Source organism: Callorhinus ursinus, unplaced genomic scaffold, assembly GCF_003265705.2.
Source record: "Callorhinus ursinus isolate GAN/ISIS: 27379988/994484 unplaced genomic scaffold, GSC_fseal_2.0 scaffold51, whole genome shotgun sequence".
Classification (NCBI taxonomy): Eukaryota; Metazoa; Chordata; class Mammalia; order Carnivora; family Otariidae; genus Callorhinus; species Callorhinus ursinus.
In genome coordinates, this window is record NW_027397113.1 from 392363 (window position 1) to 459521 (window position 67159).

The 67159-nt window shown below is 63.1% G+C and overlaps 3 protein-coding genes and 1 long non-coding RNA gene across 6 annotated transcripts; 1 reads left to right on the forward strand and 3 right to left on the reverse strand.

The window, feature by feature from the left end:
- Window positions 1-15458: 15458 nt before the first annotated feature.
- On the reverse strand, window positions 15459-43697 carry IGF2 (insulin like growth factor 2). The gene is made up of 6 exons (XM_073883332.1): window positions 43381-43697; window positions 35149-35371; window positions 33529-33786; window positions 21226-21388; window positions 19174-19325; window positions 15459-18963 (listed from the first exon to the last, which is right to left on the reverse strand). Exons 4-6 carry the CDS (start codon window positions 21386-21388, stop codon window positions 18724-18726), a joined length of 555 nt encoding a protein of 184 aa, XP_073739433.1. The 5' UTR covers window positions 33529-33786; window positions 35149-35371; window positions 43381-43697; the 3' UTR covers window positions 15459-18723.
- On the forward strand, window positions 31455-33309 carry LOC141370927 (uncharacterized). Its single transcript, XR_012375421.1, has 3 exons — window positions 31455-31528; window positions 32191-32371; window positions 33190-33309. It is a non-coding gene; the product is annotated as an uncharacterized lncRNA (long non-coding RNA).
- A 1136-nt stretch (window positions 43698-44833) lies between the features above and the next one.
- INS (insulin) lies at window positions 44834-45739 on the reverse strand. The gene is made up of 3 exons (XM_025879485.2): window positions 45682-45739; window positions 45305-45507; window positions 44834-44979 (listed from the first exon to the last, which is right to left on the reverse strand). The coding sequence occupies exons 2-3, from the start codon at window positions 45489-45491 to the stop codon at window positions 44834-44836; spliced, it is 333 nt and encodes a 110-aa protein (XP_025735270.1). The 5' UTR covers window positions 45492-45507; window positions 45682-45739.
- Window positions 45740-47889: 2150 nt separating this feature from the next.
- TH (tyrosine hydroxylase) lies at window positions 47890-55569 on the reverse strand. 3 transcript variants are annotated; one of them, XM_073883300.1, is made up of 13 exons: window positions 55396-55569; window positions 53719-53907; window positions 52523-52697; window positions 52148-52236; window positions 51791-51858; window positions 51488-51538; window positions 50980-51125; window positions 50764-50899; window positions 50517-50586; window positions 49803-49859; window positions 49476-49571; window positions 49127-49260; window positions 47890-48286 (listed from the first exon to the last, which is right to left on the reverse strand). In XM_073883300.1, exons 1-13 carry the CDS (start codon window positions 55483-55485, stop codon window positions 48127-48129), a joined length of 1461 nt encoding a protein of 486 aa, XP_073739401.1. In that variant the 5' UTR covers window positions 55486-55569; the 3' UTR covers window positions 47890-48126. The 3 variants fall into 3 exon arrangements, with proteins under 3 accessions (XP_073739401.1, XP_025735069.1, XP_073739402.1); XM_025879284.2 differs by having other exon boundaries at window positions 53719-53934; XM_073883301.1 differs by lacking the exon at window positions 49476-49571 and having other exon boundaries at window positions 53719-53934.
- Between the last annotated feature and the right edge of the window lie 11590 nt (window positions 55570-67159).

Consider the following 67159-nt stretch of genomic DNA (forward strand, 5'->3'; position numbering starts at 1 on the left):
GCAGGCTTCCCACCTGCTCTTTCCTGACAGGTGCCAGCCCAAGGAGCCCTGGGCCGCCCTGCACCTCCTCGCCGGCTCGGGTAAATGCCCAGCAGTAGCCTGGCCACAGGGTCCTGGTCACATGCTCTCCTGCCTGTTGATATTGCCCCCACCCCCAACCCCAGGTTCCACCACAAGCTGCAGGTGGTCCTGCTGCTCTCATCCCCTACTGAGCGTCCAGCGTTGAGAGAGAAAGGGGTCTGTGCGGGGTCCACGTAGGATGGAATGGTGATGAGATGAGCCCCACAGCCGGGTCAGCCATCCCGGCTCCTGAGAGCCAGGGGGCTTGCCCTGTGTGCTACCAGGGCTCCAAGCTCCTCAGCCCCCTTCCTGCCTCACTTCCCTGTCTGTCTAAGCCCACCGCATGCCAAACCCCCATCATCTGGTTCCCTCCTGAGCCCCTCCACTGATGTCCCCCCGCTCTGCCTCTGTCCCAGAGATGGGCTCTCCTCTCCCTCACCCTGGGGCGAGCCCATGCCCGGCGTGCTGGGAGCAGGGCTTGCCAGGGGCTCTGTGAGGAAGGCTCCGAGGGTGCCGGGGCGCCCGCTGGACCTGACTCCAATGCATCATGGGCAAGCAGTCTGTACTTGCCACCGTCTCCTCCTCCCCCAGCCCCAGTGGGGGAGTCCGGGTTCCGTGGGTGGGGGGCAGAGGAAGGGTGCTTTCTGTGCAGCCACTCCCCTCCCCTCCAGCCAGGAGAAGACCCCTCAGCAGGGCTCACAGGACCCCAGGCCCAGAGGAAGACTGGGGATACCAGGGGTCCATGCCCCACCTTTCCAGGCTCAAGGCCCTGGGAGACAGAGGGAAGGAGGGAGGGGGGAAGAAGGGATGGAGGGGGGGGCTGGCCTGGAAGTCACTCAGATCCGCCAACCCCCGCCCCCCAGCTGAGGGCCCTCGGGCTCTTCCCCTCCCTGGACCCACCTGGCATTTGAGGGCCCTGCTCCCAGGGCTGACCTGTGGCTTGGGGTCCTGCTGGCCAAGCAGGAGGACAGAGGGGGCAGCCGCCCCCAGTCTCACCCTCCAGCTTGCCCGAGGGGCCCCCCCAGCCTGGGGCCCAGGGAGCACTGGCCACCATGGCCCCACCGCCCGCCCCCAGGGTCTCCTGCCTGGCAATGCAGAGCCTTTGAAAGTGGCGCCTTTTAGGGCCGCGGGGCCAGAGCCGAGTGGGGTCATTTTTTTTTTTTTTATTAAAAAGCAAAACCTAAACCAAGAAAACAAAGTGATTAAGTTTCTCCTCGGAACAGCAGGCCCCACAAAGACGGGGAGCACCGGGCTCACTGGGTACTCCAACCCTCGACCGCTGCGCAGGAAAACAAGGGAACCCCAGACACAAACAGGAAGCGGCTGGTTTTCCCCAAATGTGAGGATTGGGCTGGGGTCCCCATGCACGGCCGCAGAGACAGCCAGGCGCTCAGCTGGGTGGGCTGTTGGGGTCCTCGGGGAGCCTGTCAGGTGGCATCCCTGGGCTCAGCACTGGCCGGGGGAGACCAGGGTGTGTCTGAGGAAGATGGAATCCTGGCACATAGACCACTCACGACTGTGGGGGTTCAGTTGCCCCGCATGGGCTGTCGTGCCCCGCCCAAGAGCACATACGTTTAAGCAAGCGCTCCTCGTTGGGGCAGGAGAGGGGGTGGGCAAGTCGTGGCGGGATGCTTGGCAGGTGTCGGGGCAGGCCTCCCGCAAGCCGGCCGGGGGCCGGGGTCCACAGAGCCTGCCGGGGTCTGAAAGGCTGAGTGTTCCCAACAGCCCAGCCCCCAGCCTGCTCCTCCAAGGTCAGATGCGATTCTGGGCCAGGAAGACGTGGATTTCCGCCCTCCGTGGCCCAGAGCTGTGTCGCTGGGCCCCTCCCTGGAGCACTGGAGGGGAAAGAGCTGGGACAGGCTGAGGGGGACGCTCAGAGAGGACTCGGCTCGGCTCAGAGGTGTGCTCAGCAGGGGCACGTGGGCTGGGCCCAGCCCCCAGGAGGGCCCTTGCCTGGTTTGAGGAGGGGGCAGGTGGGGTCCCAGGAGGACAGCCTAGATCAGGGACTGGCAGTGAGTTCCCTGTCAATGGGAGCATTCAAGGAGAGGTTCACATACAGCGGCCCTGGGCAGAGTGGCAGGGCCACCTGGCCTGTCCCCCACAGCCCCTCTCAAAGCCCCACGGTCACAGGGGCTGGGGTCCCCTTGGCGGGGACGGCAATCCAGACGGTGGTGCTGGAGCCGCAGAGCGTGCTGCTGCTCGCTCGTTGCAGGTGCCCACAGCGGGCCCGACCCCTGTCTCGCATCTCAGGGTCGGAGCAAGGTGGGGCCTCCAAGAGCTCCCTGGGTGGGGGCCCTGGGCTTCTCCCTGCTGACCCCGGGGGAGGAAGGGTGTGTGTCAGCTAGGTTTGGGAGACCTGGGTTGGCCGACTGCAACGTTCTCAAACAGAAGGACAGAGAGGGGTTTCGCCAGCTGGACGTGAGAACACGTCGCAGGGACACCCTAATAAAGCCCCACGGAGAGGGGGCTATAGCTCCATGGGAAGCAAACGAAGTCTGGTAAGAGACCCAACTATTTGTAAAAATAGCATTAAGACTTCAGAGAAGAGAACATTATGAATTTAAAACAACAGCATATGACCCAAAAAGCCCTCCCAACAAAAGGACAAAGAGGAATTGCCTTACACATCATTCTGGGATCCCCGCTCCTACGCTCTCGGCCTGACACCCAGGGAAACCGAGGCACAGGGAAGCAGAGCCACATGCCAGGGATTGAACCCAGCGCTGGCTGCACCCACGCCAGCCTCTGTGTCCCCCGTTCTTCGCGATTCCTGCCCTGGGATCCCATTACATCCCCTAAACACTAGTGAGGGCCCCGAAGAGCTTGTGCTGATACTGGGACTTACATACACAAGTTAAAACTAAGACATTAACTTTTTTTTTTTAAATATGTATGTTACAGAAATTAAAACATGTTTAAATAAATTAAAAACCACAAAAATAATCAGATGCTGCATATTAACATAAATTATTTTTTATAAAAAATAACTCTAGTTTTCAAAACAAAACCAATTTGGAGAGAAGAGCGGCAGGCAGGGCTTTACGCCTCGCGAATCCCTGTGGCGAGCGTTCCTGTGCGGGTGTCGGCGACGAGTCCCTCGGTCCCCGGGCACCAAGAATAGGGGCATGTGGCGGGAGGGAGGAGGCGTGTTCCCATGGCCTTCAGGACGCTTGGGGATTTTCTAGATACTACACCAGTACTCGACGAGTGGTGGTTTCTTTAAAGCGAGATGCACTCTGGGGCCTGAGGCCACACGGAGAGCCCCTTGGGTCCCTGTGCCAAGGAAGCCCCCTCGTGCAGGAGACCAGGAGACTGGGCAGAGGAGCACAGTGTGAGGCCAGGGGCTGCAGCTGAACGAGGGCAAGAATGGATCTGTTGTGGAATCCTCAGCAGGGCCGCAGCTGAGTCCCGGACCCTCTCCAGCCCTGGAGTGGTTGCAAATGCACCCGGGGGTGGAGGTGCTAACAGGGGGCGGGCACGGGAGGGGATTCGGGAGCTTGACATGCTGCCTTTGCAAATTGTCTGCAACTTTCAAAGTCTTCAAAATGAAAGGGTTATTGTAGGCAAGCCCCTCCCCCCCACCCCGGGTCCGGCTTCTCTTTCCCAGGTGCCAGTTTCCCAAAGTTCCGCTTTTTGCTCAGAAGCTCCAAGGTGATTACGGACAACAAAGCCCCTCAGCCACTTTCCTGGAGGGAATGGGATGCGTCGCTCTTCTGTAAGCGCTTGACGGTAAGTATCTCTCCACTGTGGCCCCCGCGCCCCTCCCCGGCAGGACTGCCCCTCACATGGGACTGAAGTTGTCCTGCTGGGTCCTGAGTTCTTGGAACAGACAAAATCTCAGCTTCACCGACGACATTCTTTTTAGAGACAGAGAGAGAGCGCGCATGCCCTCACGCGCATGCATGCAGGGGAGAGGGGCAGAGGGAGAGAGAGAATCTCAAGTAGGCTCCACGCCCAGCGCGAGGCTCGATCTCACGCCCCTGAGACCATGACCGGACCTGAAATCACAGTCGGATGCTTAAGTGACTGCACCACCCAGGCGCCCCGATTCAAGGACATTCTTAAGTGCAACTGGCTGCTGGCCTAGGTCCTAGCTCTGCGGCTCCTGCTTGGGGTGCAAACCCCCCAAGCTGGGGGACCACGCTCCGGCCCCACCCGGGACCTTGAGCCCAGCCAACCTCCCCGCGTAAGGAGTCCTGCTGGGAGAGCTGCCCCAGGCACCCTGCCCACCCCTCGTAGGCCTGCCCTCTTCTCTGTCCCGGCCACACCCTCCTCCGGATTCTCCTCTTGAGTCTTTCTTCTTCCAGGGAGCCCTCCCTGATCAGCCTGGCCTAGAAGAACCTGCTTCCCAGAGCTCCTCCAGCACCCTGAATATTCCCGGCTCCCCCCGACTAGGGTGCGAATGTCCCCTGGACCCCCCTCCCCCCAGGACGGTCTTGTGTTTACAGCCATTTATGTCCTCATCACTGGGCCTGGAAGTGCCTCCTGAAGTCTCTCTCGCAGCCCCATTGCTACCCCATAAGCCCCTTTACCTCGGACCTGGCAGCAGCGGGATTCCTTCGGTTCTGGGAATTCTCCTGACCCCCCGGTGAACCGCTGAGAGCAAAACCTTTGCCTCTCTGCTAATTACAAGCAGAGTGTGGTGGGGGCGCGGCTCCGTGCTGCGATGGGCCCTGCCCCAAGCTCCTGCCCGTGCCCAGCACTCCCTAACGAACTTCCTCGAATGTCACTGGGAATTAGCCCTGAAATCCCAGGCTGGTGTAAGGAGTTTCCATGGAACTCACAATGGGCAGGCAAGGCCAGGATTCAGGGCCCTGAGCCCCCAGGGCTTTCCTCTCCTGGGAGGCTCCACCCCAAAGCCACCCCAAAGCCGCCCCCTTCCCATTCGGGGAGCTGGCGTCCGGCCGGGCCTGGAAGTGGATCTGGTCAGGCGGCGCCGGCCAACATCCACACTCTCGCCCCATCACCCGCCGGATGGGAACACGCAGGGCGCCGGCCTCTCGTCACTGAGCTGCAGGGCATCTCCCAGGCACGCTGGCCCGGACCTGTGTGATGCAAGAGGACGGGGCCTGGCCGTGGCAGGAGGGCCTCGGTTCAGCCGAGAGCATAGACACGGCCCTGCCCCGGCCCACAGCGGGCACGAGCGGGCCTGCCTGGCCAGGCATCACCGTCATGACTTCTTCCACCCCGCCCGCCCCGTGGGACACACAGGAGAAGGGAGCCTGGACATGGGGGCACGCGCCTCCCTCCCTCCCTCTGCGCACGCCTCTAAGCTGCTGGCCATTCTTCCTGGGGCAGGAGGGCCAGAGGGGCCAGAGGATCTCCCAGCTGGGAGCCTGGAGCAACTTCCAGCTTCCCTGTTCTCCTGCTCCTGACTAGGTCTCCCCTGGACCACGGGTCTAGAGATCCCACCCAGAGCCTGCACCCCAGGTTTTGGGGGACGTGCAGGAAGCTGTGCACAGAGGACCCCCTCTGTGCCCTGAGCTGGGGAAATGGGATGCTGACCCTCCTTCAGCATACAAGGGGCTCACCTCTGCCTCCATGGCAAGAAGTCACTCAGAATCGGAGATGAGGCCAGGCCTGGTTGGGGCTGGAGAGCTGACCTCATCCCCCCACCACATAGGCCTGCAGGGCTGCCCTGGGGTCATGGGGTGACCCACGTGGGGTGCAGGGCTGGTGCCCCAGGGCCCCGGGCTGGGAAGAGCTCTCCCCTGGCCTCAGCTCAGCACCAAGCTGACTTGCTGCGCATCTCCGAGGCCACCCAGCCGGGGGCGGAAAGAGAGGGAGGCTGTCCCATTGCACCTGCTCCCTGGGGCCGGACGGGGAGATGTCCGGGAGCCGAGTCTGGGACTGCCTGAAGAGACGGGCCCACAAACAGGTCTCGCCTCGGCCCAGGGTGGCAGGAGAACGGAGCCCGCCCCTCGGCCTCAGGGGCGTGGGGAGGGTAGACGCAGCAGGCCCGGGAGCCCTGTTATTCTCTGCAGCCCATAATTATGTAATCGGCTCATTAAACGCCTCGTTAGCTGTCAGGCTCTCCCTCCAGACGGTGAGCTCCCAGGGGCAGGCAGCCTGCCAGTCGGCCCGGCCGTGCCCAGCACATGCCTGATTCGGGGCACTCGGAAGCCATCGATGGCCATCGCCGAGTGTCTGCCTTCCTCGGTTGGCCATCTGTAAAATGGGGACACAGATTCCACCTCTGGATGTAGCCAGGGAGCACGGAACGGCCCCCAACCCGTAGAAGCTTCTGGATGAATGCTGCGGTGGAGGGAGGAAGACAGACCAGACAACAGGCACCCGGAGGTGTGAGGCAGCGCAGGTTTGGAACCGAGCTCCTGACTGCGGGCAAGGGGAACCGGGGTCCATACTGGGGTTGTTCGGGATGCTGTGTGTGATGGCTGGAGCTGTGGCGTGTTGGCCCTGGGTGCGGGGGAGAGGCCCAGGGAAGGGAGGAGAGGAGACGCCTGGGTTGGAACAAGGCAGGGCAACACTGCCCTGAGGGGAGACAGAAAGCCATACCAGGACAGAACCGAACAGAACAAAACACCAAGAAGACAGACAAGGAGACTGGACCCAGTGGCCACAGCAGCCACGAGGAAAACAGGTTCAAGGAAGAAAGCTGTCCCGTTGTCCTCCGGCCCCCACGGTTCCTGGTGAGGTGCACCGCTTCCCGCTGCACCAGGTAGTTTTCTCCTCTCCAGATTTTCCTTTTTAATGTTCACTTAATGTCCATTTAATGTTCATTTTCTTCAGTTTGTCGTGATCACGTCTGAGTGTGATCTGATCCTACTCGGCTTGCACTGAGCTTCTCGAATCGGTTGTGTTTTTCATCTGTTTGGGAGATTTCCAGTCACTATTTCTTCAGTGTTTCACTTCTCATTCTCCCACCCCTCCCCTTCCGAGACCCGCTAGTCTCCCGCCACCCCCAGCCCCGCCGGTCTGACCCTGACGCTGTTCTGCGTTCAATTGTCTTTCTCGCTCTGCCTCACGCTGAGTAACTTCTACTTACCGATCTCCAAGTTCACAGACTCTTTCTGTTTTGTCCCCATTCGGATACTCATCTCGTCCAGTAATTCTCGCTTATCTCTAATACATCTCTACTAGAGATTGTATTCTTCAGCTCTAGTCATCTGTTGAGATGTTTTTAATATCTGTGACCCGACTGCCGAATCCCCTATCTTTTCATTCATTGTGACTGTGTTTTTCTTTATCTCCACGGGTGGTTGTGGTTATCGTACTTCCTTTAAAGTCCTTGTCTGACAATTCCGACAGCCCGTCCCTCAGAGTGGGCCTTGATTCATCGTCTTTTCCCTTGAAGGGAAAACACACGTTCCTGGCCCTTGCATATGCCATGTGATCTTTGGACTGCACCCTGGGCCCCGTGAACGTTCCGTTGTGCAGACTGTGGGTGTGTGGCATTTCTCTGGGGAGTGCCGGTGCATTTGTTTTAGCTACTAGCTCGACTGGGCTCCAACTGCAGACTCACGTGCACAAAGAGGTGGCTCATATCTCCATCCAGGGTGCCTTCAGTCTGCCCCATGCCAGGAACTCGGGCAGAGCATACACGAAGAATTTGGGATGCTCCCTCCTTGCCTCTCTTGGGGATTCCCATCTTATCTCCAGTGACCTCAATTGCCCCAGGCTCCTCCCAGCACCTCCAGCCAGAAAGATGGCAGGATTTCTATGGGGATTTTAGATGCCTACCCCGTACTGTGACTTCCCTACTTTTGCCAACTCTCTAGAGCCCTTGGGGAGTTGTTGGTTTCTTTGTTGTCCAGGGTTTAAGGGTGTTATCTGCAGAAGGGCTGCATTGTCAGAAGCATCCCATACAGAAAACATCCTCCATACTTGGAACCAACAGGAGTTTCAGGATGGGGGTGAGGGTGGGGTCGGCAGCAGCAGATGCTCCTGAGGGGCCACATCCAAAAAAGAAAAGAAGTGTCTATTGAAGTCCACTAGAGGAACGCCCTTGGTTGATGAGGAGGGTCATCTCAGAGGGTGATGTGAAGCAGGCTGGGATAGAGGGTGGCAGGGCAAGCCGTCTATATTCTCTCGTGTTAAGGAAGTTTCTTTTTATCCCGAGCCTGTGAAACACATTTTATAACTGGGAGTGCATGTTAGATTTTATTAAATATGTTTTTGGCACCTATCAATATCATCATATGGTTTTTCTTCTTTTGGCCTATTAACATGATGATATTAATGGATTTCTTCATGTTGAGTCATCCTTGCATTCTTGGAAGTAAACTCTGCTTGGTCATGGTATATTATTACTTTAATTCAGTACACTGCTGGAATTAATTTGCTAATTCTTTTCTTTATAATTTGTGCATTATCCTCACATGTGAACTTGGTCTGTGGTTTTTCCTCGTTCTGTGCTATCATGATCAGGCCTTGGGATCAGGGTTATACAGACACAGAAAATGAATTGGAATTATGTCCATATTCTACGCTTGAAGCATTGTGCAGAAGAATGATCTTGAGCATTAAAAAAAACAAAAAACAAAAAACAAAACTTGCCTGTAAAACTCTCTGGGCCCTGTGCCTTTTTCTTAGATAAGATTTTAGGACTTTCAGTCCACAACCTGTTTATCTACATGTTCAGATTTTTTAGGTCCTCTTGAGACAATTTCCAGATAGGTGTTCCCTTAAACAAGACCTTTAAAATCCATTTAGTCAACAAATATCTTTCAACCCGTATTATGTTCCCTACTCTAAAAGCAGGATATATAACAATCTGAATCAGCACATAGAATTTCTATGAGGGTGGACATTCAATAAATTTCCGTCTCTCTGCTCTCCTCCCTCATTCCCCACTAGGACAATCTCGAGCAACCACACAGGTAGATATTTGTTTCCCCGCAGCTGTCACATACCCATCTACATATCCATCCATACATGTATCCATCTCTACCTCTGCCTACCCCTCCATCCACCCCTGCACACATCCACCTGCCCACACATTCCACCCATCTATACATACATACATCCACCATCCACCCTTTCATCCATCTGTCCATTCATGGAGGCCACAGTGAGTCTCTACTCTATACCAGGTACTGGGCGAGGCATTGGAGTCCATGGCTGGGAGATACAAGCCAAGTGCTTAAGTGCTAGAAAACCAAATAAAGGGTCAAAGTGGTCCCAGCCATCTGCAGCTATGAATGGAGTAGAACAAGATCGGATGCTGTACTGGGTTCTGGGAAACCAGGGACCCAAAGTGGCAGATCTGAGAAACTAATTCCAGGGGCTGCCACCCCCAGGGTCCAAGCAGGGCTGGTCCTCCATAGGGCCTGCCTAAGCAGGGAGTCAGTTGTTGTTTATTGGGGGCAGCCTGGAGAGGAAGAGGGTCGGGGCCCCAGACGAGGAGCCCCAGGTGGTCGCTCCCCACACCTGCATCAGGAAGGACTTGGAAAAGATAGCCCTTGTGTCCTCAGTCGTCTGTCTTTGAGCTGACACAGCAGCCTCCTCCTTCACTCTGATGGTCTGATCGTCCTAATGGCAGGAATGGAGGCTTCCTCATCTCCATGGCTCCAAGGGCCTCGTTGGCTGGGTAAATGATGAAGGAAAGAAGGACGGATGGCAGGCAGGCAGCGAGTTCTCATGCTGGGGCTGTGGAGGGTGGAGCTTGGCTGCACCCAGGTCCAGGGGGTGGGAGACCACTGGCAGCCTCAGCCCGCCCCCCACCTGCCAGGACACCTCAGCACCACGAGAGGCCCGGAAAACCTGTCTTCCCCAGAGCTGCCAGCTGGCGGGGAGACCCTAGCTGGGAGCACCCCAGACCCTGGGGTGCAAGGAAGGTGGGGGTGGGACTCCCTGTCCTTGCTCCTCCCCCTCCCTGGCTCTGCTGAGAACCGAATCGCCTTATCAGAAAGTCCCTTGAGTGACTGGTTAACCAAATAGCTAGAATTCCTGCTCCAGAGGCACATCTGTTCCTGATCGAGGGGAGGCCAGGGATGACAAGGAGGGGAGAGGGAAGCAGAGGTAGGGGCCAGACCTTCCAAAATGATGCTCTGGCCAGGCGAGGGGGTGGGGGCCGCCAGCCTCGCAGGAGCAACACGGGGCTGTGTCCAGGGCCTGCAGCAGGATGAGCCCCTGTGCCTACCCCCAGCCCCACACTGGGGAGCTGGGGCCTGCCCTCTGGGGTTGGGGGAGGGGTGAGATGCCCCCTCCCCCGACCAGGGCACACGTGCAGGGACTTCCCAGCTGACACGCTTCCCCACCCCGCTCTGCCACCTCCACCCCTTACCTGCCTGCTAACCCTCCGGCTTCAGCTCGACCCATGCTTGGACCCTCTTTCTAGAACACACATCAGAGAGGACCCTCTCTCCCCTCGAAAATCCTCCCCTGCTGTCCACAGCTCTCTCAAGGTCAAGTTCAGCTTCTTGGCTGAGCACCCAGGGCCCTTGCATTCGTGGCCGCCATGGGCCTTTACGTCCCTCTCCATGCATCCACCTCTGGGCCTTGCTCACGCAGAACCACAGGGTGTTCCAAAGTTGTCCATGCTCTTCCCTCCACGCACAATGCCCTCCCAGCCCTCATCCTGCTAGCGCCTACACACCATCCAGTGCGGTCCGGCCACCTTCCTCAGGTGCGGGCTTTGCTGGGGCACCTTTGCCTCACCCCCACTAGCGAGTCTCTGGGTGCGCCCCCATATGTTGGAGTCCTGGCCCCCGAGACTCCCTCTTGGGCTCTGGCTCTGTAGTACCCAGCCTGGGGCATAAGCCAGTGCAGGGGTGCAGAAAGGAGCCAAGACACAAAGGAGAGGTGATGGGAAGATGAGCAGGGAGAAGGCAAGGGGAGGGGACTGGTGAAGCTGCAGGGTGCACAGGGGTCCCCAGAGGGCCATGACTGGCCTGAGGATGGTCTGAATGGGACAGGGGCCTAGTCCCTCCTCCTGGCCACGGCACCTCGCCGTCCCGCCCGGCCCCACCCCGGGGCTCCAGCGTGCGCCCGGCCCCGCTGAGCCCTGGGAGGAGGAGTCCTGCCTTGCTCTCCCCCAGTCTGGGCTGGGATCACAAGCTGTACACCTGCCACCCCACCTACACGATTGTGGGGGATCCAGCTCCCAGGGCAGAGAAGGTGCCCACCCCTCGTGGGCTCCACGGTGGCGCTGGGCCAGGGGATGTGGGCCTTGGGCATTAGGGAGGAAGGTAGGGAGGCGGGTGACGACCCAGGTCCCCGGTGTCTGTGTGAAGGGGTGGGAGCCGGGGGCTGGGGGCAGATGCGGGTCGGGAGATGTTAGATGCATCCAGGCTCCTCCCCTGTCCAGGGCCGTGTGGAAGCCCCTCCAACCAGACAGACGGGTACCCCAATAGTCCTGGCCCCAGGATGCTCCAGTCACCAACACCCCGACCCAGCCGGCGGCCCCCCCCCCCGGCCCCCCCATCAGGCCCCCCCCTCCCCCCCCCCCCCGCACCCCTTCCACTGCTCAGTGCTGAGGGCACGGCCTGGGGGAGAGGGCCGGGCTGGCGGGCCAGGAATGTTTTGCGGCCAGTGTAAACAGATCGTTTCTGTCTGCCTGGGTGGGGGGGGTGGGGTGGGGGGGAGGGAGTTGTCTTGAGCTTTGTTATGTTCTGAAAAAAAAGGCAAAAAATTTGGGTCACAAACCACAAACTGTTTTGCTTTCGGCGTAACTGGCATAAACAGGCATTTTCTCTTTGGTTTCTGGCCGGCTGAGGCCTGGGCTGGCCGGGGCTGGGAGCAGGGAGAGAGGCTGGGGGCTGCGCTAGGAGGCCTGAGGCCGCCGCCCCCCAGGGGCCAGAGGGACTGGGCAGGTAGAGGTTGGGGTGGGGGCCTGTGCCGCCTGTTCTGTGGCCCCCTGATCTGGCTACACCTGGGAGGGAGCCCCAGCTGTGTGCCAGGCCCGGGCAGGGAGGAGCGGGGGCCCTGGGGGCCGCGGCCAGCAGGGTGGGTGGACACAGGTTGTTGGGGATGAGGCCCAGGGGCCAGAGCCAGGCAGGCGGTCCAAGGCAAGGAGGGCTCTAGGAAGGAGAGGGAGAGCAGCTGGGTGAGGGACCCCCAAAGGCGGGTGTGCCGGAGCCCTTCGGGGCACCCTCCAGGGCCTTCCTGGCCGGCTCTGCACTGAGGCTGCACAAGGCAGGAGGGCTTGGGGGGACCCCTCCACAGGCGGCAACGACAGCTCCCCTGTGTCTTCCTGGCTCGTCCGGCGGCAGGTGGCGGTCGCCATGTGGAGCGATGGAGGGTATGCTAGAGGGGGGCTGTTACCAGGGTAAGAGCAGATGCCCAAGGGCCCAGGAGGGAGCAGACAGCAGGTGTGAAGGTGGGGTGGGAGGCTCAGCGAATGACCAAAGAACTGTGGGGTGCCGGGTGCTAAGGGCCCAGAGGAAGCCTGGTCTGGGGTTTGCACTCTACCCAGTGGCCCATGGGAGTGATGGAGGGTCCTAAGGGGAGAGTGGCATGCGGCAGGCTGGCAGAGCATATGGAAGGGCAGCCATAGGGGAGACGAGCAGGCAGCAGCCGTGTCCAGGGGCTGGTGGAGCTGTGGGCCTTATCCACCGGCTGAATTGTTGCGGGGGGAGGGCAGGACACCCTGGAGCGGGCGAGGGGTGGCCATGCGCACACTGGGTCAAGGGTCTGCGGGACGTCGAGGGAGCTGGGCAGACCACAGCAGATACCACTTGCAGCTCCGTGAGAATGTGGGACGGAGACCCAAGTGGCTGTCGGTAGCCCAGAAAGTTAGTCCGTGTCTCCAGCTCAGCACACAACCCCTCTCCTTCCCACCACTCACAGTCAGGCTTCAGTGTCACCCTCTGCATCCAGCGCAGTGAGGGGACACGCAGGCCCCGATCACCCTGGTGAGAGGGCGCTGGGGGCGGGCTTCCCCGAGGGGAGTCCGAGTCCGCAGTTTACTGTAAGGAGGGTGACAGACAGGTGTCTGCGGGAAAGCGGCCCGGGCAGAGGCAGCCCGTGCCAAGGCCCTGAGGCAGAAACATGCTCGTGAGTCCGCCCAGACCCAGGGGTCCTCATGGGGACTTCACAGAAGTGGGCCTGCTCTGCTGTTTTAAAAGTGTTTACCTCCGTGTGGTCGGAGCGGAGATCAGCAAGAACCACCGGAGGGAGGTGCCCGGGTGCGGCCTGGGGTGGTGGGACCATGGACCCGAGGCTCCTCCAGGATGGGCATGCCACCTGCTCTGTGCTCCACAGTGGCCTCAGCACCTGGAACAGGGACTGGGGCAGAGCAGGTGCCTCCTCATGTAATTTTCCTAAGTGACCACGAGCTGGGCCGCTCAAAGGATAGAATCCTTTCTCTCCCGATTCTGGAGGCCGGAATCCAAAGTCAGCTCTCAGGACTGAAATGCAGGTGTCCCAGGGCCGAGCCCCCCGCGAGCCTCCAGGGGGGCTTCCTCCTGCCTCCCCCAGCCCCGGGGCTCTACCGGGCCCTCCCCTGCGGGCCTGCCCCCTTCTCTCCTGTCACAGGGACACCTGTGTTTGGACTGAGGCCCACCGTCATCTGGGAGGAGCTCATCCCTCACTGACCCCTGCAGAGACCCTTTTTCCAAACAAGGTCGCATTCACAGGCTCCAGAGGCTGGGATGGGGACATGGGGTGTTTTGGGGGAGTACCATTCAGCCCAGCCCTGTAGGAATCCGTAAATGTTTGTTGAGTGAGTGACAATGGCCTGTACAGCCCCCATTCCCACCCTGGCCTCATCTCCCCCACGGACCCCTCCCCCAGCCTCCCCAGAGGGACACCCTTCTCCACCCCTCCCTCCAGGAGAACCCCACGCCTCCCACCTCCTTCAGGCCTGCACTCCAAAATTGCTCTCTCCATGAGACCCATCTGCTTCAAAAAGCACCCCAACATTTCCCTCCATGACACTGAGCCTGGGGTGCCCTGCCAATGGGGTGTTCATCCACACATGTGAGAAAACGAACAAATGAATGAATGAGTGAGGCCTCAGGAATGAGCTGAGAGTTTACAGAGCAGAGAGAGGGGAGAAAAGCCAAGCTGGGCATCCCAGAAGACCTGGGGCTCGGCTGCCCAAGCAGCTGGGGCGAGGGCAGCCTCAGCACTGGGGTGGAGCAGGGTTGGGAGCTGCCAGGAGCTCAGGAGGGGCAGCAGGGGTCTTGGGGAAAGCCAGCACAGGCAGGGGTGCAGGTGGGCTGGGCTGCAGTGAGGGAGAGGAGGTTGTGAGTGAGGACCCTGGGTGTAGCAGGTGGGGGGAGCTGGAGAGGGCATGGTTTGCCCAGAGCTGGGAGGAAGAGGGACCCTGAGCCCAGTGCCCCAAGGGTCCCACGAGGGGAGCCAGGCAGGGCTCAGTGGATCTTCGGGGGCGGGTGGTGCATCAGGCTGGTGGGAGACAGGCTCAGACCCGGTCTCCAGGGTGGGGAGACCTGGTCAGGGTGGTTCATTGTGGGGTGTGCCAGCACTGCTGGGCCTGGGCCCTCTGCCCCACCTGGGCCCCCAGCCTCACCATTGTCAGGCCCAGGCTGCCCCAAGATGGGCGCAGTGTCCCTATCCAACTGGCTCTTTCCCTCACCCTTGGAGGCTGGTCCTACCTCCTCCAGGCAGCCCCCCAGCCCCCTGCTTGGAATTCTCAGAGCAGTGAGCGTGGGCAGCATGTGGACACCACCCGAGCCCTTGGGGGACTTGCTTTGAGCCTTTTGTGGCCCAGCACCAGGCCGGGAAATACTCGAAAATACTAGAAACAGAAAGAAGGACAGGGTTCAGGGTGGGAGGCCTTCCCCCAACCCAGACAGAGCCCTGAGTCTGCTTGCTGAAAGCTGCCTGGCCCCACCGCCCCTCTACCCACCATGGTGCACCTGCAGACCCAGGGCTTGGGGGGCGGGGCGGGGAGGCGTCCAGCTCAGGCCTCAAGTGTCACCGATGCCAACCTCACCAACTTCTTACAAGCCCGGGGACCCTAAAGCTCAGCAGCTAGAGCAGTGGGGGAAGAGGGGTGCAGGGCTGAGGAGGAGGGGGTTTCTGCTGCAGCCTCCATCTTGGGGGGAGGCTGAACATGTCTGTGTGTGCCACTGGGCAAGCAGGAGACATGAATCCCCATCTCTAGCAACAGCTAGTTTCCAGAACATTTTAGAACCTGGTGGGCCCCCCGCACCCTCCCCCAGGCTGGGAGAGGTCCCTTGGATTGGCAGTGAAGGCACTTCACTTCTTATCAGTGGGTCCTGGAAACCACCCCCCCCCCGGGAGCCCCTCCTGCCACAGGACACCCCATCTTTGAGGATTTGGTGGCTAAGATTATCCCAGAGCCCCTGGCCCCAAGCAGGTGGCCACGGTCGCTGCTGAGAGTGTGCACGCTTTCAGACTGTTCTCACTGGCCATGCGTGCTGTGAGGCAGCAGAGGGGTGCCCGCACCCCCAGGCGCCCCCCTCCTTGACCCCGTAGGCGCGTGAAAGAGCAGAGGACTCAGAACAAGATAAATTTGAATGCTTTATTGGGATTGCGAGCGATAAATGTTAAAGACAAAACCCAAGCAATGAATTTTGCCAGAAATATGAGCATGTTAAAGGGGTCGAGTTGAGGCCCGCACGGCCACTGCCAGATGGACCGCGACAGTGGGTGAGGTGACATTGGGTGCTCGGCACGTGGGGGTTCTTCAGGCGATGGTGGGGGGGACCCAAGAGGGGGTCCCGCTGAAGACAGTTGAGGGGAGAGAAAAGATGGACGGCCACAGCCAGGGCTCGGGAGGTCAGATGGGGGCCCGGGTCGGGATGGCTGGGGACCCTGGGGGAGCTGCTTGCTGGGGGACACAGAGGAGCGTCGGCAGACGGCCCTGGAGCACCCACCCCACGAGAGGCAGAATGTAACACTGGGTGGGATGGGCGTCCGGCAGGATGGGCAGGCAATTTGGGTCGCCTCCAAGTCTTTTTGGATCTCAGGCCAATCTGTCTGGGTCCCAATTACAACAATTTGGCTCTTTTCAGCTCTGTCCAATGTTCCGAATGGCCCATTCCCCGGACGCCTGCCGAAGGACCCTCTGTGCCACTGGTGGGCTGACACGTACCGCCCCCAGGGTCGTGCCAGCCCCGTTACTGGGGCCCAGAAGCCTTGGGCCTCTAGAATGCTAGTCGGGCTGTTGTGCAAGGGGGCTGCGCTGGGGGCAAAAGCGGGGGTGAGGTAAACCTCCCAGCCGCCCGGATCCCTGCCACAGCCCTAGGCGCCGAGATGGTGGCTGATTCGGTACCGCCAGACCCATGGGCCTCGGGGCCCGAGCAACCCCAGCCGATGGACCACTCTCACAGCTCTCCTTGCTCTGTGGGGCCAACACCCTCCTGACCTCCCCTACTCCCCGGCCTCACCCTGCCTGGGCCCCAAGAGGCCCCACGGAGCTCTGAGCCTCCGGGGGGCAAGACAGGGTGCTAAGAAGGTGGGCAAGGTGTCACCGAGGGGTGAGGGGAGGGCTCCCCAAGTGCACGGAAGGCGGCCACCTGCTCCAGCCTGATGGAGCCCCGCTACTCACACACCTGCAGCCCCTTCCCCCCCAGCCAGCCTGGGCCAGCCAGGGGCCCTTTCCTGATGGCCTCCGAGCACCTTCCGGACACCGAGGAGATGCCTCCCCACCCCCTCCTCCACCCCTCAGGACCTCCGGGGACCAGCCACTGTCCCCGAAGGCCAGGCCGGGCAGCGGCCCACTCCTTTCCCTCTGGCTTCTCCGTGGGGTGCAGTGGCCAGCGCCCCACGGAGGCCCCACTCTCAACTCAACCCAAGCGACAGGGACAGATAAAAACAAAAACCAAATCAGGGCGATAAATGGCGGAGAGCAGGACGTGCGGCATGGCCGCGGTGGTGGTGGTGGTGGCTTCGTACATTGCTTTGTCACTGCTCCCCTGTTACGTGGGACGGGGGTAAGTTTAATTTGATGTGAGCGCGCATAAAAAGCTAAGGAGGGATCAAAAAAAAAAAAAGGAAAAAAGCCCCAGGAGAAACCAATTAAAGGGGGGGAATAGATCAATTGGCGTAAATTTGGGCTCCTAATTGGATCTGTAATTCTGCACTTGTGACTCCTGACTCCTCCAAACCTCACGGGACCACTTCCTACTCCAGAGCATCCCCCCACCCAGCCCCCACTGCCCCCCACCCGCCCCTCCAACCGCCAGACTTCCCACACTCCCCACCATCGTTGCTGGCACCCTGGGGGGCCCCCCATTGCTGAGAGGCCCCTAGGAGGCCAGCAAGGATGGTCCCTAGGTGTGCTGGGGGTCCCAGATGTTTCTCAAAGAGCACACCTAGGGGGTCAGGCTCCGCGGTAGGGCACGTCTTGGTCTCTGCTCGGCTACAGCCACCTCCAGTCTGGCCAAACCCGGTCCTCGCTCCACACGATGGTACAGGGCACAGATGCTGGTGGGGCCTGGGGGCATCGGGCTCACACCACGGGGGCCGTGGGGAGCACCCTCTCCCACCCGAGGAGCACGTCCCAGGGGTCAGGAGGGGAGCACGGGACATGAAAACCTCTCCAACGAACAACTTAGAAAAGGGTCTGAGATAGAATGCTGTCTGACCTGGACCATGCTGGGTTCACCCATCTGTGTGCGTGTGTGCGTGCATGGGCATGAGGGTGTGCGTGTGCATGACAGTGTGCGTGTGTGGGAGGGTGTGTGTGCGCGCGTGCGTGAGTGTGTGTGCGTGGGAGGGTGTGCGTGTGCATGGGTGCGAGGGTGTGTGTGTGCATGTTGCGTGTGTCTGCATGTGTGCGTGAGTGTGCATGTGCATATGTGCATAAGGGTGTGTGTGCGTGTGCATGCATGTAAGGGGGTGTCTGCAGGGATACATGTGGGTGTGTGGATGTTTTTTAGGGTGGAAATTGAGATGTAAGATTTTGGGATATGTGGGTTTTGGGAGGATGGATTTTAGGCTGTATGGGGGTTTGTGCCAATTAAAGTTTATTTTCACGAATTTCGGTGTTCATGTTCTGTTCTCCCCTCCTTCGGTCTCACTGGGAACCCCCATCTAGCTCCATGGTGACTTTCGAGGATGGGAAATAGAGCAAGGAATGAGTCTGGGGCTTTGCTGTTCTGAGGATGACCAATTCTCCCCAAACGCGACCAGAGTTTTGCCTGAGGAGGCCAGAGCCGGCAGTGGACCATGACGTGCCTACCTGTAGATTTGGGGTCCCTTCCTTTCTCCTGGAGGCCAGGCGCCCGAGCCCATGGCCAATCTGACTCGAGGTCCCTGGGGAAGAGAAGGAAGGGAGGGGCCTAATTCTTTCATGATGCCAATTGTTTTTAAGCCAATTCATTTTGGGTTTTTTTTTTTTAGCCAATTGATAATTTTAGTTTATTTTGTTTTTGTTTTTAGCTAATTAACGTTCCTGGTGTTTCTAAAAAGCCAATTCATTTTAAGGGGACTGGTGTGTGTGTGTGTGAGAGAGAGAGAGATTTAGGGGTTTGTAGTTTTAGTTTTTTTGATGGTACAATTTGGGGATAATTTGGGGGATATTTAAAGCCAATCGAGTTTGTACACTTTTAGAGATGTTGCTAGGATCTCCTCAGCCCGATGGAGGGGGCCAAGGAGAGAAGAGCCTGACATGGGGAGGTTGGGGCACGGGGGCTGGGGATGGGGGAGCCCGCAGAGGGAACGCGATCCCGAGAGATGTCAGAGGCGGGGCCCGGTGGAACGGCCCCTGGTCAAGAGGAGGGCACTAGGTGGACGGTGCCATCTTGCAGAATTACGCGACATTTTGGCTCACTTCTGATTGCCGGACGCCTCCGGAGAGGCGCCCCCGTGGGCCGCGGGGTCGTGGGTGGGCAGGGCGATCAGGGGACGGTGACGCTTGGCCTCTCTGAACGCCTCGAGCTCCTTGGCGAGCATGCGACCCCGGCGGGCGCGCAGGAGGGCAGGCAGGCCCCTGCGCAGTCGTTGGGCGGACTGCTTCCAGGTGTCATATTGGAAGAACTTGCCCACGGGGTATCTGGGGAAGTTGTCCTGAGGGGGTAAGGGCCAGTCAGGGGGCGCCCAGCTCGCCAGGGGCCTGCGGGGGCTCCGTGCTCACCCTCCGGTGCGTGGCCGGCCACGTCCACAGTCCACGGCACGGGGACCCACGGCACCCAGGCGAGTGCAACCCAGCCATGCCACGTGCCCTGGCCCCTGGCTCCGAGGTGACACCCCCCACACCAAGGCCGGGTCCCCTCTTACCGGAAGCACGGTCGGAGGGGTCGACACGTCCCTCTCGGACTTGGCGGGGGTGGCACAGTAGGTCTCCAGAAGGGCCAGATCACAGCTGCGGAAACAGCATTCCTCCACAATGCCACGGCTGCTGCGGCGACTCGCGCGGCTTGCCGGCCTGCCTGGAAGTCCCACAGGGGGAAGGAGAGCCGCACTTGAGCACCGGCCGCACAGTCCCCTGGAGCCGGCCTCTGGCCGGCGGCTGCCCGGAGCAGGGCAGGGGGGAGAGGAGAAGAACTACCGGGGGGGGGGGGGGGGGGCCCTGCGGGGGCAGCCAGCCTCATGGAGCAAGGGGGAGGCAGTGGGCAGGCGGGGTGCCCAGGAAGGATATAGGAGTGCAAGTGGGGGTGCGTGTGCTCCAGGACCAGCCCCTGGCCTCTTGGTGCCTCCCTGCTCGCGTGGAAGGTGGACACAGCCTCCTGGTCCCACTGCCCAGGGAGGTGAGGAAAATGTGCCGGGGGGGGGGAGCCCGGCTTCGGGGGGCCGCCCACAAGGGGTCCGGCCCCCGCACTGGGGGCACAGGGTCCCATCCAGAAGGCCAGGCTGGGACGCCAGTGGCGTCCCTGAACAGAGCAGGAGCCTGGGCGGCCCGCAGCCCCCGAGACGCCGCAGGCGTGGGAGAGGAAGGGGAAGACGGGAGGGGAGGAGTGAGGACCTGCATGAAACCACGTCCTCCTTTCCTCCCGTCCTCCCCGTCCCTCCGCGGCTCAGGCTCCAAGGTCAGCTGCGAGGAAGAGTCCCGGCCCTCACCTGGGGGGCCGAGGGCAGGCGCCCTGGGGAGCAGGTCCCGCGGGGGGGGGGCCAGCCCTCCCGGCAGGGGACCCACTCCCTGGGCACCAGACCCTACACTTCCTGCCCCCAAACAAGGCGGGCGCGAGAGAGGGCACAGGCGAGGCCAGGGTGGGGAGGGCTTCACAAGCAAGGAGAAGCAGGAGAGCTTTTCAGAGAGGAGCTTTGAGAATCCAAGGCTGGCGTCTGTGGGTAAGCAGAGGCGACAGAGGGGGGTGCTACGGGAGGAGGGCTGGGCCTGACCACGCAGGCGGTGGCCAACTCACCCCAGTCACGTCCCCCCCCCCCCCCACCCCACCCTCAGGGTCAGCCGGGGCCTGTCCCCCACCCCCGTTCCCCCTGTGATCCAGATAAACACTCCCCCCCCATCCTGTAGATGAGGAAACAGGCCCAGCTTTCCGGGAGGCGAGGGCAAGGGCCCACACCCCTGAGGAAGAGGTCACCTCCAACCCGGGGTCCCACAGAGGGACAGGGCAAGGAGAAGCAGAGGTCTCAGGGAAAGTCGGCCAGGGGTTGAAAATCAAGCGAGAAGCAGGAGGAACAACCCAAGAGCCCTCGGGCGGGCAGGTGGGCACCCCACGTTGTGGCCCGCCCCTGGGGTGCACGTCCCCTCCCCCCCTGCTGTTGTGTAGGCAGGCACTCCTCTCTTCCCCCACCCCCACGTGGGGTGTGCGGGCAGACGCTTCTGTTCTTACTGGTCTCCGACCCATTTTATCTAACTTTAAATCAGATAATCCCACTGTCAAAATGTCAGGCACCATGAAAATGTGGGAGGAACTTCAGTGCTCACAGCCCTGCCCGCAAGCAGGTCCCGGGGAGGCAGGGAGGGTGAGTCCTCCTCCCTGCTAGGGCCTACCCCCGCAACCCCATCCAGCCCACCCTGCACCCCCACCCACGCGCCTGCCATGCTCTGGCCCCCACGCAGATCCCACCCTTCCTGGGAGGAGAGTGTTCTACTTTGAGTCATACTGCAGGAAAATCAGGGGTGTGAGCACCACCCGGGCACACAGCAGGTGCCCAATAAATGTGGACACAGTTGTGCTCATGAAGTCTCAGAACAAGAGCGCCTGGGGTCACCACCTTGCAGTGGCTTCCCTCCACCTGGCCCCCCACACCAGGCATCCCGGAGGGTAACCCTGGGTGTCTGGGAAATGGTGCGGAGGACTCCAGCATTTATTGATCACCTGCTGTGTACGCCCTCCCCCTTGCCCCACTGCACGTTGAGCTACTTACTGAAGTAGAAGCCGCGGTCCCCACAGACAAACTGGAGGGTGTCCACCAGCTCCCCGCCGCACAGGGTCTCACTGGGGCGGTAAGCAGCAAAGCAGCACGAGGCCAAGGCCAAGAAGGTCAGCAGCACCAGCATCGGCTTCCCCATCGGGACCCCCATCGGCATCTGGGGGCGGAGAGAAGAGGCCATGAGCCTGCCCGCCCAGGCCACGTCCAGGGCCAGAGGCCGCCCCCCCTCTGACGGAGACACCCTCCTAGCCATCTCCTAATTCCAAGTTCGGTTTAGAGCATGGTGTCCTCCTAAATGTGACCACTTTAATTACAGAAATCACACATGCTCTCACTGCCCAAGGCAGGGTGCATGGTGGCCCCGAGGCTGAGCGGACCTGTGTGAAGCACATCTCTGATCCGTACCAAGTGCCGGTCAGCAATTTCACATGGGGGTGATCCTCCCCATCGTCACCACTGCAGGGGCTCAGCCACACCCAGAGCTGCGGGGGCCAGGGCTGGACACTGAACCTGGCCTCTGTCCTATGAAGTCATGGGGGCGGGGCCAGCACAGGGCAGTGGCCACTCCTCAGACCTCCCAGCATCAGCCAAGATGGCAGACAGCCCCACCCCACCACAGAGCATGTGCATCCCAGAGGACCACCCTCTCCCCACCCCCACCCCTACCCCCCCCCAAGCAGCAGGGGGTCCTGCTGGGCCAGTCCCACCCCTGCCCCCTCCCCCACCCTCCCAGTCTGTGGCTGCGCAAAGCTCAGGTCAAGGATCCGGTGGTTACCGCATGGTGCCAACCACACTCCCAGGGGCCTTGTTCTCCTGAATCGCTCAGTCCTCCACTCCAGTCTGCCCTGGGCACCCCAAAACACAAAGGCTAGAAGCCTCCTCTGCACACTTGGCATCACAGCACCCAGGGCCTCGAGGTCCCTCTGGGATCACCAGACCCTCTCCCCCACGGGGGTACCAAAGCCCACCCTGGGAGCTGGAGAGAACAGGTCAGGCCACCTGGAGGCTAGACACCAGGTCCTCGGAGCCCAACCTGGAAGGACACACCCCCTGCACAGGCTGTGCAGCTGCAGGCCCCGGGCAAGGGTTAACCAGGTCCCTCCAGGGTTGGGGGGCTCAGGAGGGGCCTCAGGCTCTCTTGTAGATACAGCAAACTGCCCTTGCTCCCTCTAGAAAGTGGATTCCCCCCCCACATCCAGGCAGGCAGCCCCAGCCTGCCCTCCGCTGGCCCAGGTACAAACCCCTTCTGGGGCGACAGTCACGGCCCAGGGCCTCTGAGCCCCTGGCACCCTGATGCTACCCAAGCCAGGGGCCGGGCAGCCTGCCCAGAGGTGCCCCTCCCAGGCTCCACACCGGGTGGGCATGGGGGTCCAAGCAGCATGCCCCTTCCCAGCCTGGAGCCCGGCTGCTGCATGGGAGGCCCAGGGAATTTTCTGATGCCAGAAATCATGCAGGAGAGAAGGGGGAATAAGAAGGGAACGCAGTCTCCGCTGAAACTGGGTGAAGAGCAGTGGCCAGATCCACAGAAGGATCTAAAGTGCCACCCTGCTCACCTCCTCCTGCCCTGGCCCCAGCCCCAGCCAGGCTCCCAGGCTGCCCCCGCTGCTGCCCCCTTCCAAATTCTAAGAACAATTTGGCCAGCTAGTGACTGGGCGCCGGCCGAGCGGCAGCTGCGTCCTTCTGCAAGCCCGGCCACTCCAGTGCGGGGGTCCGGTCCAGAGCACCCGCGGAGAGCAGACGCCCGAGGAGGAGAGGCACGAGGCAGGCAGAGGTGTGGGCCAGGTAAGCAAGCCCCGGAGGAGGGAGAGGAGGAGGGAGGGTAGGGGTGAGGAGGGTAGAGGCAGAGAGGAGAGGTGGAGGGGCTGAGGCCCGAGGCCATCAGCAGGCGGGCAGGGCAGGCCGGAGCGGGAGGGCAGAGGGGTCCTCGCTCGACAGCCTTGGTTACCTGCAGCTGGACAGGAGGCTTGCTGGGACTGGTGGAGGAGGAGGAAGCGGAGGAGGAGGAGGAGGAGGCTGGAAGGCTGCCTCACAGGAGAAGCTAATGTCCAGTTTGCAGGCTGGTCAGTGCTCCAGCTTTTATGTCTGAGCCGGCTCCTCCCAGCCCGGGCTCCACCCTACCCCCCACCCCTCTCCCTGCTGACCACTCCCCCCGCCCCCTTTGCTCCCGCCCCCTCCGTCCTCCCAGCCAGTCCCTTCTCTCCTGCACCCCCAACAGCTAGCCCTGGACCATCCCTCCGCGAAGTATCGCAGGGTGGGGGTGGGGGCTCACCCTGCACCCCCAGCCCATCTAGGCACAAGGCAATGTGGGGGGGGAGGGGAAGGAGGGGGGGCTGCTTTACACCTCCTTGTATGGAAAGTTCCATCTGCCCACTGGGCAGGGGCAGTTACCCTCTATGGGCTGTACGCTCCTGCTCATCTGAGCTTCCAACCGGCCCCTCTCCCCAGATTCCTGGGTGGAAATGTTGGGGACAGGGAAAGGGGGGGGCGTGTGGGGGGGGGTCAACTGCAAATGTGGCGCCTCGTCTGAGCCTTTTGCCAGCTCGCCCCCTCTTCCATCCTGGCCCCGCCCACCCCGTTTTCCTCCTTCAGTCTTGCTGGCACGGAGTCAACATACCAGGGTGGGTTTCTGAGCCTTGCGCCCCTCCTCATTACCCAACACCCTGGGGGACAGCGCCCTCCCCCACACGGCACGGATCGCAGACTGTCAGCAACACCCCCCAGCACCCACAAACCGACCAGGAAGTCGCCTTTGCAGACAGCTCACACCTCCCCAGCACTTCCCGAAGCCCCTACCCACCCACCCCCACTTCGGCGGCGCAGGGAAGAGCGCGGGCTTCGCCACAGGGAGCCGGACCCCCAGACCCCCACCCCGGGCCTGCCCGGGCCCCTCTCCCCGCCCGGCCGGCCCGCACGCCGCTTACCTGGAAGCCGGCGCAGCTGCCGCCCACCTCCCTGCTGCGTATCGCAAACCGAACAGCGGGCGTTGGCCCTCCTGCCGGACACTCCTCTGCCAGCGCCGCTCTGGCCGAGTCGCGGGGGCCGAATGTGCGACGGGGCAGAACGGGGGGATGGCTTTTTTTTGGGGGGGGGGACTCGTCTGATTGTTTGGGGAGGGCGGGCTGTCTGCGGGCTGGGGCGGGCCAGATGTTGTACTTTTAGGGGGGGAAAGGGTATCGGGAAATGAGGTCAGCTGTTGTATCAAGGATAGAGGGGGGCAGAGATAGTGAGAGACACAGAGAGAACGTGAAAAGGGGGGGGCCAAAGAGAGGGCGAGAGGGAGAGAGGACAGCGAGAGGCGGGCAGGCTCGCAGCGGGGGAGAACAGCGCAGAGAGAAACAGAAAGCGTATAATTAATCCACTTCGGGACGGCGAGGCGAGAGGGCGGGCGTGGAGGGGGAGGCAGTCGGAGGCGAGGAGCTGGGGGGGACGGGAGGGAGCGAAGGGCAGGCTGCGGGAGAGCAGAGAGCGGGCGCCGGGACCAGAGGCTAGAGAGGGGACGGGGGAGCACAGAGAAGCGAGGGCAGGGCGCAACGTCGAGGGCCGGGGAAGGTGCTGAGGGGGGCGGAGTGGAGGATCGCCCGGGCCGCGGGCGCCCAGCTCGGATTGGGCCGACGGAGCCCTCTGCCGTCGCGAGCCCGGGCCCTGGGTGGGGGGGTTGGCGGTGGCGGTGGCGGCGCCGAGCCGCTCGGGACGCGGCGAGGAGGGAAGCGGTGGGCCGCGCGCCGGGGAGGGCTGGGGGCAGCGCGGGGGATGACAACGCCGGCGGCCTGCGAGCCGGACTGCCTGCGGGGGGGACCGCCTCCTCGGGCGAAGCGGGGAGGGCGTTGAGGTAGATGGAAGAGGAGGCGGCGGGGATCCGCAGGCCCGGCGGAGCGCGGCCCCGCCGACGGCGCCCAAGGCGGGAGTCAGCAGCGTGGCAGCGGGCGGCGACGATGCGGGACCGCCGGCCGGATGGAGGCGCTGGCGGGCCGAGCGCGGGCGGGCGTGGGCCAGGAGGCGGGGGCGGCCGGAAGGGGGGGGCCGGGGGCCGGCCTGGCCTCACGCAGCTCCGCCGGAGAGCAGGCGAACTGCGGGCGCCAACGCCCGACTCTTATAGCCGCGCCACCCCGCGGCGCGGCGCCCGCTCGGGCCCCGCTGGCCCCGCGCCCGCGCCAATGGGCGCCCTCGGGGCGCTGGCCCCGCCCTCCGGACCGCCCCTGCAGCTCGAGCAAGGGAGGGCGAGGGGCTGGGGGGCCCCGGGTCCGGGGGCGACGGGGGGGGGGGGGCTGTGGGGTGCTCGCGGCGAGATTGGGTTGGGGGCGGGGAGCGGCAGAATGCGAAAGAAATCCCGAGTCTCCGTTCTAAAGTGTTGGGGGGGCTCCCCCTTTCGGGTTCCGGGGAACCAGGGGTTTCTAGGCTCGCGCACGCTGGGGGCGCGAAGCGAGAAAGGTGGGCGGTGTCCCAGGCCCTAGCGCCTCCGCGGGGCTACGCGGCGGGGGCGCCGGATCAAGAGTGAGGGCGCAGGTGGTTCGGCGCCGGGTCGGGGGTCCCCTAGTCCCGCGGCGAGCTGTAGGGGAAGGAGGAACCTCCGGTCCCGGGCAGGGCGCGCAGCCGCCACCTGCCCGAGCAGGCGCGGCGCCTGAAGTCGCGGCAGCCGGAGCCTGAGCGCCCCCCGGTGCCGCGCGGGAGCCGGGGTATAGCTGCGGCGGCCGCCAGGTGCGGTTCCTGGGGAGGGCCGGCCCGGCCAGGCCCAAATGGGAGCCAGACGTGGGGCCTGCCGCGGCTGCGCCTGGCCGGGGAGGGAAGAGCAGGGCGGGAAACAGCGCTGAAATCCTACCTGCATGACCGAACTCACCGGGGTTCGTCTAAGCAGCTCGCCTTTGGGGCCCACCCAAAATATCCGGATAATGATTCCCCTGTTCTCAGTGCGTTGGACTTGCGTAGAGTCGGGTTCAGCCCCGGGGGCCACCACGATAATTTGGGGGTCTGGGGAAACCATCTCCTGGAGAGTTTGGACGACGTAAAGAAGTCGTGATTTTTACCAAGTCAAAACCACGCACAAGCCCCGGCGCCCCGCCTGCCCCTCGGCGCCCCGGCCACCCGCGCCTCTCCGAGGGGAAGGGGACGCCGCCGGCGGAAGCCCGCGCCGGCTCGCCCCCTCGCTCCGCCATCAATCACTTCGCCCGCGCTCGGCGCGCGCCTCCCCAAGTACCCTGCCCGGCGGACTTGGAGGCGCCGCACCGCCCAAACGGGGTGCGCCTCTCCTCGGCGTCCCTCCGACCCAGCGCCCGGCCCTCCCCGCTTTGGGGCCACCGAGGCACCTTCCCCACTACTGTGATCTTTGCAAAGAGCAAACGAAAGCGGCGCAGGTTTCGGGGCGCCAGGTCCCAGCGAGCGCGGCCGCCGAGCCGCAAGCCCTCAACAGGCTCCTGCGCCCCGTTCTGGTGTCCCCGGCGGCCGCCCGAGGCGAGCGCCGGCCCCGGCGGGTCGGTGGCGGGGCGGGCGGGGAAGCCGGCCGGGGCCGCGGAGGCAGCGGGGAGCTCACCGCAAAGCTGGAGGCTGGAGGCTGGAAGCTGCGTCCGCGGGCGCACGAGGAGCCAAGGCAGCGAGCGAGCTCTCTGCGGCGGCGGTGGACGCTGCTGAAGGTGAGCGAGACCCCGGGGGCAGTCCCCAGTGTCCGGGGGCAACGCCCAGTCCGTTGGAAGACCCGGGGACAATGCCCAAATTTGGGGGAAACTGGGGGCAATGCCCAGTCGTTTTCCTGGACGCGGGAGCAGCACTGCCCACGTCCTGGCGGACACGCTGCCGGGCCAAGTGTGTTGGGGAATAGAGAGAGAAATTTCCCAAATCCGAGGAGCTCGGGGGTCTTCGTAGGAGATGAAGAGAGGCTGAAACCAGTACCCACCGCGCGCGGGGTTGGAAAAAGTGCAGAGGGCTGCCGGCGGGCCAGGAACAATGCCCAAAAGTCGGGAACGCAAGTCAGAGCTCTGTCTGGTTTGTGGCTCAGAGCACTAGTGTCCCGAGGCAGGAGACCCGAGGGAGGCCCCGTTGGTGTGGGGAACTGTAATCAGTGACAACATTTGAGACTCAGGATCCAGGGTCCAAGTTTGAAGGATCAGGGGACATTGCTCAGTGCAAAGGGTGGGGGCTGGGGAGGGAACAAGAAATTCGATTCTAAAATATGGGGGACCCAGCATCTTGGTCAACAAGCTTAGGGGAACCCCAGGCCAATTTGTGGGAGATAGGTTTTGGGTGACTCTGAGAAAATTCTCAGCATGAAACGTGGAGGGGGGGGGAACCTCAGAGGCACATTATCTGAAACTGGGAGAAGAGAAACACTGAACCCATTTTGGGTACTAGGGGAAATTTCAGTGTGGTGGAGGGAAGTAGAGATTTACTTCCACAATTTAAAAATGCAAAATTAGTGGCCTGGAAGTGGGTGCTGGCAAGGAAGTAACCTCCTTAATTGTCATGGTCTGGGGTCAATTCACAGTGTCCTTTAGAGACTCAAGAAACACTGTCTAAACTTGGGGGAACCTGGGGTGTGATCAGTATATTTGGGAAATGCAGAAACATCCATGTCTGCTTATATTTTAATTTTTAATTGGTTTCAATTAGTTTATTTTTGGTGAGCAGGAAAAATATCCTGTTTGCTTGGTCACTGTCTGCATTTGGGGAACCCTAGCAAAACATGTCCCAAGTTTTGGGGATCCCTGGGAATTGTCCAATGGAGGCAGATGTCTAAACCTCAGGGACCACTGGTAATAGCCTGGAAGCTTGTAGGACACAGGCCCATAAGACCTAGGGTTTCTAGGATATTTTTTGATCCCTGGACATTTTCATCTGGGGGGGCATGGAAAGTTGCCTGAATTTAGGGGGACTTGGAGAGCAAGGGTCATAAAATCAGGTGACTCAAAAATCAATGTTCAAAAAAAGCTCAGTTGTTTTGTGGAGGGGGAGGTCCCAATTTGTTTTGGAGGGCTGGGAGACATGTCTCAATTTGGAGGCCCCAGCAAACTAATTTTTGAATCTGGAGATCCAGGGAAGTTGCTCAGAGTCCTCAGGAAAACTGGGGGTCAATATCTAAGTTTTAGGGAAAAAGGATTAAGAGTTCGTACGTAGGTTGCGAGGCCTGGAGAATCAGTGTCCAAAATTGGTGATCTACAGGGAGCTTGCGGTGTGTGAGAGACCCAGGAAATGTTGCTTACATTTTGGGTGACTTTGTGGGTATGCAGAATGCTCTGGAGTCCAAGAAATCAGTGTCTTTCTGTGATCCGAGTGTAGTACTGACTGTTTTCAGGCCTGGACGGCAATGCGTGATATTTGAGAGAGCCCAGCATGTTCAAATATAAAGGATCAGGAAAAGGGTCCAGTGTCATCCTGGGGTTTGAGATCACTGCTTGAATTTCAGAAAATCTGGATTTTTGTCAGTAAGCCAGTGGGACACAGGGAATGTTTTAATACTCAAAATGTTATGGTGAAGAGAACATGTTCCCAATATTTGGTTACTGGGGACACCCAACAGAGCCCGATACAAGGAGACATAGGCTTTGTGCAAAGGGTTTGTTTCCTGCGTGGAGTGCCCAGGGGAATCTGCCCAACCCACAGGGCCACAAGGAAGCACATCTCCAGTAATTGCTCAGTGTGCTTTCCAGGGCTGGGTGACAGCGTCTAATCCGTAAGGGACCTGATTAGTGGCCAGGAAGCTTGGAGAGTCCTGTAAACGAACGTGCCGAATTTTCATGCCCCCCCCCAACAAAAAATATTGCTCAATGAGATCTGGGGGTCAGAAATCATCCTCCCAACTTTGTGGAAGTCAGGAAACCAGAGCGCAGGCTATTTAGGATTGAGAAAAGGGCCTGGTGTGCGCTGGGTGCAATGCCTCAATTTTAGGAAAGGAATAGGAAGCCACGTTCAAACTCTGAGGGTTCTGGGAAAATTGCTTCGTGCATTGGGGGGACCTGGGAATCTTTGTGTAAAATTTAGGGAACCCGGGCTGATGCCGATAAATTTGTGGAACCCCGCAGCAGCCTCCTAAACTGTGGTGAGCCCGGGGAAACAGGGATTCAGTGTGGGGGAGCCAGAACAGGGACAAGTATACTAGCTTGGGAGACCCTGCAGCTAAGGTCCAAAATTATGGAGGCACAGGGAAAAAGCTCCACTTGTTTTGGAGAGACGGCGCCTGAGTGCCAGAAAAACACTGTCCTCCTTCTGGGGAGCCAGGCAAATTGGTCAGCGTGACCACAGGACCCGGGGTTAACGTTGAAATTGTAGGGGATCCTGGGTTGGCGGTGTGTAAACCGCTGGGGTCTGGAGTATGGTATATACGGCTGTTAAGAGCCTGCCCAATGAGTCTGGGGTTCCAGGCCACTAGGTGAATCTGGGGAAGCCAGCGGGGGCCTTGCTTTTCTCGAGGTCCCCGGAAATTGATGTCCAAGAAAATTCTTGTGGCCTGGGGAAATGCTGGATGTGTTTGGAGGACCTGGGAGCAAGCCTTACATTTGGAGGATCCCAGAAAAAATTACGTCCGCGTTTGGTGGGAGCAGGGAGGTCGCTCGGTGGGCTGGGACCCCGGAGGTGGAGGGCCGCACGGGAGTGGCGGAGCTCCCGGGGCCGGGGAGGCGCCGCGCCGCCGCCGCTCCCCCCGCGTCTGGGGGCTCGCGCGCGGAGCAGTGGCGCCCTCCCCGGGGGCCGCGGGCGCGGGCGGCGCGGGCGGCGCGGGCAGGTAGCGCGGGGCTCCCCGGGGCGCGCGCCCCGGAAGGAGTATCGCTGCTCTTTCTTTGGCCTTCTGGCCGCCGTGAGCGCGCGTGCGGCGGCAGCCCGGCCGAGCAGGCGTCGGGAGGAAGGGAGGAACCCGGGAGCCGCGAGGGAGCGACTTGGGCGCGGCGCCCCGGCGCTCCCGGGGCTCCCGGCTCCCCGCTCGGCCGCCTCCGAGGACGGCCCCGCGCTCCCCGCCGCCGCCGCGCCCCACGCGCTCCCGCGCTGCGAGCCTAGGCGAAGCCGCGGCCGGGCGGCCGCCGCGGGCAGGCTCGTCCCCGGCTCGGCTTGGGGGCCCGGGAGCACCCCAGACGGCCACCCCCGCGCGCCGAGGCGCTCCGCGAGCGCCCTTCGGGCCTTAACCAGTCCCCACACAGGGGCGAAACCAGTTTTGTTTGGGTGACACGAAGGAGGGGAGGGAATGGGGAAGAAGAGGAGAGACATCGGGGAGAAGGAATGGGGGCAGCCCTGCACGGTGGCCGGGGCGCCAGGGGTCTCCTTTCGTTTTCTCAAGGAGAATTTTCACGCAGAGCCTATAGCTATCCCGGCTGGGAAAGCCCAGTCGCTCACAAGCCAGTGTTGAAGCAGCGCAGGCGCAAGGCGCTGCTGGCACAAACACGGCCACCCCCTCGGAACTGAGCACTGTTGAGGTGGGGGGCAGCGACCCTGGGGGGGGGCATCTGAGGGGTACGGAGCTTCCAGAAAGAAGGCATTGCTGGGGGACAGAGAAATGGTGGGGATCCCGGGGCCCCTCCAGCGGGCATCGCTTGTCCCCACTGTCACCCCACAGAAGGACCCCAGTTAGAAGGGGGCGGCTCAAAGCCTGACATTCTGGGAAGGCAGGGGTTAATGCCATTGGACAGGTGCGGGACTCTTCACGTTATTTTGGCAAGACAGGGAGACGTCCCCCCCCCACCACCATGAAAAACAGCCCATTTTCCACCCAGAGCCCCAGGCACGTGGGGAATGTTCCCCCTTCAAATTCCAGTCCGCATCAATCACCCCGTGTCCCATTCCAAGAACATCTGGCCTGCCCCCCCATCACCGCCCCCTCCCCCCTCCACCAGCTTTGTAGCCTCCGCGCCCCTGGCTCTCAGGCCTGTGCGGGTGTGGGGTGTGCCTGGGGACAGAGGGAGGGCGAGGAGAGGGCCTCCAGCAGAGAAGCCTTGGGTGCCTCGAAGTCGCTCCCCACTGCATGGAGACCTGTGCATTTGGGGGTAGGGAACTGGGTCCCTGGGAGCCCAGAGCAGATTCCAAATCCTCCGGAGGGCCTCTGCTTATGGACAAACACAGGGCTCCCTGTGGCTCTGCTCTGGGCTCCCCACCTTTCCTCCAGGCCTGCTTCCCAGGCTCAGAGTAAGACAGGGGTGCTGATGTGAGAGCCCCTTTCCAAAGCGTGGGCTTTCCCCCTGGTTGGGGGTGCACGGTGGGGGGGCAACCACACCAGCAGCCTCTCGGTGGGTCCCTCCCCTGCTTTCTGCCCACACAGGAGCCTGCCCTGGAGAAGCCTCTGCCCGGTGCTTGGAGACCTGCCCTTCTGGCCTCTGCCTGGACCTTGGAGGTAGGAGGCTGAGGCCACTTTGGGGTGCCAGGCTGAGCCACGGGGGCAAGGAGGGGGGGTGCACATGCGCTCTCCCCCGTGGGGCTGCCCGCTGAACCCTCGCCTTATTTAGTCAAAAGTGTGGCTAAAGGGGCAGGCTCGGAAGGGGCAGATCCGGGTCACCCTAGGGCTCAAAAAAGGCACTGACTGCCCCCAGCCAGCACAGCGTCAGGCTCTCACCGACTTCCGGCCCTCCACGGTAGGAAGGGAACTGCAGTAGCCCGAGCATATTGCGGGGCTGGGGTCTCTCTTGCCCAGAGCCTGGCTGGCAGAACTTCAGCCCTAGCGCCAGCCACCCTGCCCCCTGTCCTGCTCCAGCCCAGGCGGCAGCACGAGCCTCCCTGCAGACCGCAAACCCATGCTCCACAAAGAATAATCATCCCCCCCCCAATCTGGACTCACCCTAAGAGCCTGGCCCGTACGCCCCAGGCCTGCGGCTGTTCTCGCGCCTGCCTCCCGGCTCCCTCACTCCCCTGCTCCCAGCAGGCGGTCTTTCTCCTTTCCCGGTGTCCTCCCACCACGGGGAGCTGGCCGCTCCCGCTCCCTGGGACCCAGCCCAGCATTCTGCAAACTCTGCTCCGTTCTCTGAGGGTCCCTGAGCGCCCCTCCCTCACCCACCGCAGGGCACCGGCCACTGAGGCGCAGACCTTGCGCTGGGCTCCAGGAGGGACGCCGGCTCAGCGTCAGCCCCGGCTAGAAGTGAGGGACCAAGGACCCAGCTGGAACCACCAGGACCCGATGACGGCACAAGCCACCCAAGGCACAAGGCGCCACAAGCCACTGTTCCATAAACCAAAGCCAAAAGTAGGTAGGCGTTAGGGGCTGGGTGGGGGCCGCAGGGGAGGGGGCTGAGCAGGCGTGCTGGGGGAGGACCCAGGCAAGGCCGCTATTGTTTTCTTAGTGTCGGAAATAAAGACACCTTAAAAAGAACATTCTCGGCCTGTCTCTCAGATGGGCCAACCAACCTAGAAGGGGGTCACCTGCTGGGTCCCACCCTCCTCCCCCCCCCCCCCCGCCCTGGCTCTGAAGGGTGGCCTCAGTCACTTCTGGGGTCCAGCGCAAGGACACAGACCGACCCCGCCCCCACTTCCAAAGCTCCCCAGGACCGTGGAGCAGAGCACCCCTCCGGGGCAGCTCAGCCTGTGCCCCCACCCCAGTACCTTGTCCATGAACCGGCGTGGCCACTACCACCGACCGAGCTTGCTCCAGAAGTGTCCCAGGCGCTCTGGCCTGAGGGCCTTTCTAGTCCCCCCCCACCCCCCACTCACACACACAGGAAGCCCCTCCGGCTGAACACAATGGAATCGGGACACTGGGGCTCCTATGGCCGCAGCACTCAAGAGTCCCTCTGCTGCCCGCCCGTGGGGCACGACCTCCCTTTCTCCTCACAGCTGAACAGCCAGGAGTCTGCGATTGCCACCCACTTTGACAAATGGGGACACAGAGAGGTCAAGCCACTGGTGTGAGGCCCCACAGCCCAGCAGCCCAGGGCAGGGAGGACCTGGGTCTCAGGTGCCCCAGCAGAAGCCTGCTTACTGGGGGGGGGGGGCTCCTGCTGCCCCCCAATTGATGAATTCTCCCCCACCACCCGCTTGTGTTCTTTCCTCCAATTCTGTCCCCAGCTTGTCCTTGCCCTCCCCTCCCCCCATGGCTGCTCCCTCCCTCCCCCTTGCCTTTCTCTGGCCAGGAGCTCCCCTCCAAGGACCCCTAGAGGAGCCCAGACTGCAAGGAGCGGCTGTGCCCACACCTGAGCGACCCAGGGACAGACACCCCAGAGCGGAGCAGACCCCCTGAATCACGGATGCCCACGGTGTGACTCTGAATACACCCCAGCTTCCCTGGGCCTTGTGGGGGGCTTGCTCCGTGAACCTAAGGAAAGGAGGCCTCTGCCAGGAGCTGACACTTGGAGAGCGAAGCCAGTGGACACCTCAGCCCTGCCCCGGGGGTCTGAAGACACTCACCTCTGTGGGGCTGGGGCTGGCTGCGGGCCTCAGTTCTGAGCACGCGGCGACCACCTGGGCCACAGGCCGCAGCAGCTCACCTCCGGGCTGGGTTCTCGGGCAGCTCTGGCCGGCTGCGGGTCGGGTTGTGACTGGGGCTGGGGCTGGGGCTCTGGCTGGGGGGTAGCCTGGGCAGGGGTCTCTGCTGGATGAGATGCAGGGCCTTGGGGCTTGGGATCCACCTCCTCCTCAAGGAGTTCTGCAGTGACTCTTCGGCCCCTGGGGAAAACACAAAGGTGTTCCTGAGATGAGCACTTTTAAAACAAACCTCCCCCAAGCCAGAGCACCATCCCTTCCTCCCTGTCCACTGGCTGTTCAGTGGGAAGGCCTGCAGGTCACCTTGCCAGGGTTTTGGGTGGCAGCTCCCCTTCCTGTCCCTCTGGCCACCTAGCTCCCCCTTTTTCAAAGGACAAGGGAAGAGGAAAGTGGCCCACAGTTCACCTAGAGCTGGGCTTCCCAGGAGCCAAGCCTGCAAAGTTGCCTGCCCATGAAGAGGCAAGAGACCCTTCTGTTGGGTGGGCTGCCCCTTCCTCGCTGGTGTGGACTTCTGCCTGGGCATGGGGTGGGGGCTGCACACAAAAGGCCTGCCTTGGGGGATCACAGAACACTATATGACACCCCCCACTCCAACATTCCCACCTTGGGTGGAAGCAAGGAGGGGGCCAGGTATAAACCAAAAGACACAGTTCTGTATGAAAAAATCAGCTGGATGGCGGCCTTGGGGTGGGACACTGGGCTTTCCTTGGGGAATGAAACCTGTCACCACAGACACCACACTGGCTCTATGGAGAAGTCTGGGACCCTCGGGTGGAAGGGAGAGGAACTTCATGTGTAGAATTATGCACACCCCCAGGAAATTGCCCTTGCCCCAGCACACGGTTCTGTGGGCAGGAGAGGCACCAGGAGAACCAGGCAGGCCTTCAGGGAGAGAGAAGCTTTACTCTTTCAGTCCTGCTGTGGGGGTCCCAAGGTGTATGGCCCTTCATTGTCCTCCTCCTCAATCTCCTTTCCAATTACTTAGTGGGATTCTTTGGTTATGGTTGGGAGGTGTAGGGAGTGGGGAGAGGGGGAAGCTTTACTTTTAAAATGGTATAAAAAAAACTGCTCCAAAATCTCGGCCCCTGGCCCCTTTGCACAGTCTCCTGTTTGTCTTTGGTTGGGATTGTGGGGGGGGGGGGGGGAGGTGCAGCAACTGCAAACTTCTCACACAGAAAAGCCCTGCCTTTTACATTTGCAAAAACAGCTGTTCACTCCTGCTGAGAAGAGCAGCCCTACCCTCCACCCCTGCCCCTCCCACTTTGCCTGGCAGATTAGTGAAGGAAAACCTATTTTCCCTGCAAAAGACACTGTGCAGCCTATAGATAAGCCCCCTCCCCACTTGTATTTCCTGTCCCCTCCAAAGTTGAGGCTATTCTTAGAATAGCTTGCCTGGGCCTTCCCTCTGACAGCAGAGGTTCTGTCCCTCCTGCAGAAATGGGGATCCTTTTAGCTGCCCCAAGCCCCCAGCCCACCCATGCCTCAACACAGCATGCAGTGTTTCTCACACAGAGGCTGCAGGAAGAGGGAGGGAAGCCCAGTCACCTGTACTCTAGTCGCTGCGTAGTCCCTGAAGTTCCCGGGCGGTGGATAAAGAGGACCGGGGAGTCACTGGTGCCCAAGCCTCTCTGCTGAAGCTGCCCGGCCGATGATCCACTGGTCGGGCCAATATTAGCAGTCGCCGCCAAAGTAGGGGGTGCTCTGGCTGTGGTGCCCAGACCCTCCAGCCGGGTTGACGTGGAGGAGGAGGAGGGGGACGAGGCTGAGGCTGGAGAGACGATGAAGGGCACTTTTAGAGTGTGCATTATAATAGCCCCTAGAAGCCGGAGAGGCTCTCCACCACTGAGCACAGCACCTGCTCAAATGCCAATTGAAATTAGTTTTGCCCCTCACCTCCTCGTCCCCTCCACGCCTTTCCTCGAGTCCCTCCAAATTGGGTAGCTTTGCGCCAACTCGGTGGTGCTTGTGCCACTGGGCAGCTGGCTGTGGCACCTTCTCACGCCAGGGCACAGTGCACAAGGGGGTGGAGATTTGGCCCACCCCCTGACCCCACGGAGAGGCGTGTGTGGGCGGGGACACAGACCGGAAGCACTCCCCTAGGAGGTGGGACTATGTGGAGGGGTGGAGAGGGGGTGGGGCCTCCTGAGATTGACACTTGGCAGTCACTTGACACCCTGGTATGCCGGTGGGCGTGGCACGGGTAAAATGGCGACGGGCCATATGCAGAAAGAAGCCGGGTTCGAGAGTGATCAGAAAAAACTCTTTTTAAATGCTTCCAAGGCAGCTGCAGTGCAGCACCTTCACATCATTTCTTCTTTTAGGGGTAGGGGCCTCACCTGGGAGTTTCCTCCCTTCACCGATCACTTCTGATAGGGACCCTGCACCACAAGTGTGGTGGCAGGTGGCAGCTCTGAGCACCAGTCCTGCTCATAGGCACTGAGGGTGGGATATTGGGTTCACAGCCTTTGAGCCTGGCTGAAACTCCAATCAAGGTACAGCCTCAGAGCCATCAGCACCTGGGAGGGGGGCAGGCAGATGTGCTGCCTGATTGAACTAAATCTCACTGGGAATTTAAACCCTTCTTCCAAGCTTGCAGAGAGAGCAGGCAGCAGAGCAAAGACTCACTGAGAGGCAAAGACATGTGTACCTCGGAGAAGGCCACCAGTCCCACACCCCCCAGCACCCAGCACCCCAGCTTACCCAGCTAACTGGCACATGCTGGGGTTTAACACTCACTGTTCCTTTCTCTCTCAAGCCCTAACCTGAACTCCTTTCCTTAGCTGGAGCGATGGGGCTTCCAGTTGGGAGGACAGGACTTTTGGTGGGGAAGATAGACTTGAGGGGGGACTCAGATCTGGCAGGTGTGTCCCAAAGGATGCGGATGCTCCAGAGCCACATAACCCTATGGGAAGAAGGCAGGTGGGACTCCTTGCTGGACTCTTGCATAGGGAGGGATGCAGGGATGCTAAAGGGTCCTGAGCCAGGTCTGGGGCACATAGAAGGGAGTCAGGGTGAAGCAGCCCACAGTTCTTGGGGTACAGCAGTCACCTGCTCATGTTGGCTCTGACTCTGCTGTGGGCTCTGTGGCTTGAAGGCTTTGCATCCTGTGTTGTCCCCTGTGTCTGCTGCAAGATACCCAGATGTTGCAAGGAGCTACTGCCAGGTCCTTATGAGAAGACTTGGCTGGGATTTTCCAAGCCACAGGTGGAGCTACGGAGAGTGTAAGGGCTGACCCTAAGCCAGACATAGGGTTCCACAGGAGGCCCACCAAACTGAGAAGGCAGGCAGCTAATGGGCTGAAAAGGAAGTAGCCTTTCAAACTCATAGATCATTTCCTGGAAGTGTGGGAGCTCCCAGCCCCAAAACAGTGTCTTGAATCTGAGTTTTGCTCTAATCTGGATCCCTATCTCAAGCCTGGCCCAAAAGGGAATCATGCAGGGCAATTTTAATCCACGAGCATCTTGGAACCCAGAGTGCTTAAGCAAGGAGAGGGGAGCAGAGGATAGAGGTCAGGGTGGGAAGGACCCATGGAAGACTAGCTAAGCCATGGCACCACTGAGGCAGGACTAGAGGCATTGGGTCAGGGAGGTGGGTGTGAGGGCTGGGACCCACAGCCCTGCATTCCATTTCTTTTCCATGGTGGAGGGAGAGCACATGGCCAATAAAGGATACAGGTAGGGGGAAGGAACACAAAAGGGACAAATTTGGAGTGCCCCATTGAACTAAATCTCGCTGGGAATTTAAACCTCTCCCCCAAGCTTGCAGGGACACCTCATAACAAAAACCTCATTGCCCCCACTGCCTTTGGGCCTGGAAGAGGATCATCCCGTCCTGGGGTTCCAGCCAGAACCTCATTTATTCAGGAGACTTCTGGGGCACCCCCAGAAATCCCAAGTGCAGAAGAGTTGCTGCTTGAGCAGCCTCATGCTGACACCTGGTGGCCACTTCTAGAATTACAGCAGAAGAGCTCACCGGTCTTAGTACAACTTGGGGTATTCTGGGGAGAGGGCTGAGGGGGCAAAAGGACATTTGTCTGTACAGAGCGGGGCCCCCTACAGCATCAGGGTACAGGTGGGCTCTGCACTTTTCTGTGCTCAGATAGGAGACTTTTATCCATTTCCATCCTGGCATTACAGAACAGGTGGTGGAGGGAGGCCTAGGGGAATTCCCCCCTTGGGGGACTCCCCAACACTAGCGGATGTGGCAAGGCAGATGCCCAAAACCACAGGTGCAACCTGGGACACCTTCCAGAAGCATCGTTGTGTTCTGAAAATTAGAGGGGCACGTATTATATTTGTATCAGAATAAACTCAGATCTATTACTGGGAGGCTCTGGGAAGAATGTTAATGTTAGGACCCCCTTCCCAAGGCAGAGACCCTGGGAGGAGCAGGGGTAGGCTGAATTTTGTTCTCCAAGCCCTCTTGCGAGCAGGGTTTTCCAAATCTGGCCCGATCCCGACACCTTGTGGCCACTTGTAGAAGTGCATCCGCTGCCTCAGAAAGCCTAGTTTCCCTTAAATCAGTAATAGTGCCTCCTGGATAACAACAGGGTCCCTTTACCAAACCCAGGAATGGAGAGAACCCCATCCTGAACAAGCTAGATTTTGTCCCATCGGATACCTTCAGCTTCCTGCATCTGTGCAGCAGGTAGTCTGACCAGCCAGGGGAGATTGCTGGGGGCTGCCTACAGGCTTGAAGGCCCCCAGGCCGCATCACGAGGGCCCTAGGGGCGCCAGGCATGATGGACAGGAGGGGAGCAGTGGACAGGAGGAGGCCTGGAGGCTGACAGGGTTCACGTTCTGGCTCTGCCTGTGGAGGTGGGCAAGCTGGGTCACCCCCTGGGCCTCTGCCTCCCCTGATCTCATGAGTTCCATGTGCCAGGACACAGAGGCCTGGAATCAGTGTCTGGTACAAAGTAAACGCGAATAAACACTCACTATTATACTCTCCTGATGTGAATGCGTATCTGCTCCTGACTCCCCTCACTGTTGGCACTAGAACATTCTTTCCTGGCGCCATATGGGGGTGCAGCCTAGGTGACTGGTAGCGCAGCGGCAGGCCCTGGCTGGTCCTGGTCTCTGCCCCGTTCCTGGACTCTTTTCCATGGGGACCTTCCAGGACCTCAGCCCTGAGGCTCCTCCCTTGGGGAGCTGGTCCTCTTGGCAAGACCCCCCCCCCCACATACCCATGGGCCACATGGCGGGGACCGCATCCACTTCCTCTTGCCCATGATCTTGGGAGGACTACCAGACCCACAGGCTGTCCCAATGCCACCAAGCCCCAGAGAGGGACAGCTTGCTGGACACGGGAAGCAAGCAGCGGAGCCAGGACAGATCGCTGAGCCTAAACCTGGCCTTGGCCTTCCACGACTCCTCACCCACATGCCTGGCCCACGGGGACGATGCTTCCTGGGATGACAGTGGCATCCTGCTAGGGAAGGACCTGATGGCGCAGAGAGGCAAGCCTGCTGATTGGCACAGGCCCTGGGGGGCTCCCCAACACACATGGTGCACCATGCTGGGCCCTCTCAGCAGCCAAGGCAAGGACAGCCTCCTCTGGTTTCCCTCTGAGAGATGAGGAAACTGAGCCCCAGAAATGTTCAGTAACTTTCCCAAGGCCACACAGCCAGGAGCAGCAGAGCAGGGACTTACACCCTGGCCCACCTACCCAAACATCTCTCCCCCTTCAGCATGGCACTGGCCTGGGTGGACACTCTGGCTGGCTCTGATATGCTGAGGCTTGAGGTGAGGGGAGGCACTCACAGGATTTGGCCCATCATGTTCTCCAGACCTCAGCCTGTCCCTTCTTTTTGGTCGGGACTAGCCCGTGCCCAGCCACGAGGAAGGGTATGGGGGGCATCTGTGCAAGTACAGCTGCCACTGTGGCTCCAGGGAATGTGGCATGAGCTGTACCTGACCCACAGCAACAGCCTGATATGGACTTGTCCTCAAGGTTGAGATGCCTGTGTAGGGGCACAAGACACCTCCTCCAGGAAGCCTCCCAGCCTGCCCTCTCTTCTGAGCTCTGACTGTGTGGCTAGAGCTGAGGAGTTTCTCGGCCAACTCTTCCTTTCTCCAGAGCCTGGCCTCTCTGCCACTTCCTTTCCTCACAGCTGGACCGGGGTCCAGAAAGCACCCTCATGGGCAACCAAGGACCAACCCATCCTCTAGGCCTGGAGAGGGCCTTTCTGCCCTTGCCCCACCCCTGCCCCTTAAAGATCTCCTTGATGAGTTGAGCATGTCAGACCTCATGAGAGTACCATGGAGGGCCAGGGAAGGCCAGGGAGGGCTAGGGAGGGTCAAGGAGGACCAGGGAGGATTACAAAGGATCACGGAGGGCCAGGGAAGGCCAGGGAGGGCCAGGGAGGGTCAGGGAGGGTCAGGGAGGGTCATGGAATGTCAGGGAAGGTCAGGGGTGTTAGGGAGGGTCAGGGAAGGCCAGGGAGGGTCAAGAAGGGCCAGAGAGGGCCAGGGAGGGCCGTGGAGTGTCAGGGAAGGTCAGGGGGTATCAGAGTGGGTCAGGGAGGGTCAGAGATGCCAGAGCCCCAGGCCCAGAGCCTCAGCTTCATCCCAGGCCTCCCCAATTCACCTCCTCCCAGCCCCGTTCTTGCTGCCCACTGAGGAAGAACCTGAGGTCTAGGGAGGGAAGAGACTTTCCAAGGTCCCTCAGCGACTGGGCCTTGGGCGTTGGGGGGGCAGGCAAGGTGGCCCCGCGGGAGGCTGGGCTGGAACCGGGCCAAGTTCTGAAGGGAGGATGGCCTTTGAAGAACAAAGGAGTGGGCTCGGAGTCACAGCGGGGATGGCCACAAGCTGGCAGGGCTGCTGGGGCGCTGGCTCTGTTTTCCAAAAACACAGATGGGCCGGGAAGAGGGTCAGAGTGAGGCCGGCGAATGTGGGCCCCCTCCCCCGCCAGGTTCTGATGGCTCAGCAGCCAGCCGAGTCCACTGGAGGGGGTGGGGCCAGCCCAGAAGCTCAGGGGCTTTTGACCCCCGGGCTGGGGGCCTCGAGGCCCACCTCCCTCCCTGGCCAGGCCTAACCCTCATGGGTTCATGGATGGGGAGCCCTGAGTGTGGCGATGGGGGCTCGGGCTCAGCCCCCCATGACCCTGTCACCTTGGTCCAGGGGTCAGCCTCTCGGGTCTGGACATCCAGAGCCTCCCTGGGTGAGGGGAGCTGGGGAAGCGGCACCCACGTCCACCCCCCACCTGACGGATTCCAGCTGCAGCCCAGCCGTGGGCCCAGCAGGGCCCCCAGGATGCCATGGCTCAGCCCAGTGCCTCGGGGGGTAGGGACGGCGGGGTGGCCTTTCAGTACAGCCCCGAGTCCCGCTTCTGGGGGCAGCCTCAGGGACCCCTTGGTGGAGCCTCAGAGCCCGTCGGGACCGGTGCCCCCCCGACCAGTTGCAGGCTGGGGCTGGCAGGTGACCTGGGAGCTCAGGACCGGAGGGGCGGGGGGTGCTGGTGGTGCTTGGCGCCAGTGTAGCCTGACCACACTGCGGGGGACGATGGGGAGGCACCCCTGTCAGCGTCCACTTTCGAAGGAATCTGCCTCGCTGTCCCTGTGCGGAGGCCAGAAACAATAGTGCCGGAGGGAGGGCGGGAGGAGGGCCGGCCCCCACCACCCTGTTTATCTCTGTGCTCCCCAGACCCCTGTCCACCTCTGACCCCAAAATGTTCTTTCTGCAACCGACCTCTCTCCTCTCAGCACTGGGTGGGGACGGGGGGTGGACATGGGACGTGGGGTCCAGCTGGACCCTGCCTGAGGCCTCCCAGGTCCCAGGGCCCCTGCCGCACCGAAGCCTTCCCGCTCGAGGGACCGGCTGGCCTGACGGACCCGCGGCCCCCAGCCCGCAGCCTCCAATTCCTGTGTCCTGCAGACCCCTCAGGAGAGGGCGTGGGCGCCGGCCCCTCCGCGGGCCTCAGGGTCCCACCCCGGGTCCCGGGCCCCCGCCTTTCTGGGGGCCGGGGCTCAGGCTCTCCCTGGAGACTTTCCCAGAATGTTGGGGACCCAGTACTTTCGTCCAGCCTGGTCCCCACTTGGCCGGGGGGCCTGAGACCGTCTCCTTCCTAAGCCTCCAGGCCGCTAGAGCCAGCGTTCCCCACAGCTCCCGTGAGGGCCCCACGGCAGGAGTTCAGAGGCACGGACCCCTCAGAGCAGACCACCGGCCTGGACAACGCTGAGGGACACGCGGCAAAAGTGGGGCTTTGGTGCCCTCTGCTGGTCACATCTGTGAATGGCCCCCCCCCCGGGTCCCCCTGCCTGGCGTGGACAGGTGCCTGCTCAGGGGAGCCACCTGCGCTGGGGGCCTGACCAGGCCTGGGTCCGAGGCAGGCTTCCTAAGGTGGGGACACAGGCGTCTCCCCTCACAGCTTGGCGGGACACAGATGCTGGCCAGGGCTCAGCCCGGGCTCTGCCAGGGGGCCTTTCCAGGAGCTCGGGCCACTGGTTCCTGGTCTCGCTCCCTCTCCTGGACCGGCCCCCCCCAGGCACCAACCCTCCAAGGGCGGCGGTGGGGGGGCACTCCGGCATCCCTGCATCTGCCTCCCTTGCCCCTCAGGGTCTGCTCGGGCCTGGAGAACTTTGAGGATGGTAAATATTTACCAACAGGACAAGGCAAATAATGCCCCAAGGGCCAGGCGGAAGTGCCAGTTTATCGGTGCCAGGAGCAAGTGCAATCTGGGGAGCCAGCCTGGAGGCAGCCACACTGTGAGCACCAGAGGGCCAGACATCCTGGCTCCAGCCTCAGCCTCCCCATTAAGAATATGGGTCCAACAGATCCCACCCCTCGTGGCACTCATGACAGTGGGACACCGACCAGACATGAGAGCAGGTGCGTGGGGTGGGGACCTTGGCCTCTGGTGAGGGGGCTGGGGGACCCGGCATGGCCAGGGGTCTGCTCCTTCACATCCCACTGCCCCTGGCTAAGGGGCATTTGGCCTGGATGCAGCTGAAAGCCACTGCCAGCCTCGCGGGCAAGGGAAGCCCAGGTTCCAAGGGCAGGCAGGGTCTGAGGACATGGGACGACTGTTCTCCCAGTTCCCAGAAGGGGCGGAGCATGGGCCTGGAGGCGGTGGCAGAGCCAAGATCTGTGGGCCTGGCTTCCATGGGGTGACCCGGGGGCTCTGGGAAACTGGGGCATCTGGGGTTCAGTACTCAGGGGGGTGCCAAGCAGGAGGCTGGGTCTGATCCCACCTCTGCCACCAGGGACCCTGGCGACCATGGGCATCCCCTTCTCCCTGCCCCCGGGATCCGTCTGTGTGGGGGGTATGGAGAGTCCTGCACCCACCTTGCCAAGAACACAGCCATGGGGGGCCGAGAGGCTGGTGGGAAAGTCTCGGCAGGAGGGCCTGGGTCTCAGGGCTGCAGTAAGTCTCAGGAGGGAACAGGGAGATGGGCGCCGGCCCAGGCAGGGGGGCCAAGGGGGGCCGCACACCATGCCCGTGTCTCTTGGGTGGGCAGGCTTTCCCACCCCAGTGGACATGAGCCCTCTCCCGAGCCCCCCCACAACGGAAGGGAGTCCTCCAATGATGCCCCCGAGTCCCCAGCACCACCCAAGACCAGCAGCACCTTGAGTCCCAGCAGCTGAGAAGGCCCCATATACTCCTGCCCCCCGCTCCACAGAATTTGCTGGCCCCTGAGGGGGAGGGGGGCACCTGGGTCATCTTTCAGGGTCTTGCCCACCAGCAGGCCAGCCAGGACACGGGCTTGGCCAACTGCTGCCTCCAGGGCACTTCCCCGTCCCAGCTGCGCCCAGGCCTGCCCCCCGGGTGCTTACCTACCTCAACTCCTGCAGGACGCCCCTGCCTCTACCCCTGCAGATGGGGCCACCTGGGTGCTCCCATGGATGATTCACCGCTGATGCCAGCCGCCTCCTCCCCTCCTCTTCCGGGTCCAGTGTCCGGCCGTCCGCTCTAGGGGCGGAGCTAGTTGGGGGACGGCCACATCTCCAGGGGTGTCGATGTCGTGGGGAGGGGGTGGCCCAGGAGGGAACCTGGGGGCTACAGGGAGGCTGCCAAGACAGCCAGGCCCCAGCAGGATGATCTACTTTTGGCCCCGAGGCCGCCTCTGCATGGTCTGCAGCCTCAGGGGGCCCGGGCGCCTGGGCCCCGGCCCAGCCATCCCCAGCCCCGGCCCCGGGCGGAGCCTTCAGGAGAGGCGCACATTGGTTTGGCTTGGGTGGCCGGCTGGCCAGACTTTTGTGCTGCCAGGGTCACCCGCTGACCTCCCAGGCCATGGCCAGCCCAGACAGCCCCCAGGCTCTTTGGCATGCCAGGTGACGGCTTAGGCGGCGTGCCCAGTGGACCCACACTGGAGGATCCCTGAAGGCCTGAACCCAAGTGACCTCATCCTTAGGCCCAAAGGCCCTTCTGGGACTGACCACTTGGTCTGGGGCTGCTGAGCAGGAGGAGAGGGCCGTGGGGCAGCAGGGAGACCCAGCCTGGGCCCTGTGGGCTGCAGTTCTTGGGGCAGCGCAGCTGGGACACCCCTGAGTGCCAGGCCCAAGACTCCTGCCCAGTGCCCATGGGGTCCGAGTCCGTCCCTCAGCTCAAGGCTGCCATGTGGCTTCTACTGATTCCTCCAGGGCACCCGTGGGTTCCTCTGGCTGGATCTGGGCTGGGGCTGGGACGGCCCTGGGCCTGCCCAGAGCAGGGGTGGCAGAGAGGCCCTAGAAAGGCCCAGCCCTGGGCAGCCCCTTGGGCCCTTCTCTGTCCCCTGCCCCTGCAGGACCCCGTCCCCCTCTCAGCCTCCATCAGAAATAGCTCTAAAAGTAGAGCGCTGCAGGGCTAGGCGGGGAGAAGTTGCTGGGGTGTTCTCAATCTCTTTCCTTGGAAAGTGCTCTGGGGGCCCTGAGAGCTCAAGCCTTTTGAGCTAAGAGAATCTGCTCCCAGCCAGTGCCTCAGGCCCCCCAGGCCCCCCAGAGCCCCCGGAGCCCTTCTCTGTCCTGTCCTGAACAGCCAGGGGCCCTGGGACCTCACAGCACCCAGGGCAGGAGCTTGCCTGTGGGCACCCAGTGAGCAAGGGCCAAGCTTGGAGGGGCTGGTGTAGAGAGAACAGGACGGGGGTCCCTGGAAGGGCCCCCACGGCCCAGGCAGTCGCCTTGCCGGCCCCCTGGCCGACACCTCAATCCCCACGCCGCACAGACAACACCCGTAAGGCTCATTCAGAGGGTTTATTGAATAGCTTGGGGTGCAGGGCACGGAAGTCTCAGGGCCACCGGCGCGGGGAGGTGCCCTAGTTGCAGTAATTCTCCAGCTGGTAGAGGGAGCAGATGCTGGTGCAACACTGTTCCACGATGCCCCGCTTCTGCAGGGCCCCCTCCAGGGCCAGGGGCTGCAGGCCGCCCATGCCAGGCGCCCCGCCCAGCTCCACGTCCCTCGCTGCGGGTAAGCAAACAAGGGGGGAGCGGGTCGGGGAGAGAACGCTCTCCCCTGCCTGCCCACCCTCCCGTGCTGGCCTCTGCCAGGACAGCAGGGTGCCTGCCGCCTGGCACGGGGCCCATGCACCCTGCCACCTGTTCCCAGGCCCCGGGGGTGGGGGCGCCAAGGCTGGAGTCTGCGCTCGCGTCCCTCCTGCCCGACACTGGCCAGGGAGCTGGTCACTTGCAGGACGTGACCAAGGGCATGTCATTGTTCTTTTTCACGATCCCGCCCGCCTTCCCCCGGTGCCAGGTGGGAAGCCAAGGTGGGGGCCGTGGGGGCTCACCCTGCGGGTCCTCCACCTCGCGGCGGGCCTTGGGCGTGTAGAAGAAGCCGCGCTCTCCGCACACCAGGTAGAGCGCCTCCACCAGGTGGGAGCCACACAGGTGCTGGTTAACGAAGGCTCGGCTTGGGGCCGGTGCCCAGAGGGCCAGCAAAGCCAGCAGGGGCAGGAGGTGCGTCCAGAGGGCCATGGCGGGGGACGGGGACCTGGGGCACAGAGGGGGTTGAGGCTGGCAGGGTCATGTGCCCCACCCAGGAACCCCACCCTGTGCTCAGCCCCCAAACACTCCGAGGTAGGAGCTCTTGTGCTCCTGGGGCCCAGACACCCCGGACTCCTCAGCGGGGCAGCCCCAGGCTGACGAGGAGCCCACGGGGACACACCTGCTAGCCGTCCGTGTCAGGGTGCAGCTGGTCCCGGGGGGCTGGGTGCTGCGGGGCCCTCCTAGCTTTATAGCTCCTGATCCCACTGCCCACCCCATTAGGGCCCCTAGTGGGGTGGCAGATGGCCGGGGGGCTGAGGCTGCAATTTCTGGATCATTTCCCCAGTGCTGGGTCTGCGGGAATGGCTCCTTGGTCGTCAGCACCTGTGGGTCATTAGAGTCTTAACGAGGGGCCTGATGGCCACTCACAGCTGGGGGAGAATGTCTCCACAGGAGCAGAGCCCCCACCCCCCAGGGCCTTGCCTGAGCCACATTTTCCACATTAGTCCAGGGGAGCCCGGGACCAGAGGAGGGGGCTTCTTCTGCCTGGCCCCTGGACCCCTGTCTGCCCCCTGGGCCCCTTGGATGATGCAAGGCCATGGGGGAGGTGTGGCGGAGCATCTCGTCCCTGCTCACAGCCCTACCCCCACCCCAGCACGGCAACCTTGCTGAGACCCTCAGCACCCAGGGTGCTGCACTGAGGGCCGAGCTTGGGGACCAGCCGCTGTGTGGACACTCGGGCTAGGCCCTGCTTCTCATCTCTGCTGTGGGGGCAGCAGACGACACCCTCTGTCCTGCCCATGTTCGCCCTCCGTGCCACCCCTGCTTCTGGAGGCCCTGCCCGGCTCCCCCATGCTGACCCCTTTCAGACCATCGACTCCCTGGGCTTTCACATATATGGTTGGGGCCCCTGGGGTGCTCCCCAGCCCCCTGGACAGGACCAGGAGAGAGGTCAGGACCCTCTCCCCCTCCCCCTGCCATGTCTAACCGTGACACCACTAGGGTCTGTGACAGGCTGAGCCCTGCCTCCTCCTGTAGCCTCAGACCAAGTGGGCAGGAAGGGTTGGGGGCACCCTGCGCCCTTGCCTCAGCATGGACCCCAGTCTCCAGGCTGGACCCTCTGCCCGGGCAGTCCTGGTCTGTGGCCCCGCACGACCGGGGCACTACAGGGGCCTGGCCCACCTGCTCCGAGCTCAGCAACTCCCCCACGCCGCGCTCGGCCCAGGGTGGATGCCCCTGATCCTGTGGGGTGCCTTCCCCACTGCTGCTTCCGCCTAGGCCTCGCGGCCACCCCCACAGCCACCACGCAGCCCGTGGCCCTCTGTAGCCACGGAGGGTCTGGGGGTCTCTTGAGAGGAACATGCAGGATGGGAAGATGTGGGTGGAGCAGGACCCCGGTGAGAGGGCGGAGCCCAGAGGCCAGTAGAGCTCGGGGGTCAGGGCCAGCCCTCACCCCTTCCCCAGGGTCTCAGTGGGGCTCACAACCCTCAGAAATGGCCCCCACCGGGGTCTCGTGGGCCGAAGGGAGGCAGGTAGGGGAGGCCTGGGATGGGCAAGGTGCTTAGACCACCAGGGAGGGCTGGGGAAGAAGCTTTTGCCCCAGAGGGCCTTGACAGATGAGTAGGAGTTTGCCGGGACTGACATACTAAATGTGTGGCAGGCATGGCTGCCGGGGGTGAGCAGGGCCTGGGACACCGGTGGGCATTTCTCACCCCACAACGAGGGAGGAACCAGGCACATCCCAGGAAGCCCCCAGGCTTGGGCTGGGCCAGCCCTGGAGGATGCGGGGGCTCCCGCTGGAGGGCCATGTCAGACCCCTTGAGTGAGCTGAGGGGCAGCTCACAGAGCCCGGAATCCAGCCCGCAGCTGCCTTGCTGGGGGACTCAGGCCCAGGGAGGTTATCTGGGAACCAGCTCAGCTGGACTCCCCATCAGCACACATTTTGGGGACAATTTCCAGGCCCTGCTCTGTGCGGGTGGGATGCCTCAGGGCCCCGTTCCTGCACCTGCTACGGGCTGGCCCCTGTACCCCTGTCCTCTAGTGGGGACACCCGGCTTGTGGGGAGGGCCCAGCCTGCAGCCCTGCCTTGGAAGCCACACCCACCAAACGCAGAGCTGTGAGCCCCAGGTGCGGCTCCCGATGCCCCTGCCCCCCGGCCCCCACGGGGATGATGCGCTCAGCCAGGACCCCCTCCGCCCCCTGGAGCTGCTGGGAGCTCAGCACAGACTGGTCCTTTGGGGTGAGCAGGGCATCTCCTATCTGGCCTGGGCTGCCTGGTGAGGTCTCAGAGAAGGCGGGAGGCAGAAGAGAAAGCTTTGAGCAAGGCTAGGAGCAGGGGGTGAGGGGCCCCAGCCCTGAGCCCGGCACACAGAGGAGGCCAGGGAGGTGGTCAGAGGGATTCTTTCTTTTATTGAGGTTGCGAGTGGGCGGCGTGGGCAGCATGGGAGGGGCAAGGACACAGCAGGCAGAGCTGAGAAGCAGTGGGGTGGGGGTCCACGGGGTGCCCTCCAGCAGGGAGGGTCTCTGGCGGGCTCTCGGGGTGCCCAGTGATCCAGCCCCTCACGCGGGCAGGGGCCAGGGGGAGGCTAGGGAGGGGTGGGGAGACCTCGGGCCCCTCCCACTGCTCCTAGCTGATGGTGCTCAGCGCATGGGTGAGGGTGTGCAGCTCATCCTGGACGCCCTCCAGGGAGCGCCGGATCGCATGGGGACTGTCCAGCACGTCGATGGCCAGGGTATACGGGTCAAACTTCACAGAGAAGGGGCGTTGGATGCGGGAAGCGTAGTTCCTAGGGAGGGGAGGGCGTATGGACCCTCGGTCACCTGGTGGGGACTCTGGGGCCACTGGGGAGGTGGGGAGGAGCAGGGGCAGCTTGGGGCAGAGTCTGCGGCCCCCAGGAGGGGGGGGCACATCATCAGTGCGGGGCAAGCCCAGGCCCCAAAAGCTTCTTGCGACCGACCAACTGGACAAGATGGGGGATCGAGGCCTGCTCCAAGGGTGGGGGGCAGGGGAAGGACAGGCCATTCCCAAGCGGGCCTCGGCTGGACCCCCATCCCACCCCACCCCTCCAGGAGGCCTTCTTGGGCTGTGTGCCCCAGAGAGCCCCAGGTCTGTTCCTGTCCCCACACTTGCTTGTGGGATCCGGCCCTCCCGCACCTCCACTCTGCACACACAGCCCCTGGGCCTCGGTTTCCCTTAGCTGGAAAACAAGACTCTCTCTGAGGATGAGCAGGTGGGATGCGTCAGGTTTTGCCCCCTCTCCCAGACACCACTGGTCACGCACCCTCAGCCCCCGGCCCTGGAGGCTCCTCGCCCCCTCCAGGCCCCCCGGGGTTCCCCCACCCACCCTCAGCCACCCCTGCCCCTCTGTCCCACCCCATGGCCCCAGCTGTTCAGCAGGCAGGAGGCTGGGAAGGGCCCCACACATCCTTCTTATAAAGGTCAAACTCTGCCTCCTGAAACCTGGCCTTGACCTGACCACCAGTCCGGCAGCTCTCCCCCCCCCCGCCCCCCCGGGACTTTTGGGGGGCCAACGGTGGGAGGGGTGTGCACACCAGGCCCTGCTTGCAGGCTAGCCTAGTCTGGGGGTGTGGTGGGGGGAGTCTCAGCCCTGGGAGCCCTGGCCCACCTGAGCTTGTCCTTGGCGTCGCTGAAACTTTCAGACACAAAGTACACGGACTGGTAGGTCTGGTCCTGGTAGGGCTGCACGGCTGCGGCGTCGGGGTCGAAGGCCCGGATCTCAGGCTCCTCGGACAGGGAGTGCTGGGAGGAGGCCATGGGTCACAGGGCCCCCACGCCCCGGGCCCGGAGGGAACGGAGTGCCGCATCCTGACTCCACACCCTCCCTGCAGGGGTCCTCTAGAGGCCTGGGGACAGCGCAGGACGAGCTTCCCCGGTCATCCCCTGCTCCCACCTCCCCGGGAGCCCCAGGGTGAGCACCCTCCTGGCCGGGGGGCCACGGCAGGGGCGGGCCTCACCAGGAGCTCCCCGTAGGAGGACAGTAGCCCAGCGCCGTAGGCCTTCACCTCGCCATTCTGCTTACACAGCCCGAACTCCACCGTAAACCAGTACAGCTGGGGGGACAGCACTGCAATGGTGCCCGCAGCCGCGGCCCCGCCAGCCCCCGACGCTCGGCCCCGCCCCACCCCCAACCCCGGCAGAGCCCGGCCGGCCCTGGGAATCACAGCGGAAAGGTAACAGTCCCTGGACAGAAGAGGGGCCCTCAGCCCCGACGGGGGCCCCTCCGGCCTGAACCCAGGTGTCCTGAGCACGCCCCGCAAGGCCCTGCAGGGGAAGGCACCCACCGTGGACAGCTTCTCGATTTCCTCATCAGAAGCCCCCAAGGACGCGAGCCCGATGTCCTGTGGAGGCAGGAGACTAAGAAGGGAGGGGCTCGGCCCACCCCTACATGGGCGCCTGCATGCGGTGAGGGTGCTCCAGGGGCCCTCTGGGGTTTCGGGGACCCTCCCAGGATGTGGGCAGCCTCCCAGGATGGGGGATCTTTCCCAGATACAGAGGTCCTCCAGGTATGCAGGGGGCCTCCGAAGATGGGGGACCCTCCTGGGATGCAGGGACCCTCCGAAAATGGGGGACCCTCCTGTGATGCAGGGACCCTCCTGGGATGCAGAGGCCCTCCGAAAATGGGGGACCCTCCTGGGATGCAGGGACCCTCCCAGGATCAATCCAGGGACCAGGACAGCTCTCTGCTGTTCTTCAGGAAGCCAGCAGGTGGCAGCACAGGCCATGGGACCCCGCGCCCCGGCCCCCGCTTGTGGGCTCGGCAAGCAGCAGGGCTGACTCATTTTTATAAGGAGGTTTTCCTAGAGTGGGTCCAAGCACACCCGCCATGGCCCACCCGCCCCTCTATTCCAGGATCATCCAGTCTCCTTGAAGCCTCCTGGACCCAAGCGGATAATGTCCAGCCGCCAAGGGACTCAAGCATGGTGCCGGGGATGGCCGGCAGGTGCAGCCCCCCGGCCCCGGACCACAGTGGCCCCCGCCTGAGGCCTGAGACACACCTGGGAGAACTGAGCAAAGGTCCGGTCGGCCAGCATGGGCACGTGCCCCAGCAGCTCATGGCAACAGTCCCTGTGGGGGTGGGGAGAAGGGGCGGCTGGGGGGCTGGGGGGCCGACAGCCCGCCCCCTGCACCCTCCCCCACGTTCCGTCTGCTTGCAGGTGGGCACCCCTCTGGTCCCGTTGCGCGAGGCCGGGCAGCAGGCTGGGCAGCAGGGGCGGGCCCCGTGGGGAGCAGGTGCACACTCACGGCTCGGGGGAGTGCATTGGCGAGGACGCGTGTCGGATGTACTGGGTGCACTGGAACACTCGGAAGGCCAGGCTGGCCAGGAAGTCCCTGGCGGACAGCAGGCCGGCCACGGGCCGCAGCTGGAAGCCCGTCCGCTCTGCAAGGGCCATGGGAGTCAGGGCACCAGGCTGGGTGGGCGCCTCCCTCCTGCGGGCCCCTCCCCTGCGGCCCACGCACCCTTCAGGAAGCGGGACACATCCTCCAGCTGGGGGATGCTGTCCTCCCGGTAGCCGCTGAAGCGCTCCAGCAACTGGAAGGCCTCCAGGTGCTCCCGGCAGGCGTGTGTGACGTAGAGGCCCTTGAGGGTGGTGTAGACCTCCTTCCTGCAGGCAAGGGTCTCAGGCCTTGCTGCGGGGCTCCCGTCCCCACGTGGCCATGTCCGCTGGCCACCCAGACCCCGGCCCCTCCCCACATAGAGCGGCCCGTCCTTGTGGGTGCTCCTCTCTGCCCCCCCCCACCCGGGGAGGCTCTGCAGGGGCCCCCACTGCAGGCCTCTCGCTGGACCCTGAAGACCCTGGCCACTGGGGGGGCTCCGAGGGACAGAGGGCCGCGGGGATGACCGGACCCAGCAGCAGCCTCTCCTCCCAGGTGGACGGTCAGGGCCTTGGGAAGTCCCTCCTCTCCCCGGCCTCCACACACGGCCCTTCTTGTCCCCTCTGCCCCGGGAGGGCCACCGGGGTCTTACCAGGTGGCAGTCTCCTCGGCCGTGTATTCCACGCGGGGAATAGGGTCGCCGCTGCGGAGTGGGTGCGCAGTCAGCAGGGGCCTCTCGGGGAGGGCGGGCAGGGGGGCGGACAGGAGGGGCTTGGGGCTGAGCACCGGCCGGCCGCGGGGCCTCGGCAGCTTCCTGTTTGCTCGGCTGGGCTCGGGGCCCCGAGCCAGTGGCCACAGTGACGGCGCTGGTGACAGAGATGGCCCGCCCCCCTGCCAGTGTGAGGCTCCAAGACGGGGTCTGGCTCCCCGAGGCCGAGGCCGGCAGGGTCCTTACTGCTTGTACTGGAACGCGATCTCCGCGATCAGCTTCCGGCGCTGGCGGTACGCCTGGTCCGAGAAGCCCTGGGGGCAGTGCCGCCCGCGCTCAGGAGGTTGCCCGCCCGCCACCTCCCTGCCCGATGCCCCCCTGCCCCCCCGCCCCCCCCTCCCTTCCCTCCCCCCCCCCCCCCCGCCCACCGGCTGCCCCTTCCCTGCCCTGCACAGCAGGGTGCCTGGGGGCGGCACCGAGCCCGGCCTCGGTGGTTCTGCCGGGAGCCGGGCAGCAGACAGACAGAGTGACGCCCCATCCATGACACCCTGGCCATGAGAACAGGGGTACAGGAGGCCAGGAGGCCCGGGGGCACCCGCTTACCGGATGATCCAAGTCCAGGTCAGGGTCAAACTTGGTGACCAGATGGTGACACTTGTCCAGCTCAGAAACTTTCCTCGGGAACCAGAGGACTTCATGGGGGGCGGAGGGAACAGGGGCCTGCATGAGCGTCAGGCCGGCCTGCAAGCAGCCTCCCTTGCGGCTTCCTCGGCAGGGCCCGGGGTGGGGGGTGGGGGCGTGACCGCGGGCAGGGCCCAGAGGTGCCCGGCAGCACACAGATGGGCGGAGGGCCTGAGCCGGCAGAGCGGGGACCCCCTAGGCCTCACGTGTGGTCCCCTCAGGGGTCCCCTGCGGAAGCTTCTGTGTCCCCATCTCAAGGTCACGGGTTGCCCACAAGGACAGGGGAACCAGCCTCACCCTTGCTCTCCCCAGCGCCACGCACGTCCTCCGCCACCCGGCGCACAGAGCTGAGCAGGGCGGGCAGGTCGGCGCTGGGCACCTCACAGCGCACAAAGTACTCCAGGTGGGGGCCCCCTGCCCGTGGCTTCTGGGCGGGCCGGGTCTCCAGATGGTGGATTTGGGCCTCAAACGTCTTAGGGAGCAAGGGAGAGACAGAGAGAGACGGAGAAAGACAGAGATGGAGAGACAGAGAGATGGAGAGACAGAGAGAGACGGAGAAAGACAGAGATGGAGAGACAGAGAGATGGAGAGAGAGACAGACACGGGAGGGAGGTGAAGGGGGTGGGAAGGACGAAGCTCCGTGGGCTCAGCTCCTGCGGCCCCGCCCTGGATGTGTGCGGCCAGGAACACCCAAGCCCTCCTCCACACTCGGGTCAGAGCCTGCGGCCTGGGGAGGGCTTGCGGCTGGGAGGTGGGGTTTTGTCCAGTTTGTGTGATGGGAGTCCTCAGCGCGGCCCCTCCACCCAGTCTTCTGGGTGACGGGACTCGGAAGGTCCGCCACCCCTGGTGGCCTCATCTGGGGCTGGGGGGCGGGCCCTGGGCCCCACTGCGGCCCCCGCACCCAGGAGGCTCAACGCCCCGCTCAGCGCCACTGAGCGCCCCGGGGCCTGGCAGGAAGGCTCTGCTCGCCGCCACCTCCCATCCGTCGCCCGTTACCCAGCAACAAGGATGCAGGATCTCGACGGGCCCTCGGGCCACACAGATGTCCAGGAGCTGGAGTCCGGCTCTAATGTCATTTGGGAGCCTGTGCCAGGAACCTATGTCCCGCCCGGGCTCATGTGACCAGAGCAACTAATACCATCCACCATCACATTAGCCGGAGCCCGTCAGGGGCAGGTGGGGGTGGGGACCCCTACTTTCCAGGCTGCCCTGCTGGGAGCCACATGTGCTGCCCCCATGTGTCACCCTGTGTGTGACGTGGTGGGTGTGGGGATGGCAGGGGGTCAGGGCTCGGTGGGTGGTTTGGGCTCAGGGAGTTCCCGAGACCATGAGGGAGACTTTGAGGGCCGTGGGGGCCCCCCAGAGCTCTCAGGGTGCAAACCCCCAGGCCCAGGGCTCCTGAGACCCTCTCCCTGGTGGCCCTCAGTGAGCAGCCATGCCTCTGCATGAGTGTCCCGTGGAGGGGACACCGTGTCCGCACCAGCCAGCCTCACCTCAAATGCCTTCACGGCCCGGGACAGAGACGCGGCCTTGGCGCCCCGTAGGGTGAAGAGCAGATTCAGCACGGCCTTCCCGTCCTTGTCCTTGAACACTGCGGCCTCTAGGGGGTCCCCGGGCTCCGAGGAGGCGGCCGACAAGGCCTCGGCCTTCTCCCGCTCCTTGCGAGCGTCCTCGATGAGGCTCTGTCGCCGCCCGACGAAGCGTGGGGACTGCGGTGCAGGACACGCCCAGCTCCCCCCTGCACTCGGCCGCCCCCAGACCCCGTTCCAAGCCCCCCCCCCGCCCCCGTGTCCGTGAGCCCCTGCTGTGCCCACGGGAGGGACTGGCTGGCCGGGCCTCGCCTGCTGGGGCGGAACTAAGAGCCTGTCTCCACCCAGTGGGGCTTGGGGGGTGGCCGGGAAGATGTGGAGCCACGGGCTAGGGCCCGGTGTGGTGGGAGGATGGGCCCACGGCACCCACATGCTGCCTTGCTTCTGTCCCCGGGTCCCAACCGGACGAGGTGACAGGAGGGGTGACTCGGGACCCTGAGGTGGACGTCGGCCAGAGCACTGGGGAGGGCAGGGAACACGGGGTCTGGCTCCTGGGAGGGAGCCTGCCACACTGAACGACGTCACCTCGGCACCCCAACCCCGGCCCTTCCCCACAGCACAGGGACATGGCCAAACTTGGTCCACAGCCTGTCCCCAAGACCGTGAGCCCCCAGGCCAGCGTGAAGGAGGAGCTGAACGTCTGAGGCTCGTCCCTTGGAGCTGAACTTCCAAGAAGGTTCTGGTGTCCTCGGGTCTTGGAACATGGTGGGGAGGGTGCAGGAGAAGCCCCTCGAGCCCCCGCTTGGCCTCGGGGGTGTGAGCAGAGCAGGGCTGCAGCCCCGGGTCAGGGAGCACCTGCAAGGCTGGGTGGGCCCCGGGAGCTGGGTGTGGAGGACGTCTCACTGAGAACCCAGGGCGGGGGGGGGGGGCAGTTCTCTGAGCAGGTGCCTGCAAATCACATTTCCGGATCCCAAACCATGTTTTCATTCAAGGTCTAAAAACAGAGCCCATTTGAAATGTTTGGGAGCTGATTATTCTGGGGCATCCTTGAGGACATGCAAGACCCCTCCTCTGGCCTGAGTGGTCTCCAGTTATCCAGCCTCATGGAGGTGAGGATGCCCGGCATAGACCTCCTGCCCTCGGGGGCCCCCAGGTGCTGGGTGATGCCTTGGGGACTGTCCTGGTGGTCAGAGGGGCCCAGGGTGGCTAGGCAGGGGAGGTGGGATTCAAGACAGGAGGTCATACGTGGGTACGAATGCGTGGCCGGTGGACAGGTGGATGACGATGGAAATCGCCCTGGAGCCCCGATCACCCTTGGGCTCATGGGAGACTGGGGTCTGCCCCTCCGTGTGGCCAGCACCTCCCCCCAGGAGTCACCGCCAGGGCCCAGGGCACTGTCACACACACACACACACACCGGGCCGGGGAGGAACCACCCACAGAGCTTCAAACACCCCCCAGTGGGGTGGTTGGGGGTCACCTACCAGCCTGGGCAGAGCAGATGCTCAGGGCCAGGACCCCACACCGTGCCCAGGCCCGAGGCGTCATATAGACCCCGAGTCCGGGTACCCTGCCAGCCTTCAGGGGACACCCCTGCACTTCCAGCCCATGCTGGCCACCAGGCACCGGCAGCCCCCTTACCATGATGGCTTCGGCCTGCTTGGCATCCAGCTCGGAGACCGCCCTGCGGAAGCCCTTGGCCTGGGGCGAGGCGGAGCTGGGAGTGGGCATGGCGCTGGTGTCCGTCCGGGGCTCGCCTCCACGGCCCTCTGCCGGGCGGCCTCTTATAGGCTGAGCTGACGTCTCCCACCTCCCACCTCCCCGCATCCTCTCCTGCCGCCTGCCGCCTGAGGGAGGCGGTGGGCGGGAGCGAAGACGCACAGGAGAAAGGGCTCTGTCCCATTAAATCTAATTGCGTCCCCGCTGCAGGCGCCCAGCAGGGGTACGGCCCTCGCTCTGAATCACCTCAGCTCCAGAGGACGGGCTCTGTGGGGCTGGGGACAGCTGGCATCCCCTTAGCTCCACACGCCAGGTGGGGGTGACAGTGGGTACACAGGGAGGTACTATTCCGGGCGCCCCGAGAGTGCACGTGGCAGGTGGCCTGGAAACCCCCCGGGGGAGAAATCCAGACTCCAACCTGGGATGTCAGGAGAACATTTGCTTTTCCAGAAGATTCTTCATCAAATTTCCCAGCAGGATCCCACGGCATGTTTCCATTAGATGCCACCAGCAGGAGCGTTAGCTGTCCCTTGTCCCATTTCCCTGGGCCTGATCCCCAGGCACAGCCTGTGAAACCTGGAATGTTCCAGAAAGGCCCATCCCTCCAGTGTGAGGAACTTGGGAAGCGGAGGGAGGGGTGTCTGGCTGGGCAACCCCTCTCCTCCAGGACCTTCCCCCAAACCGGTCTGACCATGACACTCTTACTTCCCCACCCTCTATGGCTCCCCATCGCCCTCCAGAAGCAGCCTGAGAGCTCAGTCGGTACAGAGGGAAGTGCCTCCTCCCACCTCCCCCTGCTGATCTTCTCACCCTTGGCTGCTCCCACTTCCTGCTCCAAGAGGGCCTGGGGGTCCGTGATACCCAGTTTGCAATATTCACCCCCTTCTTCTCCTGGTGAGCTCCTATGCATTCCACGAAACCCAGCTCAGCCACCATTCATTCTGTGACGTCTGTGCCTTCTTGTCCTTGATATTAACCTCCCTCCTCTGCCAACACCCTGAGGCCAGGACCCCCAGCTGCTTGGCCCACTGCATCTCCCGGTGCCTGGTGTGGGCCTTGGCCTGACATCTCCTAGACTCTGGGCTCAAGACCATGTCTCAGTGGCCTCTGCCACTAAGGCCTGGCCCGGAGGAGGTCTTCCATAGGGATGCCGGTATGCCCTGAAGACCCTGGAAGAATTTGCTCCGAGATCCCCAGGGTGCGGGCCGGGGCCGGCCTCTACCCCAGGGCACCAGGGTCCCCAGCCAGCATCCAGGCCTCCTGGAACTCTGGGCAGGCTCTCCTCTGCCCGTCCAGGGTGGGCTACAAGGGATCACTTAGGGATGCGGATCCAGGCCTGCCGGTTTGCCCAGGGGGGCGCCGGGCAGGGGGTTAAGCACTGCGCCGGAGGAGCGGCTGAGTGTGGATTTAACCTTTCAGCAAATGTCTTCTGCTGACACAAATATTGTTTTTTAATTCCTTTGCCTACCTGAGCTGGCATGGGCCTGCACGGAGGCTCCGTGGGGGCTAAGCTTCCTTCCCCGGGGCCAGGTGGCAGCGGGCAGGAGGGCGGAAGCTGCGGACTCCCGAGCTGCGTGCTGCCTCCTCTGGCCTCCGGCTTCCCCTGACCAGGTGTCTGTCTGTCAGTGCATAGGCGGTCCATCCTGGGAAGGCTTTCCTACACATCCCTGCCCTGCAAGGCTGGCTGACCAACCTGGGTGCAGTCCGGGCCGTTCCTCCTCACCCCCGGGTCCACCCCGGCCAGCATCTTCTTTCCTGGCTAGACAACCTCGTGTCCTCTCTCTGGCCCGCGGCTCGCCCTGCACCCAGGGTCTCCGGGGCTCGAGGCCAGACGGTGATCTGTAGGGCCTGCCTGCAGACAGCTGAGGCGTCCGTAGACCTGTCCTGCAGAGGGGAGACTGAGGCCCCAGGCAGGTGATTTCTCTGGGTGCTGCAGCCTCCCGAGCCCGGGATTCCCAGCTTGCAAGACATTCCTTTCAAGGATCCAGGGCCTCAGGCCACAAGAGGCAGACTGAGACCAGTGGCCCCCGCCCCAGGGAGAGAGGGTAGGGCTTCAAGCCACTGCAGAGGAGGTGGGCACCAGGAGAGAACATGGGGTCTCTGCTACCCAGATAGCCCTGGGGCTATAAGCCAGTCTTGGGGGGGCAGGGTGAGGAGCAGAGCGTCCGGGACCCAGTGCAGTGGGGGTGCGCTCTGGGGCCCAATCGGGAGGAGGGCCAGCCCCCAGTGCAGCCCCCCGCCCCTCCCATCACCCTGAATAATCCCAGCAGTCAGGCGGGGCACTCAGCACCAGTGGCCTCTTTGTGCCCCGGCCTCCAGAGGACGTAATGGCCCATAATGACAGTGTGCAGCTCCCTGGCATCGACCAGGTGCCTGGTGTGGGGCAGGGGTGGGGCAGGCGGCCTCCAGCCTCAGGTTCGGGGCCTGTCTCGAAGGCAGGGCTGCTCCCCCCGGGCCCCCTGCCTTGCCCACTGCGGGACCCCCGCCCTTGCTCTCCTCCCCAAACCACAGGAGGGCCCAGGCTGAGCTGCCGAGGGAACCCGAGGGGGGCACCTCCCCGGGGTCCTCATCCCATGGCTCTGCAGGGCCCCACCGTCGAAAACCACCTGTGAAGAGTCAGGTTTGTGCTCCCCGGCAATCGGGGGTCAGAGGTTGTTCCATGGTGTGAGCAGGATGAAGGTCTTTGTCAGTGGGCACCGTCTGTGTCCTGGGAGAGGCACACATCTGTGGGACACACAGCCCCGGGGCCCCAGGCAGCAGGTCTCCAGAGCAGCCCCTCCAGAGCCTGCAGCCTGGGACCAGGGTCCCTGCTCACAGGGAGACGGGCCTGCACGGGCACACACCACATCCCTCGGAGGATTTGGGGGCACTCCGGATGTCATGCTGCCCTGGGCCACCCCTGGGTCCCCATGGTCCTTGGGGGCTGCAGGGGACAGGGAGGCCTGTGTCCTACCCCTCCTGCCCGGGGCCGCCCACCTCCAGCCTCAGCGCAGCCCCGGGGCTCCGGGGCCTTTCTCTGCGTTTGGGGACAGGCAGGGGAGCAGTCGCCCACCCTCCCCCACACTGGAAGAAGACCCAAGATTCCTGCCACACCGGCCCTGTCAGAGCTGAAATGTCAAAGCAATTAGCTCTAACGAGGCCATCGGATGGAACAGAGCAGCTGGGCAAGCCGGCGGGGGCAGGTCGGACCCAGAACCACCGCCCCACCAGTCGATCCGATGCACTCAGGATAATTGGGCATTTGGGAGTCAGACCTGCAGGAAGAGACAGGGGAGGAGCGGGCCATGTCTCCCCTGCCCCCCACCCCATCCCCAGGCCCCCCTGCAGCAGTGACCCGCTTGGCTCCCTTCCCCAGACCAAGTCCTGCCTGGCCCCCAGGCCCAGTGGCCGCGCCTCCTCCTCCAGGCAGACCTCCCTCCTGCCTCTTGTCTGAGCTCCCTTCAGACCTCCCTGTCAGCTCCGTTGCCAGGCTGACCCCTCATTGGGGCGGGGGGATGGGCTGGCAGAAGGTTGGGCTCTGGGCTCAGTGCTGGCAATCCACCTTTGGGAGGGTGGGAAAGGGGATCCTGACTCTGGCCCCTGTCCCGTCCCCATGGGGAGGAGGGGCACCAGGTCCCACTGACACCCGGGATCAGTGCTCTCGGGCCTCTGGAAAAGCTGTCCACGCCTTCCCTAAGAGTGCCTGTCCTGGGGTCCTTCCAGCGGGGGCCTGGGGCGGGGCAGCTGGGCTGGGCATCCCTGTGCTGACATGGAAGGGACGGCAGGACCCGGGTGTGGTCAGACCCAGCCCCTGCACGAAGGAGGGAGGGCCTGCAGGATTTGCAGGGGCCAAGGGGACTGGGCTGGGGTGGCGAGGGGAACCAGATGCCCCGGAGCCAGGTGGCCCTGGCCAGCGAGAGGTCTCTGTAGTCCTCGGTGACTCCCAACCCCCGGAGCACCCCGACTCCTCACTGCTCAGGTGCCTTTGAGGGGCAGGATGCTGGCCTCACACCGGGCTCCGGCAGAAGGCTCCAGCCCCGTCACCTGCAGAGGCCGACATGGCTCTGTGAGCGCCCCTGGGCATGTGTGCAGCCAGGCTCGGGAGCCCATGCTCACAAGCTCCGCTGGTAGCTTTAGCAGTCTGTGCGTGAGTGTGCCCATGGGAGCGTCCGTGCACGTGGATGGGTGTTGAGTGGTGCTTGTGTGTGCGGGTGTGTGCATGCAGTGGGCAGCTGGGCCTCAGAAGGTCTGACCGGCCGCGGTGGGCTGACCCGTGGGGTGGCTCCTGGCTCCACGTCCCTCCAGACCCTCACTCCATGTCACGGCCGAGGCCTCAGCTTCCTGCCAGGTGCTCTGGGTTCCTTGGGATCCGTCCCCAGGCCCCCCACCCCGCCTGGTCCCTGCAGTGACTCCGTTCGCCCGCCGCCCCCTCCCACCGGCTCTCAGTCGGCTGACAACGGAGCCCGCTGAAAGACAAGAGCGACGTGCCGTTCTCATTAGTCACTCGGGGGCAGGCACTCACAGCTGTGTTTTCATAGCAGCACGTGGGCACAGTGACAGGCCCCGTGCCCGCCCCCCGCCAGCCCTGGGGTCCCAGTCACCTGCCCCTAGTCCTGCTGCTCCAGGCTCCCAGCGCTCTCGGCGACGAGGGACTGCCTCTTCCCTTGACCCTGCCCAACCTACAAGGGAGCCAGCTTCCGGCTATGGGCCCGCAAGGCCCCGGGCTGCATTAGCAGAGGCACGGGGGCCAAAACTCAGGAGGGGACAGAGTGCTCTGCCTGATGTGCCCAGAGCACACGAGCTGAACGTCTCAGCTGAACATCCGGGCAGCCAGGGTGGGTTCCTGGAGGCCCCCCCGCCCCGGGCTCTGCTTGGCCCGGCTGGTTCCAGGTGCCCAGCGCCTCCTCAGCCCTCCTCTGGCCGGCCCGCTGGAAGCGCCTAGGGGGCCCATGCCACTGCATCCCCGGGCCACAGGCACCTCTGCCGTGCTTCCTGCACCCCTCCACTGGCAGCAGGCTGGAGGTCGGGGGCTGCCCAGGACTGAGGTCCCCTCTGGGTCCCGACCCCATCCGCCCGCAGTCCCACGCAGCCTCACCACCTGCCTTCCCGGGTGGGGAGTGTGGGGCCGCCCGCGCCTGCTCTCCATCTTGTTTCGGCGAGGCGTGGGGAGCTGCTCTGAGGTCCCACCTTGGCCCCCTCACTGACATTTTCAGGATGGGGCTGTGCTGGCCAGTCCCACCCCTGGGTGGCGTGCTGGTCCCACGGGAGGCGCAGGATCGCTACCCACGCAGGGCACATCTGTCCTCCCTCGTCAGCCCACCGAAGACACATTTTGCTCCCTCTGGCTCAGGAAGCCCAGGACGGGGGACCAGGGCGCCGACTACACGTGAGGCCCAGGGAGGGTGACCCGCACTGACTGTGCCACCCTGAAGGAAGCACGCAGCCCCGTGCAGGAAATAGGCTCAGAGGGGACCGAGGGCCACTGTCACACAGGGAGAGGAGCCCCGTCAGAGGCCGCCAGGAGGCCCACCGCTTCCCTAAATGTCACCGCCTTTACCCCCCACCGCCACCCCCGCTCTGCTGGGGTCTTCTGTGGGCAGCCCAGCTCCGGGACCTGCATGTGTCCCCCTCCCGGGCCAGGCTCAGCTTCCTCCCGCTCGGCCTCCCCCTTGCAGTGGGCCCCTGTCCTACGGGGGCCAGCAGGGCCGAAAGCAGAGCCCCCTGCCCCCCGAGGTGCTGGCAGCGGTAACCCTCCACGCTCGGGCCTCCCTCAGGCAGCAGGGGAGGCAGGCACAACCATTCCGGGCCTCCCGCTAATCCCGAAGGGCGCGGAGGGCCCCCGCCCCCAGCTGACATTTGCCGGCTGCCTGCCGCTGACCCCGCTTGCCGTGATATTTAGACAGGGCTTATCCACGCTTTCTTATTTCTGATGACTCTGGGGCCCAGGATGAGCTCGGCTGACATGAGCTGGCCCGCCTTGATCTCCAGCTTGTTTTTTAATAAACTCGTCCTGGCTGAGCCAGCTCCCTCCGGCCACCGGCCGCGGCCCCCACCCGGGGCCAGACCAAGAGCTCACGCAGGGTCTCCTGTGGACGCCAGACAGGGCCTCGGCTCCCACCCCAGCGGCGGGTCCTATGGAGCTAGCAAAGCCGAGGCTCGTGCTCTGGGAAAGGGCAAGGCGGGAAGCAGGGGCAGGCTGCATGCGTCCACCTGCGTGTTCACTGGGTCACCCTATAAGCATTGCCCAGGGTGCTCTTTGAAAACAGCAGGGTCCCTGCCTTGAGGGTCTTGTAGTTGGAGAGAACCTTCCAGCACTCTCTCTGGATGTCTTTGTGGGCACCCCCGTCCCATGTCCCAGCCCGGCACAGTGGGCTCCGGGTGTCTGTTAAATAAGGGAAGAGAGAGGTTCAGGGGGCAATGGGCGGCAGGTGCTGCCCGCCATCCCCCCTCCGTCCCCCCCAGGCCCCCCCCCCCCCCCCCCCCCCCCCGCCCCCCGCCCACTCTCCCCCCCCGAGCCCCCGCCCCCCCCCCCCCCCCGGCGCCCACCGTCCACTCTCCGTCCCCCCGAGTCACTGACCCCCATCCCTCCCCCCGCGCCCACCGTCCACTCTCTGTTCCCTGTGAATCTGGAGACTAAGGACCTCATGTGGGGGCAATCCTGCAGTATTTGTCCCTCTGTGTCTGGCCTGTCTCACTCAGCATCACGTCCCCCAGGTCCACCCACACTGTGGCAGGAGTCAGCGTGTCCCTCCGTGTTCAGGCTGAGTGACGGTCCGGTGTGTGGACGGACCACGTTTATGCACTTGTCTGTCGGCAACGCTTGGGCTGCTTCCCTGCGTCAGCGGCTGTGAACGTAGGTGTGCAAGCCTCCACTCGCGTCCCTGCTGCACGCAGTCGGGGTGAATACCCAGTGGTGGGATCCCACGGTAGCTCTGTGTTTGTTTGAGGCCCCTGCGCGCCGTGCCCCCCGTGGCTGCACCAGTTTGCACTCCCACCAATGGTGCAGGAGGGTTTTAATTTCACCACATCTGCATTATTTGTTTTTCACTTGAATTACAGACACAACAGGTTGTCCTTTGGGCACATCTGCGCGCACGCACACACACGCACATATGCGGAAACCCAGGTTCCCCCAGGGCCCGGACCTCCCAGTGCCCGAGCGTGCAGGGCGAGTGGATCTCAAGCTTTATTCGGAGCCTGGCGCCCACCCCGCAGCCGCCCCCCACACACCGTCATAGCCTGCAGCGCCTGAGCGCCACGTCCTCCCCAACAGCCCATGTAACGAACTTTGTGTCTTGCCCAAGTGATGGGCATGAGGTGGGACGTGCTGGACAGTCCTTTCAGAGCTCCCTGGTCACGTCCACCTCTTGCAAGAGCGGTACCTCTGTCTCCCTCTTCCCTGCAGGTGCTCATGCCTTCCGCATGGAGGTGGGGAGACAGAGGACCTCCGCGTATGCTGCGGACACCGTTCCTCTTCTGCAAGAACGTGTCCCTGGAACCCGGGCCATCTGTTTCTCTGTGGTCATGCGGTTGGCCTTTCTCGCCGCGGTCTTGGCCGCCTGGGCCTTGTCTAGGAGTCCCACCCCGAAGGGAGCAGCCCCCCCTCCAGGGAAACGCAGCCTTCCCCCCTCCACTGCGGCCCTGGGGACCCCGTGTTCCCGAATTCACCATCACTGTGCGATTTTGCATTTGGATAAGAAGAGCACAGACCCAGGCTACTGCCTCTGTTACAAAGTGCAGGCAGGAGCCTTGGCAGGATCTTCCGGATTGGCGCGAGCAGTCTCCAGTCCCCATGGACGTGGCGGGGGCTGTCACGGGGGCATGACCTCCTGGGGCGGATGCTGAGGTTTTGATGTTTATCAAAAGGGTCAGGGGTTACAAAAGGCAGGGAAACTCCGTCAGGGTGACAAGTGTTGAGAAACACCAGGCGCGCCCCTCAAGATGGAGCAGACGGGGGCTTGTGCCCCTCTCTCTGTGGGGGGGGCAGCCATTCCCGCCCCCTCCGTAACGTGAGAAGCTTGACTCTGTCCAGACCGCCTGGGGCTGCACCGGGGAGCCCCAGAGCCCAGACTGTCTGGGGGCCCGTCTGGGGGGCCAGAGAATAAGCTGCAGAAACTCAATCCACCTTCGCAGGCACCCACGGAAGTGAGGGATTAGGGACGGAGCTGGGGGCCTGCAGGGTCGGATCTCACAGGCTCCAGGCGGGGGGGGGACATGGGAACTCCAAAGGACCTCCTCTGGCAGGAGGACCCCTGCCACGCCTGCCCCACCATCACCTGGGTCAGGGGGGACCCGTCTCCCCACAACCTGGATCTGCCCTTCCTCTGTGCCCAGCATCCTGGTCCCCCTTCCCTGGCCTCGCCTGCGACCAGATGGGGATCCCTGTGGCTGGAACTCATGCCCCCGACCCGATCCACCTCCTTTGGCCTGGGTGTCTTTCTCCTCCATGTCCCCACAGGTGTTTGGGGTGCTGTGGTCTGTGCGGCACATACCACCGACCCCCAAGATGTGTCTGGAGGTCTCTCACCTCTGGCCAGCCGCTCCACCCTCTCTCCCTGCCCAGCGTCCAATGACACTGTGCCCCAGTGATCTCCCCGAAGTTCACTGCCCCGGTCACACTCTCACTCAAGCGCTGCCCGTGGCTCCCGGGGCCTGTCGGTGACAGCATGACCTCATTGTCATGCAGGCCCAGGGTGCCCACTGGCGCCCCTTTCTGGAACTCCCCTTTCCCTCTGCCTGCACCCCTCCATCCTCAGATCCCAGAGGAGGGGCCTCCCTGGGCCCCATGAACAAAATCCCCACATATTTTTGGACATCAATAAGAATGGACATCGACCCCCACCTGCTCCCGATGCCCCAGGGGAGCTTGTTTTCTAAGGGGCACCTGACCCTGCTGCTGGGGGTGTCTGTGGGTGCCACCAAGAGCACGAGCTCCCCACTGGTCCTTCTCCAAATTACAAACCACCCAGCAAAATCCCACCTGAACGTGTCCCCCAGCAGCAGCCACTGCGAAGGGGGCCAGAAAGGCAGAAGATCGCAACCCACCTGAGTGCCCTGGGGGGGCTGCTCACAGAGGGGGTCACGCTGGAGGGGCTCCGTGGGGAGCCGGCTGCAGACAGTGCTGTTGGAGGCCGCCCGGGGCCACTCGGCGGGCACTGCTCTTTGTGATCAGCTCCTAAAATAGATGAGCATTGATGATGCTTTGTGCACGCAGGTGTGCACACACACTCACACGCCTGATGCCCTCGGCACAGGCTGTGGGGCAGGGCCCCCTCCACCAGGAGCCTGGCTCTGGATTTGTGAGCGTGTGCATGGACATCCACAACACAGAGCAGAAAGGGTACCTGCAAAGAGGCTCCAGAGCCGGCCTGTCTGCCGAGGGAGGGGCTGCCTTCTGCTTTACTCTCCTTTATCCTGTCTGGTCAGCATGCCCTGAGGGCAGGGGAGGGCTAAGCTGGGGTCAAGGCTGTCCCTCTCGGCCACACTCGGCAGAGCCAGCAGCCCCTCTTCAGGAGCCCAGGTGGGTGCTGGACACACAGGCCCACCCTGGGGCGCACAGAGACACGTGCCCAGGGGGCCTTTCCTCCATCCCTGTGGGCTGAACGCCGTGGTCGCCAGGGTGCAGAGCCAAGGGGGCAGCCCCCGGGGACCCTTGTCTCCCAGCCTAGACCATCCCTCCCAGACAGTGGAGGGGTGCCTGGGGCAGAGGGCCCTGGTCACACGGCCCAGGCCAGCCCAGGGGCGAAGTGGCAGAGATCCTCCCTGCCTTGGTCTCGGGTGGAGGCAGAGAGGGAAGGATGAGTCCTTTCCCCACGGCCCAGGGATGCTCCCCGCCCAGCACAGAGGGCAGAGCCGGCCGCCTGGCCTCCGGGAACCGGCGGTGCCTCCTGATCTGATTACAGGCTTCAAACCCGGGCCAGGACAGGCACAGCCTGGGGGCCCCGTGGGTGAGGCAGAAAGCCCTGTCCCTCCAGATGGCCAGGCTCCGTTTCTATTCATTTCTTCTGCATTGAAAGCATCGAGACCATGTATTGATTTTGCAATAATGGCCTGTTATCTGCCGTTACACAGCAGAGTGAACAGAACGAGAGAAAACAAGCAGCAAGGGGTGAGGGGCATGGCACACAGCCGCCCGCCTTTTCACACTTGCTCCCCACACTGGGGTGTCTCTGAGCATCCCTGGCCGTTCCTCAGCTCCAGTGTGACTGTTCCTTCCGGCCCTACACCCGGATTGGCAGGCCACGGCACCTGCACATGGCAGCCCCGCATGGGGTGGCAGGGGTGGGGGGGCACGTGGTCTGGACACAGCCGAGCGGAGGTGCCTTGCTGACGTCCCAGAGCTGCGGTAGAAGTGTTTTGGAAAGTGCTTGCTCGTCTCATTAGGCCCCACAAGCCCGTATCTGCGGAAACAGATACATGTTACTAGTGGAGGAGAGCGTTGCTGTTTCTCTTATCTGTCCATGATCGAGCCTGGGGCCGCGGGGAGCACAGCATGCTGACTCCTCGCACGCACGCACGCCGGAGAGTGATTGCAGGAACATGGAGGCCCCTGGAGGCCGGCATGCCCTGGGTGCTGAGAAAGCTCGCCTGCAGGGCCTGTGGGGAGGGCGCCGCACGCACAGGGGCCAGGCTTGGCGGGGAAGGGGAGAGAACCAGGTGCCTGTCCCAGGTGCGTCTGCAAGGTGGCCTCCAGACTCACCACCACCTGGATGCCAGGGCTGGCCCCCGGAAAGGCGCCCAGGGGGGCTGGGGGCCACAGCAGAGAGAAGCTGAATTTCCCCCCATGTCCCTCGGTCCTGTTGAGATTTTCACCGGGCACTTGGTATCCTTTGGGAGTTGGGCGGATGGGATGTTTGTGGCTTTATGTTTGTTACTGAAGAACCAGTTTTAATGGATACCCTGATTATAAAGGTAATCCATGCTCATTACAGAAGTGCAGGGAGGAGAAAAGGACAGATTATCTCTCCAGCACCCCTAAAACAGAAAGCAGGTGTAAAGTCCCCAGGAAACTGTCCCTCCAGGAACCTGGGCACACCAGGGTGCTCTGTACGGAGACCCCCTTGTGCGGTCGTGGTAGGAAGCCCTTCCCGGCGTGAGGAACCCCAGCTCAAGGCGGTTGCTGTGCCCAGGGGGCACTCAGCTCTTCCCGAGTCTCTTATTCTTTAAGGCAGGAGGCAAATGGGGCCGTGGTGTGTCCCGCGTGGCCATGCACAGTGCTCAATGGATGCTGGTGTCACAGTGGTAGTTGCTGTGGCCTGAGAGAGCTAACGGCCCCCCCAACTGCCGCCACTGAGGGCTGGTGGTGGGATGTGGCTCGATTTCTCAGGACCAACAGGACCTGCACGGCATGGGCCTCCCCCTCCAGGCTGGGATGTGACCCCGTTCTTTGCGGCCACAGCAGAGAGAGCCCCCAGCCCCAGGCCAGGTCTCCCCCCATACTCCACACCCAAAGGAGGCGGTTTCCAGCTCAGGGAGGAAGGGGCAGAGGCAGAGGCCCCGGGTGCTCCCAGCTGGGCGGTCAGCAGAACAGCGGCTCCTGGCGCAGGGCCCTTGGGGATGAGCAGCCTCCTGCCCAGGAGTCCTGGGTCACCAGCTCCCGCTGCATTGGGGCCTCTCCCTGATGGAACAAGAAGCCTCAGGCCCTCCCAAATTCACCCTTGCTTGACAGAGGGGAGGGGAGGGCAGGGGGCGTCCTGCCAAGCCCCCA

Excerpts from the sequence above, each read along its gene's own strand:
- TH (XM_025879284.2), bottom strand. The coding sequence starts at position 55,485 with ATGCCCACTCCCAGCTCCGCCTCGCCCCAGGCCAAGGGCTTCCGCAGG. Across the intron at positions 51,539-51,790 it reads ATCGCGTTCCAGTACAAGCA|CGGCGACCCTATTCCCCGCG; the intron begins GTAAGGACCCTG and ends CCCACTCCGCAG. Across the intron at positions 50,900-50,979 it reads TGTGTCCCGCTTCCTGAAGG|AGCGGACGGGCTTCCAGCTG; the intron begins GTGCGTGGGCCG and ends TGGCCCTTGCAG.
- IGF2 (XM_073883332.1), bottom strand. The coding sequence starts at position 21,388 with ATGCCGATGGGGGTCCCGATGGGGAAGCCGATGCTGGTGCTGCTGACC. Across the intron at positions 19,326-21,225 it reads GGACCGCGGCTTCTACTTCA|GCAGGCCGGCAAGCCGCGCG; the intron begins GTAAGTAGCTCA and ends TGGGACTTCCAG. Across the intron at positions 18,964-19,173 it reads CCCCTCCGACCGTGCTTCCG|GACAACTTCCCCAGATACCC; the intron begins GTAAGAGGGGAC and ends TTACCCCCTCAG.
- INS (XM_025879485.2), bottom strand. The coding sequence starts at position 45,491 with ATGGCCCTCTGGACGCACCTCCTGCCCCTGCTGGCTTTGCTGGCCCTC. Across the intron at positions 44,980-45,304 it reads CGAGGTGGAGGACCCGCAGG|CGAGGGACGTGGAGCTGGGC; the intron begins GTGAGCCCCCAC and ends GCTTACCCGCAG.